Source organism: Pongo abelii, chromosome 7 (genome assembly GCF_028885655.2).
Source record: "Pongo abelii isolate AG06213 chromosome 7, NHGRI_mPonAbe1-v2.0_pri, whole genome shotgun sequence".
Classification (NCBI taxonomy): Eukaryota; Metazoa; Chordata; class Mammalia; order Primates; family Hominidae; genus Pongo; species Pongo abelii.
Window position 1 is genome coordinate 12,028,229 of NC_071992.2, and position 72,089 is coordinate 12,100,317.

Below are 72,089 nucleotides of genomic sequence, written 5' to 3' on the forward strand. Positions count from 1 at the left end.
CCACACTCTACCTCCTCCCCCTCCCTAGCTCTTATGTCGGTCTTGGCTGATGGATCACAACTGAGCCAAAAATTGGCCTTGGAATCTCTTCCAATGTAGCAGTTTGGGCATCTATCACCTGGTGGGCAGATGAAATCCACTGTCATTGTTGGAGTAGGACCTTACAGACATAAGGACCTCACAAGGATGAGGGATCTCCAGCAGAGATGAAGGTCAGAGGCTTTGGGAGGATGCTTCTTGTGTCCTCTCTGATGTTCACGCAGGCACTTGCTGTTCCTAGAAGCTGTTCTTCTATTTAGATTGCGTGCATTGTTTAGGAGGTGGTCTGACTGTTGCTTTAGAGAGTGGGTTCTGGAATCAGACGTACCTTGCATCTAATCCTGCTTCTGCCATCTCAACAAGGGGCTTTGGACAGGTTATTTAGCCTTGCATAGCTTCACTTTCCTTATCACTAGATGGGGGATAAGAATAGGCTGACCTCTGCAGTCACAGTGACGATGGTATAGTAAGGCGTCCATAACTAGTGTGCTATGATGATGGCGTTGATGTTCTGCAGCTCAGGTTACAACTTTAACCACCGAGTTGGCATTTTCAGCCAGTGATAGATCACAGCCATAGACTTGGCTCAGGCACATGGGATCTCAGAGGCCATTCCCATTTAACCCTGTCTGCTTCCAAGTGAGTCACTGGGGTGCCAGAGGGGCCGGGTATTGATTGGTTCTGATGCTTTCCTGAGTGCTGATGGGTTTGCATTTCAGAACAATCCCGAGAACCAGATGAAGTCAGCCCCTGTCTCATTTCATGGAGAAGGATACAGCCAGCACCACAGGTCACTGAGCATCACACCTGGATTCCAATGCAGGTTGCCAGTCTCAGAGGCCATGCTGCTGTCACGTGTGATTTTATACACAATCCTATTGAATGCTCACATGATTTTCCTTAATCCTCTCAAAAAACCTACGAGGGGGAAGGAGACTCAGACTTTAAATGACTTGGTCAAGAGAATGCAAGTCATCAGGGTGAAGCCAGGACCAGAGCACCTCAGGGTCAACCCCTAGCTTGAGTGGGAGGCAAGGCCTTCTCTTCTCAGGGCCAGCCATGCATGCATGCATTCATTCATTCCGACTATTTATAAGTGCCTAATATGTTCTAAGCCTCATTCTGAAAACTGGAGATAACGGAGTACATATAAAGGAAAAAGCTCTTACCCTCATCCAGGTTATAGTCTAGTGAGACAGACAGAAAGTAAATAAATACTGAAGGCATAGATGATGTCAGAGGGTGATAACTGCTAGGGAAAAAAATGAAGCAGAGAAAGGCATGGGGAGGGCAGGCTGGGAGGGGTGGGTGCTGTTTTCTGCAGGATGATCGGGCAGGTCTCTATGACAGGGTGACTGGGAAGACACTTGAAGGAAGGCGGGAGTGAGCCTTGCAGATAACTGGGGGGCCTTTTGGATAACTTGGGAGCCTTGTAGATAGCTGCTGTTTCAGGCAGCAGGCACTTCATTCATTTCTTCTGTGGTTGCGAATGAGACGAGATGGGGATGTGGCTGTAGGTAAGTCACTGACAGGGAGGGGATTGGGGAGCTGTTTATTTTGAAGGATTTAAGGTGGCATGACTAAAGCACCTTCAAAGGCTGATGAGAAGGATGTGGAAGAGCAGGGGAAGGGGAGGATGAGGGAGAGTGCACATAACCGATGGTATCAGATCCCTGAGGCTGTGGGAGGAGCAGAGGGGAGGGATTATCTGTAATCAGAGGCACCTCTCCTTGGAGCATTCTTGGCCCATTTTCCGTTTTCCACAGCAACTCCCTCTTCTGGGTTTCCTCCAGCTCTTCTGGCAATTGCCAGCTTCCTTTTCCAGCTCTGCCTCCTCTGTGTGGATGCTGAGGGTTCTTCAGGGTCCAGCCTGGGCTCTCTGCGCTCCTCTCTGCAGATGCTCTCCCTGGGCAACCTCACCCACCCCCGGACTTCAATAGGCTGACGACTCCCCAGCTTATCCTTCCACCTTAGACTTTTAGATTGGGCTTCTGGCTGCCTGGTCATCCTGCAGAGCCCATCAACCACGGTGCCTCTCTGCTCCGCCTTGTTGCCTGTGTTTCTCTCCAGGTCCACCGTGTCTTTCCTACTTGATACTCTTCTAGTTTCATCCGCTCCAAAGTATTCTCCACGTTATACCAAGAGCCATCTTTTTTTTTTTTTTTGACAGGATTTTGTTCTGTTGGCCAGGCTGGAGCAGTGGAGCAATGACAGCTCACTGCCGCTTCGACCTCCTGGGCTCAAGCATCCTCTTGCCTCGGCCTCTGAAGTAGCTGGAACCACACGCACGCACCACCATGCCTGGCTATTTTTTATTTTTTATTTTTTTAGTAGAGATGGGTCATCTTTTAATGCAAATGTTACCACATGACCCTCTTTAATTCTATCCCTTCCTCCCCAGCTGACTTCATGGGTAAGATCCAAATGTCCTAACAAGGCATTTCAGGCTTTTTGTAACCTGGTTCCAGAGAACATAAAAAATCACCCAAAGACCTAGAGCTATTTAACACCAAGGCAGACAAGGAGTAAAAAGCACAGCGTCAAAGGTGGGAGGGGAGCATGCCGACAGCCGCTCACCCAGCCTGGCCCTTCCAGGGTGCCCCGTTAGCCCCTGCTGCAGAGGGGACATGAGACAGGGAAGGACTGGACATGCAGATTCTGCTCACCCAGGCTGACCTGCATCCCCTGCCCCTCCCTGAGCCCAGGGCTCAATGTGAAGTCACCAGCCCCACTCTGCCCTACATTGTGACGCCCCTGCCAGAAACCACTGTGGCTGGCATGTTATCAGCTCTGGCTGGAGGCAAACGTTTGGCAATTTTGGACTGGAATGACAAGAAGATGTTCCAGCTTCTAATTCCCCTGCTTTTGGCACTCAAGGGGCATGCCCAGGACGATCCAGGTCTGTGACAGGCCCGCCAGGAGCAGAGGTTGGGGGAAAGGGATGCCACCTCTTACCTGGCTCCTGGAGAGTTGACTTAGAGGCTCCAGGGATGCCGAGTTAGGGCCAGTGACTCAGGAAATGAAGAGATTATAATTGATCAATCCAATCTGTGTATTGGTTCTGCAAAGATGCTGTCTAAAATGATTCCCCAGGGTCTGGACCCAGAGTTCTGGAAGCTCAGGGGAATTGGAGGAATGATTTAGCAACTGACTTTGCTTCTCATCTCCACCTTCCTCTTTGTAAAATCATTAACAATCTTTCCAGGTCGAACACCCTGAGGGAGGCAGCAAAGTAGTGGTGGAATAGGACCTTATTTAATTTAGAATGCCGGTATTAGATTATATAATCTCGTAACTTGGAGAACATGATAGGGCTATTATGTGGAGTAAATGAGTTAATGCAAAGTTTGTTCTGCAGAGCCTCAGTCCTGGGAAAAGCTCCAGAGGGAAAAGTTCTATGTTAGACATGATTTGGAAATGTTCTATTTGATAATTTTTTCTGTAGTATCACTGTGGATAACCATATATAAAAGGCTCTGATATATTTTACAGTAAAGAAAGTGACCTAAGTTTAATTTTATTGAATCTGGCATTTTTGAGATGTATCTATCCATAAGATCACTCTTGCCCCAACTGCCAGTATGATTCAGAACATTTTATATTTATTCTTTTGAGAATTACCTGTTCCTAGGGTTTCCCCATTTTTCTTATCTGGGTGAGTTTTTAAAGTTGATTTGCAGTACCGTTTTGAATTTTAATGACATCAGACCTTTGTCTCTTATAAGTGCTGCAAAATCTTCCTAATTCTTCAGTTCTCTTGCAATTTTATTTTGGACAAACAAATTTAAAACGTGTGTAAAAAAATTGTCGGTATTTTTACTTATGATTCTTGGCTTTTTTAAATTTTTATTTTATTATTATTACACTTTAAGTTTTAGGGTACATGTGCACAATGTGCAGGTTAGTTACATATGTATACATGTGCCATGCTGGTGTGCTGCACCCATTAACTTGTCATTTAACATTAGGTATATCTCCTAATGCTATCCCTCCCCCCTCCCCCCACCCCACAACAGTCCCCAGAGTGTGATGTTCCCCTTCCTGTGTCCATGTGTTCTCATTGTTCAATTCCCACCTATGAGTGAGAATATGTGGTGTTTGGTTTTTTGTTCTTGCGAAAGTTTACTGAGAATGATGATTTCCAATTTCATTCATGTCCCTACAAAGGACATGAACTCATCATTTTTTATGGCTGCATAGTATTCCATGGTGTACATGTGCCACATTTTCTTAATCCAGTCTATCATTGTTGGACATTTGGGTTGGTTCCAAGTCTTTGCTATTGTGAACAGTGCTGCAATAAACATACGTGTGCATGTGTCTTTATAGCAGCATGATTTGAAGTCCTTTGGGTATATACCCAGTAATGGGATGGCTGGGTGAAATGGTATTTCTAGTTCTAGATCCCTGAGGAATCGTCACACTGACTTCCACAAGGGTTGAACTAGTTTACAGTCCCACCAACAGTGTAAAAGTGTTCCTATTTCTCCACATCCTCTCCAGCACCTGTTGTTTCCTGACTTTTTAATGATCACCATTCTAACTGGTGTGAGATGGTATCTCATTGTGGTTTTGATTTGCATTTCTCTGATGGCCAGTGATGGTGAGCATTTTTTCATGTGTTTTTGGCTGCATAAATGTCTTCTTTTGAGAAGTGTCTGTTCATGTCCTTTGCCCACTTTTTGATGGGGCTGTTTGTTTTTTTCTTGTAAATTTGTTTGAGTTCATTGTAGATTCTGGATATTAGCCCTTTGTCAGATGAGTAGGTTGCAAAAATTTTCTCCCATTTTGTAGGCTGCCTGTTCACTCTGATGGTAGTTTCTTTTGCTGTGCAGAAGCTCTTTGGTTTAATTAGATCCCAATTCTTGGCTTTTGTTTCATGTTATTGGAAGGGCTTTTTCATCCCAAGAATATAAACCCAGCATATTGGACAGCATAGAGTGAGCTCTGAAGTAAGATTGTGTTCTAATTATATTTCCTCCAGGTACCTGCTATGTGACCTTAGGATGAGTTACTTAATGTTTCTGCATTTCAGTTTCCTCATTTGCAAAATGGCTGTATTAAGGTTGTTGTGAAAATGAGATTTGCACAAAGCTCTGAGAACTGTGCTTGAAACTTTGTACATACTCAAAATTCGTTAGCTTTTATTATTCTAGAGCTTTTGTGACTTCACTTCTTAAATTAATTTTTCCGCATTCTGGATTAGTAAAGATGTTTTCCTATGTTATTCTCTAGACGTTTCATATTTTCATCTTGTACATTTCGATTTAGAATCCATTTGGTATCAATTTTCATATACAATAAAAGGATCCGGATGAATTTTTTTCCACCTGGATATCCTACTGACCCAGCTCAACTGGGATTCCCCAGCCACCACCTTTGTCAAAAATCAGGTCTCATTATATCTATCAGGCTGTTTGTAGACGCTGCTTATTTCATTGGCATATTTACTGATCTCTGTGTCACACCACACAGTCTGAATTCACACAGTTTTATAAAAGTCATGAACGGGCTAGGCGCAGTGGCTCACGCCTGTAATCCCAGCATTTTGGGAGGCCGAGGTGGGTGGATCATGAGGTCAGGAGTTCAAAACCAGCCTGGCCAACATGGTGAAACCCTGTCTCTAATAAAAATACCAAAAAAAAAAAAAAATTAGCCAGGCGTGGTGGCGGGCGCCTGTAATCCCAGCTACTCAGGAGGCTGAGACAGGAGAATCACTTGAAGCCAGGAGGTGGAGGTTGCAGTGAGCTGCAATTGTGCCACTGCACTCCATCTGGGCAACAGAGTAAGACTCTATCACAAAAAACAAAACAAACAAACAAACAAAAAAACCCAACAACACTGCACCAATGCTTGCTGCTTCACCTCTGCCCCCCTCTGACCGTCACATCCAAGGGGCTCAAGCTGTCACGTGCTATGTAGGTGAAGCTTCTGGGCCGTGTGTTGTTATTTCCTAGTATATTGCAGCAGCTCTTGAGGAGATGAAATATTATTCCATGTGTACCCTTGTAGCCCAGTTTGTAGCCCAGTTTACTTGTGAAGTGCCCATACTCCTAGAGTGCAGACCATGAAGCTCCTAACCAAAGCCACAGGAACTTATGAGGCCCCTCCCCATTGACTGGTCCTAGAGTCACAAACTGCCAAGTTGCCCCCAGGGCATTCCTATTGCCTGGCTCACCTCTCTGGATTTCCTTCTTTTGCTATAAACTGGCCCAGTAACTCTTCATTAACTTAACTCTCTAGTGCTTTGGAGCAAGAGATGTTACATATTTTACACTTTGTAGTTATTCTCAGCAACAAGGTTGTCCAAATTTCATATTCCATCTATTTTGGTTTTAATTTTTCTTTTCTTTTTCTTTTTTTTTTTTTTTGAGATGGAGTCTCGCTCTGTCTCCCAGGCTGGAGTGCCGAGGCATGATCTTGGCTCACTGCAACCTCCGCCTCCTGGTTCAAGCGATTCTCCTGCCTCAACCTCTTGAGTATCTGGGATAACAGGCACCCGCCACCATGCCCGGCTAATTTTCCTATTTTCAATAGAGTTGGGGTTTCACCATGTTGGCCAGGCTGGTCTCGAATTCCTGACCTCAAGTGATCTGCCCACTTCCGCCTCCCAAAGTCCTGGGAATACAGGGTTGAGCCACTGTGCCCGGTCTAATTTTTCAATTCTGTTATTACACCTTATTTTTTCTCTGTTCCTGCCAGCTCCTTTTTATTTTATTCTTTCCTCTTATGAGCTCCTGTTTTATAGTGTTTCATCTTTTCTTCAACATCCTTGCATAAAACAGCTCTAAGCTATTTTTCCCCTGATACTAGCCAAACAAATGTATTATTCATGTGTATGTTGTACATTTTGTTTCTTTTTTTTGTAATAGTTTTGCAAGATTTTCCTATTTTTCAGCTTGTTTGTTTTTAACTCGGGCCAAGTTCTAGGAGATCTGCCTTTTGGTCCACATGATCTAGATAGAAACCCACTACTGTCCTTCCCTTTTGACATGAGCCTAGTCATGATCTTGTCTCTGTACCTGGAAGGCTGTATGCTGGCAATTTATTATCTCTGTTCAGCCTGCCTGGGGACAGTGGCGAGGGAGTTGGGGTCAGGATCAGTCACAATCGAGGAATACATTATTGGAATACTTTCCTTCAAAAGGGGGCCAGGAAAGGAGTGAAGTTCTATTAGCTTGGATGGAATCTTTTCCTGTGTAGGGGTATCCCTGGATTTCAGGAGGTTCTTCCCTCTTTGTGGTGATTTTCTTGAAACTCAAAGCCTTTTTAATTTCCCGAGCCAGATACATATTTTTCTCTGCAAAGATGGCTCTAGTACCGGCTGGGAAACTTAGTTGCCTCCTCATCATGCCCCCAACCTTGTAGAAGCCGTGTCACGGGTGGGAGGGGAGGCATCATACAGGCAGACTGTTCCCTCCAGCCTGTCCCAACAGAGGTCAAGTGGCTTCCTAGGAGAGCTCCCTGTTCTTTCATTGTCTGCCTGGCCACAGGCTTTTGTCCTCTGAGCTGTAGGCGGTGGTGGGACTCTGTGGACTTTTCTTCATGTTGTTCCCAGGCCTCTGCATTTCAAGGAACTCTAGAATAGCAATGCTACGTGTCTTTGTGTATTTTCTGGGTCTCCTTTCATCCTGGTAAAATTACAATGAAAACATACAAAGTTTGCAGCAAGAGTTTGGTTCTTCTAATTTCAACACAGATACTTTTTTTTTTTCTTTTATAAAAATGCATTTTGGCCGGGCGTGGTGACTCACTCCTGTAATCCCAGCACTTTGGGAGGCCGAGGCAGGTGGATCACCTAAGGTCAGGAGATCGAGACCAGCCTGACCAACATGGTGAAACCCTGTCTCTACTAAAAATATAAAAAGTTAGCTGGGCGCAGTGGCGGGCACCTGTAATCCCAGCTACTTGGGAGGCTGAGGCAGGAGAATTGCTTGGACCTGGGAGGTGGAGGTTGCAGTGAGCCAAGATCACACCATTTGCACTCCAGCCTGGGCAACAAGAGCTAAACTCAGTCTCAAAAAAAAAAAAAAAATTAAAATATATTTGGTTAATTTCAGTATGCACCTAGGATGGGTGTATATGTATATTGTGTGCATGATGTATTTATAAGCCATCTTTCCTCAGATGTCACTGTAAAGTTATTTTACAATTCAAACAAAAGATTATATATTGAAACTCAAACTACAGGCCCAATTTTATTTTAAAACAACTGAGGTGTATTGAAAATATCTAAATATATTAATAAAGGGTCCAAATCATCAAAAAGAATGGTGGTGGAACTATGGCCAATATCTTTTCATAAGGGCCATAGTGTAGAGAATGTATGTCAGGGCCTGGAAACTATTTTCCTGGTTCATCCATGGAAAATGTCCAGATGGTGGAAATCCTTGGTGGAAAAATCTCCAAGGTTTTGCTATGCATAAGGCAAAAAAGTGATGATTTCCCATGGGGGGTAGTGAAAATAAAGCATATAAAATGTAAGTTAGAATGGGGAGCTTGCTTCTTTCAGCTGTGTCCAGAGAAGCAACCCTAAAACATGAGTCTAGTGTTACAGTGGCCAGAAGGAGCAACGGCACGTGAGTAGGCAGAACTGTGCACTGAAGGCAGTATAGTGTTGTATTAGTCCATTCTCACATTGCTATGAAGAAGTACCTGAGGCTGGACTGAGACTGGGTGATTTATAGGAAAGGAGGTTTCATGATCAGCACACTGCACAGGAAGCAAAGCGGCATCTGTTTCTGGGGAGGCCTCAAGAAGCTTCCAATTATGGCAGAAGGCAAAAGGGAAACAGGCACATCACACGGCCAGAGCAGAAGCAAGAGGGAGAGAAGGGGAAGGTGCTACACACTTTTAAACAACTAGATCTCGCGAGAACTCACTCACTATCACGAGAACACCACTAAGGGGATGATGCTAAACCAGTCATGAGAAATCCACCCCCATGATCAAACCCCCTCCCTTCAGGCCCCACCTCCAACTCTGGGATTACAGTTCAACATGAGATTTGAGTGGGGACACGGATCCAAACTATATCAAGTGTAGTGGTCAATTCCAGTAACTCTAGAACCAGACCACCTGGCTTCCATTCTGGGTTCGAGCACTTACCAACAGTATGCCCCCAAGGAACTTGCCTGCCTCTCTGGGCCTCCATTACTTCTGTGAAATGGATTTAATAATAGAATCCATCTTATAAGTGAAGATTAAAGGAGTTAATATGTATAAGATCAAGAACATAGCACAGTGCCTGGGCTACAATAGGTGTTAGCTCTTACTATTATAATGTCCTGCCCTGTAGGGTCCTTGAGGAAGGGGCTGGGCCTGATTGACAGATGGTCTATGTGGAAGGAATAGCATTGAACTATCAGGATTGAGAAGACCTGGGTTTGAAGCTCAACTTTGCCACTAAGATAATATACAACCTTATGCCTGGTTGATTTTCAATAAATATTTCTGAGATGAATAGATGAGTGAGTGAATAATGAATAATTGATAGCTCTTTATCACTACCCAGATTCAACCAGTTCCTGAGAGAGAATCAAGGAGGTTTCCAAGGTTCTGTGCCAGAAGAACTAAGACTTTCTGATTCAATCCCCTAAACGAGTTGTTCTGAGCACAGTTTGAAGATCTAAAAAGCTTAAAATTGGGATAAATAGAAACTGAAAATTATGGGTGGTAAACCTCTGTGAGTAATGACTCCAAAAGGTTGCATAAGCTGAAATTATAAAATGCTTAAAACATTCAGGAAATGTATAGCTTTTTTGTTCACTCATTTATTCAATAAACATTTACTGAAACTTAGACTGTGTTAAATGTTAGCAATACAAAGAGGGCACAATATGATTTACAGCCTCAAGACATTTATAGTCTAGTCACGGAGACAGACATGTCAACAGATAATTAATACAACATGGAAAGTGCCCTGTTGACATGTTTTCAAGATGCTTTGGGGTCTCAGAGCGGGGCTGAATGTTGAGTTGACCACAAATGGCCAATGATTTAATCAATCATGACTATGTAAAAAGGCCTCCACAAAACCCCCAAAGGAAAGAATTTGGAGCAATTCCAGGTTGTTGAACACGGGGAAGGTGGTGTGCCCAGAGACGGCATGGAAGCACCACGTCCCTTCCCCATACCTTGCCCCGGGCATCTCTTCATCTGGCTGTTCATTTGCACTATTTAAAATATCCTTTGTAATAAATGAGCAACACTGCGTAAATGGTTTTTCGTGTGTTCTGTGAGCTGCTCTAGTGAATCATCAAACCTGAGGATGGGGTTGTGGGAATCCCCAATTTGTAGTCAAGTCAGAAGTTGTGACCTGGGAACCTACTACTTGTGACTGTCGTCTGAAGTGGGGGTTTGAAGTGTGAGACTGAGCCCATACCTTGTGGGGTCTGCGCTAACTCTGGTTTCTATCAGATTGAGTTGAATTGTAGGAGGCCCAGCTGGGGCCCCATGGAAAATTGCTAGTGTGGGGAAAACACCCATCCATCTGGCGTCAGAAATGAACTATTGAGAGTGGGGGCGTGTAGAGTAGGAGGAAACTGTTTGTTTTTTCCTATCCACTGAGCAATGTGACTTGTCTTGTTTGCGGATGTGGGAAGGGACCATGGAAGGGTTTAAGGAGAAAATCAGCAAGATCACCCCCACATGCTAGCCAGGGAACTGGGTGGCCGTGTAGGAGGTGGGAGGAGGGGGTCGAGGGATCAGGGCTAACATGAGGGTGAGGAGACTGCCCCACAGTCCCAAGGAGAGATGCCGCGGGGGCTGACAGAGGGAGTGGCACAGGAAGAGGAAGGACAGGGTCCTCCTCTGTGTGTTGGAATCTGGGGGACTGTTGGAGCTGCAAGGGCTTGAGGAAGAAGTGGCAGCTTCAATGGGGAAGAGAACAGCTCCAGGCGACATAGGCCAAAGCAATCTCTGATGCACGTGGGGATCAACCTGGGGAAACAGGACTGAGAACAACCAACTCAGAGTAAATTGCAATATCCTCACAGGGTGGCAAGAGTAAAAAAAAAAAGACAGTGCCAGTTTCTGCAAAGTGACATCTTCTAACATAAATATTACTAATTTATTGCCATAAACTTGGTGTCCTGGGCAGTCTATGTTTATTGAATTTTAAGCATTGTCAGCATTAAACATAAAGTGAGTGTTTACTCTGTTTAAATGCTACTAGCTGTGGGGTTTTCCTTAGTGCTGTGACCAAGACTGTTAAAAAGTTCTACCACTGCAACCACGTGTTCTTAAACTTGGTGGCTGTGAGCTCTGAGAATTGAATGAACCCTTTGATGAAGAATTTGGGCACTGAATTCAGATTTGGCTTAAATCTTCAATATAAAAACAAACATTTGTCTATTTTTGTATTGGTGGAGAATGACTACCACTCAGTTTCAGTGTTAACAACCAAAATTGAAACCAACCAGGCATCTGTATAACAGCAGCTATTGCTACACATTCATGCTAAGCTGGGTTCAGAGCTCACCGTGGGCTTGCATCCTCCGTGGATATGTGTTCGCTTGGGAATTTGAGAAACTCTACAGAGATGGGGAGGGAGCAATGCAGAGAGAATGGGGAGAAAATGAGGAGATCAAGAGTGGAGCTGTGAGAAATGGGGAAGACCTTTTCTACTCTGATTTAAATTTCAAGTCTGGAATTGCAAAATGTGAAATAAAAATCTGGGGCAAGAGATGGGATGAGAAATATCCACCCTGAATTAACAAGAGATGAGCCCTAAATAAATTCTCCTAATGATATTACAGCATTCTAATGCTGCAGAGTGACATCTTCTAACATAAATATCTACTAATTTATTGTCATAAACTTGGTGTCCTTGGCAACCTATGTTTATTGAATTTACATTCTAACGCTGTAACATCACTAATGCTGCTTCTCTTAAAGAGAAGATTATTAGAGCAAACGATGGCAATCATGACAGATGGACATGGACAGATTCATTCAAAAGAAGCTTCTTCAATAATTTCTTAGAAAAGAGAATGACTTTCTAAGCATTTAAACCATAAGAAGAAATGAAAAGGTTTAATCAAGCAACAAATTTTAACTTCCAAACATCAAAACAGAAGAAATTGATACATTGGGTGAGCTGAGTATTATTCACTGAAAAACACTTTTTTTTTTCCCAGAAAAAGGTTGTTCAAATATCCTTAATATTTAAATAACTCTTTTACGAAAACAATTGGTAAATATTATACTTAAAATGAACTTTAAACAAGTTCACAGGTGAAGTCCTAGGAGCACACAGGTAGAGAAATGACCTTTCAGAGCAGATTCTTGGGGGGAAAAACCAGGTGGGACCCCAGATAAGTATCCTGAAGGAGCCAGGGCAAGATCACATCCCTCAACTTTAAATACAGTCAGGGGGCCGCGCGCAGTGGTTCACGCCTATAATCCCAGCACTTTGGGAGGCCGAGGCAGGCAGATCACGAGGTCAGGAGATTGAGACCATCCTGGCTAACACGGTGAAACCCTGTCTCTATTAAAAATACAAAAAATTAGCCAGGCGTGGTGGCAGGCGCCTGTAGTCCCAGCTACTCAGGAGGCTGAGGCAGGAGAATGGTGTGAACCCGGGACGCAGAGCTTGCAGTGAGCCGAGATCGCACCACTGCACTCCAGCCTGAGTGACAGAGCGAGACTCTGTCTCCAAAAAAAAAAAAAAAAAACAAAAAAAAACAGGGGATGCATAACAATGTTTGGGACAATGACAAACTGCGTATATGACACTGGTCCCACAAGACTACAATGGAGCTGAAAAATTCCTGTCCCCTAGTGACATGGTAGCTGTCACCAGAGCACAACTCATTACTGATGTGTCAGTGGTGCTGCTGGTTTTAGCAAACCTCCCTTACTGTCAGTTGTATAAAAGTCCAGCATATACAATTATGCACATCAAATAATACTTGATAATGATAAGCGATTATGTTACTGATTTATGTATTTATTACACTATATATTTTTCATAATTTTAGAGTATACTCCTTCTTATTAAAAAATAATTAACTATAAAACAGCCTGAGACAGGTCCTTCAGGAGGTATCCAGAAGGTGTTGTTATCATAGGAGATGACAGCTCCACGCATGTTCTTGGCCCTGAAGACCTCCCAGTGGGACAAGAGGTAGAGGTGGAAGACCGTGATATCGATGATCCTGACCCCTGTGTAGGTCTATGAAGGGCTAATGTGTGTGTTTTTGTCTTAATTTCTTTAAAAAATGTTTAAAAAGTAAAAAAAAATTTTTTATCTTTTTTATTATACTTTTAAGTTTTAGGGTACATGTGCACAACGTGCAGGTTTGTTACATATGTATACATGTGCCATACTGGTGTGCTGCACCCATTAACTCGTCATTTAGCATTAGGTATATCTCCTAGTGCTATCCCTCCCACCTCCCCCCACCCCACAACAGGCCCCAGTGTGTGATGTTCCCCTTCCTGTGTCCATGTGTTCTCATTGTTCAATTCCCACCTATAAGTGAGAACATGCGGTGTTTGGTTTTTTGTCCTTGCGACAGTTTGCTGAGAATGATGGTTTCCAGCTTCATCCATGTCTCTACAAAGGACATGAACTCATCATTTTTTATGGCTGCATAGTATTCCATGGTGTATATGTGCCACATTTTCTTAATCCAGTCTATCGTTGTTGGACATTTGGGTTGGTTCCAAGTCTTTGCTATTGTGAATAGTGCCACAATAAACATGCATGTGCATGTCTCTTTATAGCAGCATGATTTATAATCCTTTGGATATATACCCAGTAACGGGATGGCTGGGTCAAATGGTATTTCTAGTTCTAGATCCCTGAGGAATCGCCACACTGACTTCCACAAGGGTTGAACTAGTTTACAATCCCACCAACAGTGTAAAAGTGTTCCTATTTCTCCACATCCTCTCCAGCACCTGTTGTTTCCTGACTTTTTAATGATCACCATTCTAACTGGTGTGAGATGGTATCTCATTGTGGTTTTGATTTGCATTTCTCTGATGGCCAGTGATGATGAGCTTTTTTTCATGTGTCTTTTGGCTGCATAAATGTCTTCTTTTGAGAAGTGTCTGTTCATATCCTTCGCCCACTTTTTGATGGGGTTGTTTGTATTTTATTTCATAAAATAAGGATATAAAGATTTTTTTGTGACGGAGTCTTGCTGTGGCTGGAGTGCAGTGGTGCAATCTCGGTTCACTGCAACCTCTGCCTCCGGGTTCAAGTAATCTCCTGCCTCAGCCTCCCAAGTAGCTGGGATTACAGGCACGTATCACCATACCCAGCTAATTTTTGTATTTTTAGTAGAGATGGGGTTTCACCATATTGGCCAGGCTGGTCTCGAACTCCTGACTACATGATCTGCCCGCCTCGGCCTCCCAAAGTGCTGCAGTTACAGGCGTGAGCCACCGTGCCCATCCAGAAAGAAAATATTTTTACACTGTACAATGTGTATTTTAAGCTATGTTATAACAAAAGAATTTTAAGACATTAAAAACATAAAAGTTTCTAGGTAAAAAAGTTACAGAAGCTAAGATTAATTTATTAATGAAGAAAGAAAAACTATTCTTTATAAATTTAATGTAGCCTAAGTGTACAGTGTTTACAAAGTCTACAACCGTGCAGAGTCCTATCCCAGGCCTTCACATTTACTCACTGCTCACTGCTCACTCACTGACTCACCCAGAGCAACTCCAGTCCTGCAAGCTCCATTCATGGTAAAATGCCCTGGACGAGGGCACTATAATATCTTTTACGTCATATTTTTACTGTACCTTCTCTATGTTTAGATACACAAATACCATTGTGTTACAGTTGCCTACAATATTCAGTACAGTAACTTGCTGTACGGTTTTGTAGCCTAAGAGCGATAGGCTATGCCATACAGCCTAGGCGTGAGCAGGCTACACCATCTAGCTATATGTAAGTTCACTCTATGATGCTTGCCTTTAACCACATATTTCTCAGAATGTATCCCTCTTTTCTTTGCCATATTGGTGTTTATTGTGCAGTATCATTATGTTCAATGCGTAGGAGATACGAAAATATCACCTAGGTTATATTATACTTTAATTTTCTATATAAGACTTTGTAGATTTCTTCTGACAGAAGCATTTGTTGATGTGGTATAGTAAAGAGGGAATAATGTTTGGAAGAAGATAAATTTGTGTTTAAACCCTGATATGTCCTCAAGTTAGCAGTGTAATTTTTCCTGTTCCTTGAAATCTTCAAACCAAAATTTTCATATTCGTAAGATGTGCTAATAATACTTGTCTCAGCGAATGTTAGTTATCTCTTTTTTTATCCCAAACTCCTCCCTGCCCTCTCTGCCAACCTGGATCAATAGACCTGGTTACTGTTTGAGGATTATTAAGTTTTGAAAACCTCTGTGACAATCATAGATGATCTGCTCCAAGAAAATATCACTTTTTGTTTAACTACATCAACCCTACAAAGGATCATGTATCTCCATACTCACTTTTCAGTGTCAAGAGCCACCATCGTATTTTCATCCTCCTCTGGCTAATAATAGGAATCACCTGACCTTAAAAACTTCCTTCCTGTGAATGCCCCTTATTTTTCTATGTTAATGGAATTTGGTTTCAAACTTGAAAGACTTGCCTGTCCCTTTCATGATTACTGTTTACTTGTCAACCAGTTGTTCTTATTAAAAAGATACAATATGCCTAAACATATTTAAGAGTCATATATTCATAATCAAGAGATTGCCTTACCTATTGAGAATATGAAAGTTGGAAGGTCTTTTTTTTTCATAGGGAGAGGAAGAGGAGAGAAATGGTAACAATATTGACTTTGGACTAAAAAATATAAAATATGTTCATTTGTTATGGATTTCACTATTTGATTAGATGTTATTTGAAATGAAGAATGTTTTCCTGATAAATTCATATTTTGAGGCTGTATTAGTCCATTCTTGCACTGCTATGAAGAAATACCCAGGACTGGTTAATTTATAAAGAAAAGAGGTTTAACTGATTCACAGTTCTGTGTGGCTAGAGAGGTCTCAGGAAACTTATAATCATGGTGAAAGGCACTTCTTCACAGGGTGGCAGGAGAGAGAATGAGTGCCAGCAGGGGAAATGCCAGATGCTTATGAAACCATCAGATCTTGTGAGAACACACTCTGATTCAGTTACCTCTTATGGGGTTCCTTCCATGACACGTGGGCATTATGGTATTACAATTCAAGATAAGATTTGGGTGGGTTCACAAAACCAAACCATATCAGAGGCCAATATAAAATAGCATCTCGTCTTTTCACTATTCAGCTTAATGAAAATTACACATGTTCTCTAAATAATGCCTTACTGAAATTAACATATTTCTACTGAAAATTTCCTCAGGCCATCGATTCACAAATTTTAATGAACAAAGTTGAAATTAAGTTTCCTTTGAAAACACTGAATGTAGTCATAATGTTTCGGAGTTTGAAATTTAGGGTCACCAATTTTCATTTATGAATGAAACATTCTCATGTCATAATAGAGATGAGAGTTTTTCAATGAAGAACTAAGTATGTGTTAGTTAATGAAGAATGAGAATTAAAGTATATTTTGTCAGTGTGATTTTTGTCATTACTGAAAGTGTAAACTAACCTTAACTATAAGGGGAGTTACTTGAAAATCAGTAATATTTACATAGTAATTGGTAAGAAGAGAGTTTATGAAATCTGTACTTTTTAGTTGTGTGTTTCTTGTAAAATTCTCCTGTTACCACTTAACTTTTCTCATTACTTGGAAGAACCTTCCACCTTCTGTGTTTAAAACGTCTTGCTTTTCACGGGGCTTTCTGGGTCCTTGCCATAATTTAGTTCATTTTAGTAAATGCTTTTTGAGCTCAGTGTTAGACACTGTGCTAACCATGTGGGATATGCACTATATTTAAATCTCAGAGCAGGTAAAGCAATTGAGAATTTTGTTATTAGAAAGAAATTATTAAGTGCCTAGCACTTAATAATCAAAAACCCACTTTTTGATGGGGTTGTTTTTTTCTTGTAAATTTGTTGGAGTTCATTGTAGATTCTGGATATTAGCCCTTTGTCAGATGAGTAGGTTGCGAAAATTTTCTCCCATTTTGTAGGTTGCCTGTTCACTCTGATGGTAGTTTCTTTTGCTGTGCAGAAGCTCTTTAGTTTAATTAGATCCCATTTGTCAATTTTGGCTTTTGTTGCCATTGCTTTTGGTGTTTTAGACATGAAGTCCTTGCCTATGCCTATGTCCTGAATGGTAATGCCTAGGTTTTCTTCTAGGGTTTTTATGGTTTTAGGTCTAACATGTAAGTCTTTAATCCATCTTGAATTAATTTTTGTATAAGGTGTAAGGAAGGGATCCAGTTTCAGCTTTCTCCATATGGCTAGCCAGTTTTCCCAGCACCATTTATTAAATAGGGAATCCTTTCCCTATTGCTTGTTTTTGTCAGGTGTGTCAAAGATCAGATAGTTGTGGATATGTGGCATTATTTCTGAGGGCTCTGTTCTATTCCATTGATCTATATATCTGTTTTGGTACCAGTACCATGCTGTTTTGGTTACTGTAGCCTTGTAGTATAGTTTGAAGTCAGGTAGCGTGAATCCTCCGGTTTTGTTCTTTTGGCTTAGGATTGACTTGGCAATGTGGGCTCTTTTTTGGTTCCATATGAACTTTAAAGTAGTTTTTTCCAATTCTGTGAAGAAAGTCATTGGTAGCTTGATGGGGATGGCATTGAATCTATAAATTACCTTGGGCAGTATGGACATTTTCACGATATTGATTATTCCCAGCCATGAACATGGAATGTTCTTCCATTTGTTTGTATCCTCTTTTATTTCATTGAGCAGTGGTTTGTAGTTCTCCTTGAAGAGGTCCTTCACATCCCTTGTAAGTTGGATTCCTAGGTATTTTATTCTCTTTGAAGCAATTGTGAATGGGAGTTCACTCATGATTTGGCTGTTTGTCTGTTATTGGTGTATAAGAATACTTGTGATTTTTGTACATTGATTTTGTATCCTGAGAATTTGCTGAAGTTGCTTATCAGCTTAAGGAGATTTTGGGCTGAGACAATGGGGTTTTCTAGATATACAATCATGTCATCTGCAAACAGGGACAATTTGACTTCCTCTTTTCCTAAATGAATACCCTTTATTTCCTTCTTCTGCCTAATTGCCCTGGCCAGGACTTCCAACACTATTTTTAAGTGACCCATGACTATACCTCCAACTATCCCTGGCCCAGTCAGAGACTTTTTTTTTTTTTTTTTTTTTTAACAGAATCTTGCTGTGTGTCCCAGGCTAGAGTGCAGTGGTGCGATCTCGGCTCACTGCAACCTCTGCCTCCCGGGTTCAAGCAATTCTCCTGCCTCAGTCTCTCAAGTAGCTGGGACTACAGGTGCCCACCACCATGACTGACTAATTTTTGTATTTTCAGTAGAGACGGGGTTTCACCATGTTGGCCAGGCTGGTCTTGAACTCCTGGCCTCATGTGATCTGCCTGCCATGGCATCTCAAAAGTGCTGGGATAACAGGCATAAGCCACTGCGCTCGGCCCCTCATAGACTCTTCTAGATGGAAGCCCTTTCTCACTCTCTCCCCGTGTGCGGAGGGATCCTCTGGGCTCCCTCTGCTCAAAATCTATCACCATCTCCTCCTAGCTGCCCGTACAATGGTAACAAGTAGCAGAGGTAGTGGACATCTGTGCTGTTCTTGACTCCGTGGGGAGGCTTCTAGCTTTTCCCCAGTCAGCATGCTACTCACTTTCGTGCCAAGATAGATACACTTTTTCATGTTAGGGAAATGCTCATCTATTCCTATTTTTATGTGTCATTTAAAATTCAAGAACAATCATTATCTATATCCTCTATCATTTTTCTAATTATTTTTACAAAGAGTAAAATTTATGTTTTGGGGTACCATTCTATGGGCTTTTACACATGCATAGATTCCTGTTAACCTCACTTATAGACAAGATATTGAAATTTTTAGTACTCCCAAGAATCCCCTCTATCTGCTCCTTTGTACTCACCCCTCCCCCACCCCCAACTCCTGGCAGCCACTGACCTGTTATCCACACCCAGAGTTTTGCCTTGTCCAGAATGCCATATAAATATAACCCTACACAGTATGTGACCTTCTCAGCCTGGGTTCTCTGACTTAGCATAATGCACTTGAGACTCCTCTGTTGTTGCATGCACCAATAGTTCCTTTTTATTCCTGGGTGGTATTTCATCATGTGGATAGATTACATTTCACTTATCCATTCACCCATTGAGGGATATTTGGGGATTTCCAGTTTGGAGGATTGTGAAGAATCCCACAATAAATATTCCTGTGTGTCTGCTACAATGGCTAAAATAAAAACTTCTGATAGTACCAAGTGTTGGCAAGGATGTAAAGATGTAAAGTGATAGGAACTCTTATCCACTGTTTTTTTTTTGAGACAGAGTCTTGCTCTGTCTCTCAGGCTGGAGTGCAGTGGTGCGATCTTGGCCCTTCAACCTCTGCCTCCTGGGTTCAAGTGATTCTCCTGCCTCCTGCCTCAGCATCCCAAGTAGCTGGGAATACAGGACCATGCCACCATGCCCAGCTAATTTTTGTGTTTTTAGTAGAGACACGGTTTCACTATGTTGGTCAGCCTGGTCTCAAACTCCTGACCTCAGTTGATCCGACTGCCTCGGCCTCCCAAAATGCTGGGATTACAGGCGTGAGCCACTGCACCCAGCCGGAGCTCTTACCCATCATTGATGGGAATGCAAAATGGTGCAGCCATGTGGAAAGCAATTGGGCAGTTTTGTAAAAGGTTGAGCGTGTGCTGACCACAAGACCTAGCAGTCCCTATCTAGGTATTTATCCCCCCAAAATTAAAAATTACATTCACACAAAAATTTCTCTTTTAAACTCTGCTATAATTTTCATTGCTTCTCTAATTTACATACTCCTTATCCCTTACTATGCTGTCTAAATAATTTTCTGTATTTTATTCTTCAGTTTCTAGCCCAACATCTGCCAGCTCATGCCCCATCTCCTCCTGTTTTCTTACTTTCTCTTATAACCTCTTCCTTGAGTTTTCTCAAGGTTATATGTTTTCTTATAACCTCTTCCTTGAGTTTCTAGTTTATAATCTTCTTTCACATAGGTGATTGCTTTATAAGGTTTTATTTTTTATGATTTATGGCAAAATACTACTCCGATTTTTTTATTTGTTCTTGGTAACATTTTCCTATTTAGAGTTTCATCTAGTAAATGTTGCTGTTTTTTCCCATCCCTGTTCCTTTGAAAAAGAATGCATATTTATTATGCCTGTGCCAAATCTCTATTTGCTTCTCATTTTCCTGGGCTATTTCCAGGAGTCCTTCAGGGCATGGATATTTGCTGGAGACTGGTGGCCACAGTGACCATGTCCTTTACTCTGCATGTCTTTTTTGCCCCCCAACCCCCTACAGGCCTTCTTTGGATCCCTGTAAATTGGGTTGGCAATAATGCAGCTGGACCCTGTAAGAAATTTTTCTTTGTAGCAAGCACAACATTAAGCTTTCTCAGCAGTAGGTGCTGGAAGGATATTGCAGGTGGAAGGGGCCTTTCTTCCTGGTCCTCTCCAGCATGCTTCTGTTTGCTGCTTTTTGCTCCTATGGCGTGGTTGCCACCAGCATGTGGGGAACACCTGGTGGTGCTCGGCTCTGCCATGCCTCTCTCAGTGAGCTCAAGCCCTGTCTTCTGTTCAGTGACCTGTTCTACAAATGAGCCAAGGGTGGCCCTTAGCTTGTCAATTTCTTCACGGCAGGCTTCTCCTCATTAGCTCAAAAGCCTGCTGGTCCCAAACTCAATGTTTTACACATCCGGCTGTTTTTGAACATAGTCTAAATAAACAGATATTTAGCCATCTAAAGCTTGTCTGCTTTGCATACCCTGTGAAACTGCACCCAACATCTGCTAGCCACAGGTAATATGAAGCCTGTGGCTATAAAAGACCCCAAGCCACTGCTGCCCTTGAGAGCTCTCTGACCTACAGACTCCCCACTGTGCCAGTGAACCACATCACCTAGACAAGTAACACTCTGTCAAGAGTCCTCTTCCTCTTCTGGATGGTGTCTCCTTAACCTCCAGATAGTCTCAGGCTGTAAAGGGCTTCTCCTGCATGCAACCTCCCAAAGCATTTCCCAAATGAAACTTGTGTGTGCTGCCACCACCTCGTGATCATATCTTTTTCTTGGATCAGCCTCGAAATCCCCTGAGCCCTCTACACCTTTTCACTGCAGCTGTCACAAGACAGACACACACACCCAGGTCTTGCACCTCCTGTCAAGTGGGCAGGCTCTTGACAAGCTCCCTGCAGGCACCTGTGTGCTTCACCAGTCCACCTGCACTCCAGAGGGGTGTTCCTTGTTGCCAGTCCTGGCCACCGTTTCCTGGCCACCTGCACTCCCGAGGGGTGCATTCTGCTTCTCTAGCAAAGGGGATCATCTCTGGCCCGGGGCAACCCGGCAAATGTCTCTGCCTTCCGCTGGGCTGCAGACACCTTCTTCAATGTGTTGTGAGTCCCACTCCTGGGGAGGGAGAGAGGCTCCCCTGCCAAGTTCGGCTCCTCCTCAGACACTCTTCTCCTGCCCTGCCGTATCTTAGAGTGCTCCTGATGCTTTGTAGTCGCTCCCTAGTTACAGTTTGTGATTCTTCCTGTTAAACTTTCCTTGTTCAAATCACTGCAGAGTTTCCATCTCCTGAGTGGACCCTGTGTATCTTTGGTGCAGCTCCATGGCCACTCTAACCCCATACGCCTCTGAAAGAGCCCTGCTCAGACTTCCCCAGGTCTCTCAGCTCTCTGCGGCTGTGAAGAATGAACATGGAAAAAGATGCAGGTTGCTGGTGTTTTCTGAGCTCTCCCTCTCTTCGGCCTGTTTGTGCTACCCTGCTCAGCTTTCAGCACTGGTCTTACTTGGGAAGATTCCGAGAATAAGGCATAGGGATCTGTCCGTGCTTCTCGTGTACAAATAGCTCTTTCCTTTCTCTTTCAGAAAACGTTCAATGTGGCTACAGGCCTGCTTTTCCAAACTCATCATGGTTACCATTTCATGAACGGCTTCAAGTCCAGAATGGTGAGTTCCCGTGGCAAGTGAGTATCCAGATGTCTCGGAAACACCTCTGTGGAGGCTCAATCATACATCGGTGGTGGGTTCTGACAGCCGCACATTGCTTCCCAAGAACCCTGTAAGTGTCTTCATCTACATCCTCCCGTCTTGTCAATGTATTGTCTGGGCTGGGCAGCTCAGTAGGCTGGTGCACAGGCCTATGAAGCCCTAGGTTCTATGTGCAAAATGTTGCATTGGCTTTGTACCCCAGGGTCTCTGCTGTACACCCACTCTCTCCCCTTTATTTAGCCAACCATATCCAAATGTGGGCTGCTAGTCAGAGCTATGCACCCAGTACATCCAACACACTCTCTCCTGCCTGTCATCTGTGTCTGAAGACAACACACTGGAGTCATTGATTGAACACCTTCCTGTTGAGCACCTACTATGTATTGTTCCAAGTGCTGCAGACATAGGAGTTGACGAGACTGCCAAGGTCCCTGTCATCAAGGAGCTTACAATTTCATCTCTCAGAGGGATTCGTTCCTCTTCTTTTGGTCAGGAGAGTTTCCCTGGACTGTCAACCCACTGGTTCAGAGATTTGTCAGAGCTTGGGCCCCTGATTCCTACCTCTCTGATCCTAGCCATGCTCCAGACCACTGTAGCTCACCTACTGCACTGGACTTCTCCTTAGTTGTCAACTCACTGTTTACAAATGTGTCTACGAATGTGAATTGCACTATCACCCTTGTTAGCACTGGTGTTTTTATATTCGTTCTTTAGATTAGACATGACCGTGGTAAATGTCACTGTGGTCATGGGAACGAGAACATTCAGCAACATCCACTCAGAGAGAAAGCAAGTGCAGAAGGTCATTACTCACAAAGATTACAAACCTCCCCAGCTCGACAGTGACCTCTCTCTGCTTCTACTTGCCACACCAGTGCAATTCAGCAATTTCAAAATGCCTGTCTGCCTGCAGGAGGAGGAGAGGACCTGGGACCGGTGTTGGATGGCAGAGTGGGTAACGACCAATGGGTATGGTACGTGCCCTCTTTTCAGAACCCATAGAAAGCCCCAGTGTAGGGTACCCTAGGCTACAGAGCATGATGCTTTGGGTGTGGGAATGCTTGGGTCTGAATTGTGGCTTTATCTCTCTTGAGCTCCTTCACCTTCCTCACCTTCAGTTTTCTCATCTGCAGAATGCCAGGAACACCTCCTCAAAAAAGGTATGGGGATTAAATTAAATGAGATCCCCAGTAAAAGCCTAGGACATAGAATAATCTCAAAATAGGAGACCGATGATAATTTTTGTGGAGCCAAAAGCATGATAAGCCAGTTTGGATATTCCCACCTGCGGCTCTTTGACGATGGCCATCTCCCCATCTATTGGCCACATCATGTAAAACACCATCCCAAGATAGCTCTGAGCCAGTGATTCTCCAACCAAGCTCCATTACGGATGACTCCACCCCTTTCCCTGCAAGGCACCAGGCTGCCTGGCCAGGGAAGATCTCTGGGATGGTGGGAGTGTGGTGGGGAGAAGGCCAAGAGTTCCCCTGGCATTGTGGTCAGTTCCTTCCTACAAAGTGGCATGACCAGATGTGTCGTCTTCTTGGTTTCTCCATTTGGCTTGGTGAAGACACTGGACAACACCATTTCAGAGGTTGGGCTGCTCTGATCCTCTGCATGGGGCAAAGCCTGGCTGTGAAGAGATGGTGGGGCCAGGGAGGACCTTCATTCCAAATTCCCCTGGCAGGGGCTGAGGCTGGGACTTTTGTGGGCTGCTTCTGGAGAGAGTGAGCTTCCCACAGGAAGCACATTTAGTGGAGGAACTTCTTGTTGGGGCTGTTGGAGAGGAGATTGAAGTCATCCCAGGCCTCCATGCCCTGTGAATTTGTGATCTGCTGGACGTTGGTGGCCTCCCAGGCTTCCATACTGATCGCGTGTGGGCTGTTCACTGTTGGCGGCTGATGCAGTGCTCACTCTCACACCAGCTTTCTCCCTTTGTCAGACCAATATGATGACTTAAACATGCACCTAGAAAAGCTGAGAGTGGTGCAGATTAGCCGCAAAGAATGCGCCAAGAGGGTAAACCAGCTGTCCAGGAACATGATTTGTGCTTGGAAGGAACCAGGCACCAATGGTATCTGCAAGGTACTCACCCCTGCCCAGCCCCCTCCTCCCTCCAGGTACCCCATCACTTTCTAGGTTCCCAAATTGGGGGTCCCTAGCCTACACCACTAGGACCCTCCCATTTCCCCTCCATGTTCTTGCTGGAGGTACCACTGATTGCAGACTGTTGTTCCTTTTCTCATTCCCAGGGAGACAGTGGCGCACCTCTGGTTTGTGCTATTTATGGAACCCAGAGACTCTTCCAAGTGGGTGTCTTCAGTTGGGGCATAAGATCTGGCTCCAGGGGGAGACCTGGTATGTTTGTGTCTGTGGCTCAATTTATTCCATGGATCCAGGAGGAGACAGAAAAGGAGGGGAAAGCCTACACCGTAATCTCAGGATCCACGAGAAGCTCACTGGTGTGTGTTCCTCAGTACCCCTTCTTGCTAGGATTGGGGTCTCAAATGCTGCTGGCCACCATGTTTACCGGTGATAAACCTAATTGCTAAGCTTTGGACCCATGCTTTTTCCTTCTCTTTCTTCTCTCTCCTCTCTTCCTTTCCATTCTCATACAAGCATCTGTGGAGCATCTGCTGTGGGGTAGCATCTACACTGGCCCCCAGAAGTTAGACATGGACTCAATTCTCCCAAATCTCACGGTCTAATGAAGGAATGTTAAACACAATGCTAAGAAGAGGCATGAGCAGTGCATGGGGAATCCCGGAGGAAGACAATAACCTCCAACAAAGAAGGATGGTTTCAGGAAAGCATTGGAAACTCAATCTTGGGAAATCACTTATGTTTCTTGATCTCAGTTTCCTTATCCATGAAAAAGGAGATTCCATTAGATGAAATGTAAGGTCTTTCATCACGCCAACATTCTGTAATGCTTAATAACTTACTTCTCTCATGGAACGCAATATTACCTCGTCACTGCCCCACTCTAATTCTGTCAGTTCAGTGCATGATATAGACGCACGCACAGGGAGCCCCCATCTGAGGTGCAAATGCATTCATCTCCTGGGCCATCCATGAAAGAAAGTCTCTGGTAGAGTTAGGATCAGGGTTTTTTTGTCCAGTTTGAACTTGAACATGGGGAGATTATGGCTTGCTACTTACAGACCACACCATTCTTTCTTTCTCCTTAATAATCCAAATAAAATGTTAGGATAATGAGGTGGATTGGAGGAAGTGGCAACATCTGCCCTCTCCACATATGTGGGTCACTGAGTGAGGCCCACTGCCAGTCGCCAAAGTCATTATCCAGCCAGTGAGAAAGGATAAAAATTCCAGATGAGAAAGCAAGCACATCTTTTCACTGAGTGGAAACAAAATTGCTTGTGTGGCCAGACTGAAATACAAATGATAAGAATTTGTTTTTAGAAAACTAAGAGACCATGTTTATTTAAAGATCGGTGCCATGAAGGACAGTCAGGGACTAGTGGTAGTTTTCTGGGCAGTCCTTTCTTGTTTATGTCTACCTGGCATAGCTACAAAGGAGACAATCATATGTGGCCCCATAAAAGAGAAAGACATTCATCTGCTCATTCATTCATTCATTCATTCATTCAGATACTTTGTGAAACAGGCACTGGAAAGATACAGGAATGTAGATGGTATGGGTGGTTCATGACATCTAACGTATATGTCACAGCTAAATTTGTGCCTCTTCTCATAGGGTCCCTCGCAATTAGTAATTAGTTTCATTATATAAATGCAGTTGTCCCTTGGTATCTGTGGGAAATTGATACCAGGATCCTTCTTGGATATGAAAATCCATGGATGCTCAAGGTCCTCATATAAAACAGTATTTGTATATACCCTATGCAATCCTTCCATATACTTTTAAATCTTCTCTAGATTACTTATAGTGCCTAAAACAATGTCAATGCTAGGTAAAGAGTTGTTATACTGTATTGTTTAAGGATAATAATTTTTAAAAAGTTCGTGCATGTTCAGTACAGATACAACCATCTGTATTTTTTCCAAATATTTTCTATCTGAGGTTGGTTGAATCCACAGATGCAGAACCCATGGATATGGAGGGCCAACTGAACTTGTATACATACATGTATACATATACTTAGGTATGTACATGCATTTGTATACATACCTATGTATGTATGCACGTGTCTGTATACATACATAATTTTATATATACGTAAGTATATAAAAATACATACTGTTTTATTTCTAAATACATATCATTTATTTATGGATAGTTTCCTTTCATTACATATATGTAAAGAGAGAGGGATTTATTTTAAATAACTGGCCCATGTGATTTTGAGGGCTGGCAAGTCTAAAATCTGTGGGGAAGGCAGGTAAATTGGAGACCCAAGGAAGAGGTGATGTTGCAGTATCAAGTCTGAAGGCCATCTGGGGGCAAAATTTCTTCTTTGGGGGACTTAAATCCTTTCTCCTAAGACCTTCATCTGATTGGATGAGGTCAACTCACAAATGGAGGGCAATCTGCTTTCCTCAAGGTCTAGTGATTCAAATGTTAATCACGTCTAAAAATAGCCTTCAGAGCAACATCTACACTGCTGTTCAACCAAACAACTGGGCACCAGAGCCTGGCCATGTTGGACACATTAAATTAACCATCGACAGTGTCATAGTCCCATCTCTTGGACTACTGGGAACAACATGAAATACAGGACTTCCCTCTTTGAAGTTTAATGGCTTACCAACCAAAAAAAGTCCAGGACCAGATGGATTCACAGCTGAATTCTACCAGAGGTACAAGGAGGAGCTGGTACCATTCCTTCTGAAACTATTCCAATCAATAGAAAAAGAGGGAAGCTTCCCTAACTCATTTTATGAGGCCAGCATTATCCTGATACCAAAGACTGGCAGAAACACAACAAAAAAAAGAGAATTTTAGACCAATATCCCTGATGAACATCGATGCAAAAATCCTCAATAAAATACTGGCAAACCAAATCCAGCAGCACATCAAAAAGCTTATCCTCCATGATCAAGTGGGCTTCATCCCTGGGATGCAAGGCTGGTTCAACATATGCAAATCAATAAACATAGTCCAGCATATAAACAGAACCAATGACAAGAACCACATGATTATCTCAATAGATGCAGAAAAGGCCTTTGACAAAATTCAACAACCCTTTATGCTAAAAACTCTCAATAAATTCGGTATTGATGGGATGTATCTCAAAATAATGACACCTATCTATGACAAACCCACAGCCAATATCATACTGAATGGGCAAGAACTGGAAGCATTCCCTTTGAAAACTAGCACAAGACAGGGATGTCCTCTCTCACCACTCCTGTTCAACATAGTGTTGGAAGTTCTGGCTAGGGCAATCAGGCAGGAGAAGGAAATAAAGGGTATTCAATCAGGAAAAGAGGAAGTCAAATTGTCCCTGTTTGCAGATGACATGATTGTATATCTAGAAAACCCCATTGTCTCAGTCCAAAATCTCCTTAAGCTGATAGGCAACTTCAGCAAAGTCTCAGGATATAAAATCAATGTGCAAAAACCACAAGCATTCTTATACACGAATAACAGACAAACAGCCAAATCATGAGTGAACTCCCATTCACAATTGCTTCAAAGAGAATAAAATACCTAGGAATCCAACTTACAAGGGACATGAAGGAACTCTTCAAGGAGAACTACAAACCACTGCTCAATGAAATAAAGGAGGATACAAACAAATGGAAGAACATTCCATGCTCATGGGTAGGAAGAATCAATATCGTGAAAATGGCCATACTGTCCAAGGTAATTTATAGATTCAATGCCATCCCCATCAAGCTACCAATGACTTTCTTCACAGAATTGGAAAAAACTACTTTAAAGTTCATATGGAACCAAAAAAGAGCCCGCATAGCCAAGTCAATCCTAAGCCAAAAGAACAAAGCTGGAGGCATCATGCTACCTGACTTCAAACTATACTACAAGGCTACAGTAACCAAAACAGCATGGTACTGGTACCAAAACAGAGATAGAGACCAATGGAACAGAACAGAGCCCTCAGAAATAATGCCACATATCTACAACCATCTGATCTTTGACAAACCTGACAAAAACAAGCAATAGGGAAAGGATTCCCTATTTAATAAATGGTGCTGGGAAAACTGGCTAGCCATATGGAGAAAGCTGAAACTGGATCCTTCCTTACACCTTATACAAAAATTAATTCAAGGTGGATTAAAGAGTTAAATGTTTGACCTAAAACCATAAAAACCCTAGAAGAAAACCTAGGCAATACCATTCAGGACATAGGCATAGGCAAGGACTTTATGTCTAAAACACCAAAAGCAATGGCAACAAAAGCCAACATTGACAAATGGGATCTAATTAAACTAAAGAGCTTCTGCACAGCAAAAGAAACTACCATCAGAGTGAACAGGCAACCTAGAAAATGGGAGAAAATTTTCGCAACCTACTGATCTGACAAAGGGCTAATATCCAGAATCTACAATGAACTCAAACAAATTTCCAAGAAGAAAAAAAGTGAGTGAAGGATATGAGCAGACACGTCTCAAAAGAAGACATTTATGCAGCCAAAAGACACATGAATAAATGTTCATCATCACTGGCCATCAGAGAAATGCAAATCAAAACCACAATGATATACCATCTCACACCAGTTAGAATGATGATCATTAAAAAGTCAGGAAACAACAGGTGCTGGAGAGGATGTGGAGAAATAGGAACACTTTTACACTGGTGGTGGGACTGTAAACTAGTTCAACCATTGTGGAAGTCAGTGTGGCGATTCCTCAGGGATCTAGAACTAGAAATTCCATTTGACCCAGCCATCCCATTACTGGGTATATACCCAAAGGACTTTAAATCATGCTGCTATAAAGACACATGAACACGTATATTTATTGCGGCACTATTCACAATAGCAAAGACTTGGAACCAACCCAAATGTCCAACAATGATAGACTGGATTAAGAAAATGTGGCACATATACACCATGGAATACTATGCAGCCATAAAAAATGATGAGTTCATGATGAAGCTGGAAACCTTCATTCTCAGCAAACTATCACAAGGATAAAAAACCAAACACCGCATGTTCTCACTCATAGGTGGGAATTCAACAATGAGAACACATGGACACAGGAAGGGGAACATCACACACTGGGGCCTGTTGTGGGGTGGGGAGAGGTGGGAGGGATAGCACTAGGAGATATACCTAATGCTAAATGACGAGTTAATGGGTGCAGCACACCAACATGGCACATGTATACATATGTAACAAACCTGCACATTTTGCACATGTACCCTAAAACTTAAAGCATAATAATAATAAAATAAAATAAATATAATCAGTAAACCAGTAGATGGATCTGAACATTACTCAGGATGCTAAAAAGCAATATGGGAAAACATGAGAGAGAAGTTATGAAACAAGGCAGATGGAGTTAAAAGGACTAACATGTGACTACCGAAGTTTCAGAAGAAAAGAAAAGAAATAATGGAGAAAAGGAAACATTCAATGAGTCCGTGACCAAGAATGTTCCATAATTAATGAAAGACATTGATCTTCCAATTCTGGAAGCACAATAGACTCCAAGCAGAATTTATATATCTCTAAACACATTTTAGTGAAATGGCAGAACAATAAAGGCAGAGAAGATCTCAAAAGCAGCATATGCGAGGAAAAAATGGATTACTTACAGAGGAGTATCAAATCAACAGACTTCTCAACAGCAGCAAGGGAAGCTAAAAGATGTTGGAAGAATACTACCAATGTGCTGAGAAAAAATAACTGCCATATTTAAATTGTTGACACTAAAAACTATCATTCATGTAAAACAGATTTTAAAAAACGGTTTTCCACTAAAAAATTTTAATAGAGACGTGCCGCAGAATGCCATTTTGGTCAATGATGAACTATATATATGATGGTGGTCAGAGCAACACACTACACCATATGGCCTAGGTGTGTAGTAGGCTACGCCATCTAGATTTGCATACATTGATGTGTGCCTAGAAATGAAATTGCCTAATGATAAATTTCTCAGAACGTATCCTGACCTGACTGTATTTTAAAACACTTAAAATTTTAAAATTTTGAAGGTGGCATGTACAGGAATATTCATAGCACCATAGTTTATAATAACAAAAAATTAGAAACACATAATCGCTAAATTCGTAAATAGAAAACAAACCAATCTAAATGCTCATTATCAGAGACCTGAATAAATTTTGGTATAGTCAAACAACAGAATGTCATTAGGGGATGATTACATACATCAGCTGGAGTTAAACAGATCAACATAGCTTAATCTCACAATGCAGTGCAAAGGCAAGTTACAGAAAAATGTATTCAGTGTGGTATTTCTATAAATTTTAAAAATGTGTCAGGATATATTCAGATGTAGAAAAAATAAGCAACTGCAAAGGGAAAAGAAATGCAAAGTTCAGGATATTCGTTATGGCTGGAAGAAATGGAGAGATCCTCAGAGGGCTTCAACTCTGTAGTGTTTTATTTTATGGTATTATTGTTTTGCATAAAGACAAAAATATTTTGTATATTTAATATTTTACCGTAATTTTAGAAAGAAATGGAAAGGAGTGAAACAGAGGGAGAAAATTTGAAGTATTTATAAGCTCTTCTCATTTTGCAAAACAAAATGCATATTTAATGGCAAAACTAGTACTTGCGAGAGACGGTTGAAAGGGGAACAAGGATGAAAGAATAGAGCAGCTCTAGGTTAGTAAACAGAAACCCTTATCTTACCAGCAGACTTGGTTGCAGGGCTGCTCTTCCAGCTTGCCAGGGATTTTAGGAGGTCGTGTCATTGTGGCTGTGACCTAAGGCCAGGAGGCTGGTGCGCCAGCCAGTGGTTGGGAGGTAGTGGGAAACATGGCTACCCTGTCTCCCCCAGGCTGTCTCACAGCCTGTAGCTGATGACCAGGAGGAAATATCACACTGAAGAGTTAGGTCACTGTAAAAATCCAATCCAACTCTACCGGAGCTCAGCTTTAGCTGGTGCTGCTGCTGCCTACATTGTACATTGCAGATATTAGTAAGTGCATCTCATTCGACCCAAAATCACATCCAGAATACTAGCGTAAGGCAGCTGCAACATGACACACAAAAATGGAATTAGGATTTAGGGGAACTGGATTTTGAGTGCTTATTGAGACACTATCTAGCAAGCCTACCACTCTGGCTGCTCAGCATATGCACACAACCTTCTTTATTAAAATTTCTAGAAAACAATAATAGTAACAGCATGCTCCTAACACAATACAACTATTCTCTACGCAAATAGAACACTCTGATCCTCTGAAAAGTCTCATAAAATCATCATATCCATCTTTGAGTGAGATTGTTTAATCACAATCTCAGCTTCATATCCCTGTCAGTTTGGGTCCTCCAAGAGCCGATGCCAAGACTGAATTATATGTGAAAGAGATTTATTGGTGGAAATGCCTGGCAAGGATAAAGGATCTTGGGAACAGGAGGAGGCAGAGTATCTTCAGACCCCATTGCAGGTCTGAGAAAGTCTGGACCAGGTTGGTGAGAATTCCTGAGCAAAGGGTGCCAGGTTGAGCAGTAATGGCCCAAGAAAAGTTGGCCCCTGCCACTCTCAGCCATTGGCTGGCTATACTCCGTAGAAGTGCGGTGTTGGTCTGACAGCTATCATGGATCTGGAGAAGGAGTAAGCTGAAGGCCGTCATCAACTATGCTTCCCACAGCAGATTCTTTTGAAGTAGATCTGGGCGGTACACCTCCATGGCCACCACAATCTTATATCCTAAAGATCAGTAATAAATGTAACCAATGTGAACACTTGGGGAAAAAAAGGAAATTGGTATATACAAACACATAAAACAAACACAAAAATCCAGGCTGCTGCAATTGTTCTCAAGTCTGCAACTCATCCTGAGGCCACAGTTGGCCTTCTTCCAATTTGAACCTCAGCTGATTTTGGTTCTTTATTTGTTGGGGTGACCAGACATTCATTTCTGAGCTCTTGATGGTTTTTCCTGTATGGGGTTGCTATAGTTTTCCACTGATTTTTCCCTTTGGACAATGAAATAGAAAGAGCATCTTCAAAGGATGTAATGGATTTCAGACATATTCCTCCTTGTCCCCATGTGTGGAGCAAATCTCTGTTCTTTGATATTTGGGGTCAGTCTTCTCAGCCAAGACACTAACCTCCTCCTTTGCCTATTGGCTTAGTGGTATAATGAACTCCACATGTCCAGGTGGCAGTCTCAATTCTCCATGCAATAAACCATCGTATTCCCTGGTAGAGGCATTCTTCCCTTGGGAACCAAGGTCTCTAAACCTCCAGAGCTCAAAGTTGCAGTGGTAAGAAGCAAAACTTTATTGGGTGTGGATTATTATGTGCAATAGTAAATGAAGCCAGTCCCATTCTTATCCCTTGGTTCCCAAACCCAAGTTTTCTGGCCATACAAGAATCAGCTCCTGTTGAATGTGCTACATAATAGACACGGTACTTTGTAAAAGAGCACTCCAGCCTCACATGTCATGAGATATCAACAGGCTCAGTTGCATAACCCCTATGGGGCCATTCCACTGTTCTATCAGGCATGCTGCTTCTGGGTGGTGGGACCTATGGGAAGATCCGTGAATCCCATGGGCACCCAGTGCATTGCTTCAGTTCTGCTGCATTTTAATCTGTTGCATTTTAATCGGTTTGTAAGAAGTAATGCCAAATGCAAAACCATCGTGATGAATAACTAGGCATTTAGTAAGTTATGTGTGATGAGGCAGCAAAGGCCTTGTGGGCCTGGGAGACACATCCATAGACAGAATGAATAAATATCTACTACTGTGATGGAAAATTGCTGACTACTCCATGAGGGAACGGGTCAACTGTAATCAATTTTCTACCAGATGGGTACGTGCTACATCACCCCCAGCCTACAGACAATGGCCACAGCAGGGCCTTCCAAGGATGCTGGTGCTCTCCTTGGAAATGTATTTTTCAATGCCTGATATAACAAAGCATCCTCAGGAATCTCATAAACTAGAGTTAGAGGATGGGGGAGCAGGTCATAATAAATCCATTCTGGCATTCTTATCTAAGACTTTGGATTCCTTCTTTTATATTCTGGAAAGCAATTCTGTTTAACGTAGGCCATTTTTTTGGTCCAAGGTTTTAGTCCTTCAACCAAATAGAGCCACTTCCAGCTGCTCTAGGTAAACCACTGAATTCAGAATTTCTCTTAAGTGCACTTAGACTGATAAATTTGGCCCAGTCAAATAAAATTCTAAGTCCCTTAGAATCCATTCTTGCACATAATCCTCAGGTTTCTACAAATATATATTAGAAGAATGTTGCAGTTATTTTAACGTTTTCTATCTTCTCCTGGGTCAGATTTGAACTGATTTCTATGAATTATACTGGGATGACTCTAATGACTGCTGTGAGAGGTGATGGGGGGTAGTGGGCTATGGGAGAATCAGCATTCCCTGGGAAAGTACTTTCTTCAGATGAGTCTACAAAGTCTTCAAGCAAGAAGGGACTAGGTTCCCAGAAAGGAAAGGAAGGGAAGCTCAGTGGACTTTAAGGTTGTGAAGTACATTGATTCATCTTAACATACCCAAGTTTCCCAATGCAATACTCCTGGTCACAGTCCTTTCCAATTAATCACCTTTCATGGAAGCACCTAAAGAGGCTGTGAATTCAAGTTAGTTAGGTTGTAATTCTGCCACCTTGTAGGAACAACCCTGGGTTCAATTTCTGCTATGATAAGAGATTCTTTCAGGGGCAGTTGTAGAAGCTTCTTTGATGCTTCTCCAATGCTTTTGAGTTATGCCTCTGAGTTGAAATTTTAAAGGCCTGAGATTGTTGGGGTATTTTGTTCTGTATTTTTTCTGTAAATTTTCCATTGCATTCAATAACTTTAACCCTTGTACTTATCTCTTCCACCAGAGTATTCTATCAAAAAGGTGCTTGGTGTCTTTTAATAGGCAATTGATTCCATGAATGACAGGTCATAACTTAAGACACTGCATGCCATGGACTACCAGAAACCCATTTTCCACTAGCCAGGAGGTCATTATTGGCTTCAAGCTAATCCATGCCTAATAACACATCTTAGATTTCCCTCCATCTTTGCAGTTGTATTTCCTGGAACCACTTTCAGTACCAAATACTGTATCAGTCAGGATTCTTTCAGGAAAATAGAAAACACTCATGTATCTCAAACAGAAAGGTATTTAATACCTGAAAATGGGTACTTCTAGAACCATCAAAAGTGCTTGAGTGTCAAGGTCAGGAAAAACAGTTGCTTCTTTTCAAGAGCTCAGTAAACTAAAGGAATCATTGGAACCCCCTGCAAATGATATAATTATCTTCAGTATCAGGATGATTTGCAGAAGACCCAAAGTTAATGGCAAAACCTCATGACTGCCATCTGCTGAAATCTGCATGCCTGCACACAGCTGCCATGGGAAAATGATTGCTCCCTTTCCTCTGCCTCCTAGAACTTGGCTGAGAATCTAAATTGGAAGCCTGCTGGGATCCTGAGAAACACAGCTCTTAGGCTTTCAGCCTCTACAATACCTGGGAGATTTAGAAAGGAAGCGATGGTGCTAAAAATCAGTATATAATATCTGGCATATTGACCTGCTAAATGTGGAAAACAAGAAGAGTAATTCCCTCATGTGGTTGCTATGAGGATTAAGCAAGATAACACTTGCAGATCCTGGGCATAGTATATTGCACATGATTAGGCTTAATAATGGGTAGTGTGGTGTCTTTCTCAGCCCTAAAATCAGAATAGCTCATAGCTGTCAACTCTGTCCTCTGTGAGAATGTGTTAGATGACGCTGAGCCATTATTTTCCATTTGTCTCCCATTTCCCCAATACAGATCCTTGTGCTGTACTTCCCTGGGTCCTGGGAGGCTGGCTCCTAGGGACTGAGTTACCTGGGATCCTAAATGCCACTTGGCTTGACCTCAGCAAGTACCAACAGGAAGTACCAGGGCAGGAAGGGATAGGGTTGGGGTATTTCTTCCCTGTCACTTTCCTGTTTGGGCCATTGTTCTGCCGCTGGCTGGGTCCCTTCTATACTCAGTCCTCACAGGGTAGTCCCTCCTTCACACTTGCAGTCCTCACTGGATTCCAATGACAGTAGCTTCCCCTATGGCTTATGGCTACTGTTCAACTCTGGACATCTTGTTCTCCTTCGTTGAATCCCTTTACAATGCACACAACTTTCAGTCCCTTCATTAAAATGCCTTCATTTGCACTTTCGGAGTAGAATCCTGTTTCCTTCTGGAGTCCTTCCTAATTGACATACTTAGGGCCATCTTCCTTAACGCCCCAGATCTGCTGGTTTCGGAGTCATCAACCTCCTCATTTCCACTGCAGAGGGCTGGAGGGAGATTCGAAAAATCAGGGCAGGGCCCAGGAGAAGGTGAGGAGTGATGGTGAGCGGAGAAGTGGAGTGATGCTGAACTTTAAGTTGGCATCGCGTGCCCCTCTTGGCTGGCATGGGGATTTCATCTCCAGGAGGCCAAGTGGAGTGGACTGTGGCACACAGACAATGCCCTCCTGGACACAAGTCTGGGGCCCACACCTGGCACCCGTGTCCAAAGTGGTATCACTACATCTGGAGTTGCACCTCTGTTGCATTGCCTGCAAAGATCCAACTGTCCCCGTACAGGGAAGAATTAGGGCACAGCTGAAAACCAAAAGGGAAAAGAAATGGGCTGAAATCCATGGGGAGCAATGTCTATTTCTTAGTCTGTCTCCTGCCCCAAATAGCTCCCCTCTCCTCCCGCAGCTTGTGTTGACGCGTGGCTTTCCCTGGCAGCAGATGCCACCGGAATGTAAACTAGGACGCAGAGGGCGGTGATGAGCCACAGGCCCTCAGGCCATGTCCTGTCCTGCCCTGACTCCCCAGGCTCCCTTGCCTGGAGTTCAGAGCACAGACCCTGAGTGACCCCCTGCTCGCCACGATGTCCCAGCAGGGCCCCTGCTCCCCAGAGCCACAAAAAATTAGGGGGACCCTCTGTTCAGCCTGGGAGGGGGCCGGGGTCACATTTGTGAACTGGTGGGCAGAGGGGGTAGTGCCGGGTGGAGCTGCAGACCTCCCTCCTATCCCTGCCCCATCCCTACCCTGTCCACCCCTTTCATTCCCTCCCACTGCGCCCCTGATGAGGCCTCTAAGGGAAGCCCATTCTCCCCCTGGACCTTCAGGGAGCCGGGCTTACCTGCTCTTTCCCCTGGGAGAGCTTTCAGGTCGGTCTCAAACAGGTCTTTCTCTCCCTGCACAGGTTCTTTCAGAGCATGGCTTCAGCCTGGTTACTTCTGACACCAGCCAGGAGGAACAGACTATTTTCCATACAGCAGTTACCACCAGAAGTACCTGAGCAAGATCACCCTCAGCTCCTGCAGCCTCAGGGCACCCGAGTGTCCTGTCCACTGGGCATTTGTTATGAACAAAGATTTGTGTGGCCTTTCACTTTGCACGCTGAAGCGCTAACCCTGGCTGCAACGGGACAGGGGGCCACCAAGGAAGTCATTAATGTTAACTGAGGTATAGGGTGGTGCCCTGGTCGACAGGATGGTGGCCTTATGAGGACACTTATAAGATGGATGCCCGCTTGTCTCCCTGACCCCTCTGACACAGGAACTGAGGAAGAGTCACAAGAGGACACAGTAGATGCTGGTCACCTGCAGGCTAGGAAGAAAGCCCTCCCCAGGAACCTGGGTCTTGGGGACTTCCAGCCTCCACTGTGGGAAATAAATGTGTGTTGATCAATCCACCCAGTCTATGGTGTTTTGTAATGGTGGGCAGAGCAGACAAAGACAGTATGAAAACATAACTTCTCCCCACACGTTGAAGTTACAACAGCAATGCTTTCAACAAATTGGGCAATGCCTTTGTGGTTCCCACTGGGCGAGGGTTGAAGCTTACAAAACACAAAGGCATTTTTGAACGTCTGGTCTTTGAGGTATAATTTCTATTCAGCAAATTCACCACTTCAGGATGGATGGTTCTGTGAATTCTGATGAATGTAAATGGCTGTGACCAGACATAGAACTTTGGCCGAATGTGGTGCCTCATGCCTGTAATCTCAGCACTTTGGGAGGCTGAGGTGGGCGGATCACCTGAGGTCAGGAGTTCGAGACCAGCCTGACCAACATGGTGAAAACCTGTCTCTACTAAAAATACAAAAATTAGCTGGGCGGGGAGTCATGTGCCTGTAATCTCAGTTATTTAAGAGGCTGAGGCTGGAGAATTGCCTGAATCTGGGAGGTGGAAGTTGCAGTGAGCCAAGATCATGCCATTGCTCTCCAGCCTGGGCGACAAGAGTGAAACTCCATTTCACAAAAAAAAAAAAAAAAAGACATAGAACATTTTCATCACTCCAAAACATTCCCCTGTGCTTCTTAGTAATCCATCCTCTTCCTGGAACCGCAAACCTGGGCAACAACTCATGCGTTCTCTGTGCTTGGAGTTTTGCCTTTCCCAGAATGCCATGGAATCATACAGTGTGCAGTGGCTCGTGTCTGGCTTCTCCAACTACGTGCGATGCTCCTGAGATCCGAGTTGTTATACGTGTCAGTCGGCTGTTCCTCTTCGCTGCTGTGTAGCACCACTGTTGTGTGAATGCACCACAGTTTGTTCATCGCTTCCTCCGACGATGGACATTTAGGTTGTTACCAGTTTTTTGCAATTAAGAAGAAAGCAACCATAAACACTGGGTACTGGTTTTCATGTGGATGTATGTTTCCATGCAATCTTGTTTTGATTAAAATGTGAACTCATCTACTGCTGTGCTAGGCAAGTTTTGGATGATTTGGGGTCTAAATGAAGATAATGCAGGTGCTTGCTGTGTTCTCCCTTTCTGAAGTCTGGGACTGCTGTGGAAGTTTTGTGGTTTCTTTGGGCAGGATGGTGGGTAATGCAGGAATTCTTTTATCTATGCCCTGTTCTATCTCATATGCATGTCCCCTCCAGTGCCCAAAAGTTTGCAAACACTTAGAGCAGCAATGAGATGTTTTGCTCTACTGACCCCAAATACATGCTGTTTCCAAAGAACAGAGGCAAGGAGGCTTTCTCTCCCATTTCAGGACCCCGCTTGGCAGAGAAAAGAAAAGCATTAGGTTGCTGAATTCTAATGCTTTGCTTACAGCTATGAGAAGTACAGTAAATGCTGGTTCTGACAAAACTCTACGTCCAATAAAATGAATGAACTGCCTAATATTTTATCTGTCTTCCAGTTATTCCGATGGGATAGTTCCAAGAGGTTCTAAGATAAATTTTAAAGCCTCAAAACAGCTGGGGAAAGAAAGTCCCATAGTCATTTTCCCTAAAATAGAATATGGATAGAATTTTGGAAAATGTTTGCAAACTTCCCTTATGTATGGAATTTCGGAAAATGTTCACAACCAGAGCTCCTTGCCATTAATTAGTAATACTAGCCATTCTTCATACACCTGTCACATCCACGGTGATTTCTTATCAGAACGATTCACTGGCCGCATAGCAGGGAAGATGGCTTATTTGGATTTGAGCTTTATTCAGTAAACTGACCCCCCCTCCCATCTACCACTCAACCTGGTACATTATTCCAACTTGATAGCTTAACTTGAACCATGCACATTTGTCAATATTCTCCTATTTTTGAACTACCAAAACAACAATTCTGATTTAACTCAGAAGTTCCCGCAGTTCCCGTACACCTCTGTACCTTTGCCCAGATAGAATGCTGCTTGAGTTTCAGGGTTGCTGTAACAAAGTTCCACAAACTGTGTGGCTTAGAACAACAGAAATATTGTCAGGAGCTCTGGAGGCCAGAAGTCCAAAATCCCAATGTTAGCAGGACCAGGCTCCCTCTGAAGGTGCTAGGAAGGATCTGTTCCACTTCTCCCTCCTGGCTTCTGGTACATTCTTGGCTTGTGGCAGCACAACTCCAGTCTTCACATGGGGCTCTCCCTGTGTGGGTGTGTCCAAATGGCCCCTTTCTATAAGATCACCAGTCATATTGGATTGGGGGCCTGTCCTACTCTAGCATGGCCTCCTCTTAATCAATTACATCTGCAAGGACCCACTTCCAAATAAAGTCACATCCTGAGGTCTGGGGGTTAGAACATCAACATAGGAATTTGGGGGACCATCACTTAAACTGTAACAAATGCATTCCTGCCCTCCCCCCAGGGCTTTCCCTTTGGGAATTGGCTTAGCCCAGACAATCTTTATTTCCTCTAGACAATTTTCCCCCTCGCCTCTTCTCCCACCCACCACACACCCGTGCCCCTCCCCTGGCTTCCAATGATACCCTTACCCCATTGTATTAAGGTAGTCTCTCTGCCAGTGTGTCTCTCCAGATGATTATGAGCTTCAAAGAGAGAGAACATCTATTGGTCATCTTTGCATTGTCCTCCAAGCCCAGCAAGTAGAAAGTGCTCCAAAGAGCTCCGGATGACTTCACGAACAAAGAAATGAAAGAATGGCACCACCAAAAGCTACCCTGCAGCTGATCCAGGCATGGATCTGTATTTTGGACGTGTCTTGTTCATAGAAACTGCTGGCCAAGGTGCCTTCCTTTGCAGGAAGACATTAGTAGAGATGACATGGGAGAATTAAAATCGTGGGCTTGGTATTTGCCACATCCTGTGCTCAGATACACCCATTAGCTCGTTACTCCTCTCAACCATATAGTGCTGCACTATCATCGTCCACATTTTACAGGGCAGTTATCAGAGGCACAAAGCTAAGAGACTCCGCTAAGGCCCCACAGCCAGTGCCCTCTCTGCTGTTTCACTTGAGCGGTTTGGAACAGCAGCCTGAGTCCTTCTCATTCCCCAAGGCTATTTCTAGAGCGCGCTTCCAGCTATTTTGTCCTGACACATTCATGAAGCTGAGACGCTGCCTCTTATAGGAGCACAGCTGGCTGGGGAGTCCTCCCACTCCGAGCCTCTCTGCCCCAGCTCCATCCTGACCTCCACACCCCACAGGGTTCAGGGTGATCCCGGCTTTGTCTGGACTGTGGCGGCTCCACCCCTTCCCTATTGTGACCTGGGCAGTCAGGCTGGGCTGGGAGATAGCAGGCGTGGAGAGTGAAGCCCCGCCCAGCCCCCCTTCCACACCAGAAGCCTCTCTGTGGCTGATGGGAGGACCAGGGCTGAAGAAAGGATGGAGGGATGAAGGGCAGCCCTCCTGCTGCGGGTCGCCCTGCTGCTGCCCTGGGCCTGCAGCTCATGGCACGTGGGTCTCTGGGAGTCCTTGTGGATGTGTCTCTCCAGGGCCCTCCATCCTCAGTGGGCAGGAGAATCCCCTAGGGAGCTTGCTCTCAAAGTCAGTTTCCAGGCGTGCTGACTCGGTAGTCACGGGGTGGGATCCGCGGGTGGGAACTGCATTGCTAAGAAGTCCCTCGGGTCAATCAGATGCAGGTGGTCCCTGACCAGGCTCAAATCATGGCTCCCATACAACCCAGACGTTAAAGTACGTGTGGGAGAGAAAGGGAGAGAGAGAGAGAGTTTACTGTCTGTCTTCAGTACCAGTTTTCCAGAGTGAATGGCCATTGTAACGAACCCCTTCAGGAGAGCTACCCGGCTGTCAAGGTGGAGATGTTAGGCAGTGTTGACGCCAGTGTGTGACCCTCAAAGGGGTCATCTCCTGCTATCGCTTTGCAAATCTTCTGAAGGACTATGCAGCACCTACCAGGTCTAACACAAAACCATGACATCATGCAGCTACAGCAAAGGCGGTGCATTAACATCTACTATGGATCCATCTTCTCGAGCCTGATAATTTCTGTAGCCTTGTTCCATGTCCAGCCAATTTATTGGTCAATGAATATCAAATCTCTGCCACATGCTGGGAGCTTTTTTTTTTTTTTTGAGACGGAGTTTTGCTCTGTTGCCCAGGCTGGAGTGCAATGGCATGATCTCGGCTCATTGCAACCTCCGCCTCCCAGGTTCAAGTGATCCTCCTGCCTCAGTCCCCCTAGTATCTGGGATTACAAGCACACACCAACATGCCTGGCTAAATTTTTTTTATTTTTATTTTTAGTAGAGACAGGGTTTCACCATGTTGGCCAGGCTGGTCTTGAACTCCTGACCTCAGGTGATCCACCCACCTTGGCCTCCCAAAGTGCTGAGATTACAGGTGTGAGCCACCACGCCTGGCCTGGGAGCTGTTTTAAAAAGCTTTTAAGCTTTTTAAGCTTAACATGGCTTTTATCATGCTTGAAGTTAATGCATGTTCTATTTTTACAGTAAATTCATGGCCATCAGACGATATTAATTAGACATACACGGCATCAGGACCTTCACAGCCACCACAGGTTTTCCCCTCTCCACCCATTATGTTCTTAGGAAATTCTACTTGCTTTGCCCAAACTTTAGTAGTTTCCCATCAGCCCCACAACCACTGCAGCCCGACACAACCACTGCAGCCAGGTCCTCACGTACCACCACAGCCCCTATTCCAGGGCCGCCCCCACACCCCCAGCTGCCTGCCCCGATGGGTTCTGGGGCAGTCGGAGGAATTACTTCTGCTTGGTCACTGGATTAGGGTCTATTTCAATCCACCATGACCTCATCTTAATTTAACTAATTATATCTGCAAAGACTCTATTTCCAAATGAGGTCACATTCTGAGGTTCTGGGTGGACGGGAATTTTGGGACGATACTATTCAACCCAGTCCAGATCGTCTGTAAGATCTTAAAAGAACAGGTCCTCTGTAACCAAAGGGAGGCAATGAGGGGCAGTGGTTAGGGGTGCAGGCTCTGAAGTCAGATGACCCAGTCTCCCTCCAGGCTCCCCTACTTGAACTGCCTGTGTGACCTCGGCAAGAGGTATCCCCTGTGCCTGTGCCTCTTCCGATTTCCTCATCTGTAACATGGGAATAGTAAGAGTTCCTACCTTTTTGGGCTGTTGCGAGAATTCAGTGAGGTAATGCACATGAAGCGCTGAGCTAATAGGTAATAGGAGATGAGATGCTATATAGACTGTTGTCTTCATCACTCTCTTTCACTCCCATCCAGTTCTCAATAGCATACACACGGCTGCCACAAATACACAGAAGTGCTGGGAATTAGCTCTGTGAGACAGGCCTATTTCATATAAGAAAAATGAGGATCAGAGAAGCTGAAAGTCTTGCTGAGGACACCCCAGCAAGGCGAATTACAGGCCCAGAATTCTAACGAGGGCATCCGGACTCTGGGATTAGAACCGCCTTCTGCGTCCCAGGAAAAACCTCCCCTAGTCATGCCCAGATCTGCCTGGTCTAAAAACCACAAAAATAGCAGGAGTTTCCACTGAGTCAATGCTTGTCATATATAAAGACCTGGATTTAGCTGTTTCCTTCCATTCACAGAGCCGTCCTGCAGGAGAGATGTTACTTTTACCATCAATGTAAAAACTGAGCCTTAAACTGCTTAAGAAACTGTTTAGATTCATTCAACTGAATATTCACACTGGAGTTTGAATCAAGGCCCATGTGACTTCAGAAATTTAAGATCCAAACCGTACCACTGTTGTACCTGACATCTTTCGTGCAGCTCCCTCATCTTCAGAGAAACAATTATAATTCTTCACTTTAAAGCAAGGTCATGTGACTTTCCAATGACTTCAGGGCATTCAGTAAAGAACAGCTTGGTTAAAAGTAAGTTGATGAGCACAGCAATTTCTTCATAATGGCAACCTGGTTAAAAAAAAATAAAATAAACCCATACCCGGCTTTGGGAAGGAAGTTGTTTAATGTTTTGTATTTCGACTTGCAACACATAGAGTGGTGATTTTTTTCAACATTTTCTGTGTCACTTAACATTTTTGAAAATAAAGCCTTTTAAGCTGTGAAACAATATGAACATCCTGATCCTATCTCTGTAAAATATGATGGGTGCACATTGATAGACGAGGGTGTGGAAAGTTAACATCTGAAGGTGACAATAGGAGTTGCCTCTGCATGGGTGGAATTAGAAGGATTGTTATTTATTTGAATATATGATAAAGAAAGTTCAAGTAGCACAGACGGCTGCACAATGAAGAGGAATTTCACCTCTTACACTCATTCTCAGTCCACTCGCCAAAGGCAATTATATGGATATGTATTCTTCCTGAAATATTCTTTTCATACACAATCATCTATAAAATCGTGTATGAAAAAAAGTCTGCCCATCATGTAGTGTGTGTTTATATATAAATGTACTTATTTATATAGTTATGGGTATTCTTCGTGGTCTTTTTCCGTATCTGAGTTTTCCAACTTTTTATCATTATACATTTCTTTTTTTTTCTTTAAGTTCTGGGATACATGTGCAGGATGTGCAGGTTTGTTACATAGGTATACATGTGCCATGGTGGTTTGCTGCACCCATCAACCCGTCATCTAGGTTTTAAGCCCAGCATGCATTAGGTATTTGTACTAACACTCTCCTTCCCCTTGGTCCCCACCCCCACCGACAGGCCCTGGTGTGTGATGTAAACATACAGAATGCTTCACGAATTTGCATATCATCCTTGCGCAGGAGCCATGCTAATCTTCTCTGTGTTGTTCCAGTTTTAGGATATGTGCTGCCGAAGTGAGCACTATACACTACTTTTTAATAGAAGTTTTTGAAAGGTCCAAAAGGTTTGGGGAAACCTTGGAAACCATGAGAGTTACCATATTCCTCAATTTTCACATTAATTACGTCTGCTCCATTTATTTGTGCTATTTGGCCATCTTTTTCAGCATGTTTTAGGATCTGTAAGTTGTTTGTAATTCAATGTTTTGTGCCACAAGATAACATTTTGATACAATATTTGTAATTTTTGCATTGGCATATGTCAGTTTGTATATCTACTGTATTTGTCCAGTGACCTATTATGAGGTGCAATGGGTTTTTGTTGGTTTTTTTACTTTTTGTTATTGTGAACAACACAGAAAGAGAAAAATGGGTTGGCTGAAAATGGATTTGGGGTGAAAAGGCTGGGGGAAAATGTGAAGAATTTTGAAAAAAACATACAAAAGTGCTTAGAGGTAAAACAGATTATCAAACCAGCCCTTGTTGTATTAAAACTAATGCACGAGCTGGGCGTGGTGTCTCTCACCTGTAATCCCAGCACTTTGGGAGGCCGAGGTGGGTAGATCACCTGCAGTCAGGAGTTTGAGACCAGCCTGGCCAATATGGTGAAACTCCATCTCTACTAAAAATACAAAAATTAGCCAGGCATGGTGGCATTTGCATGTAGTCTCAGCTAGTCGGGAGGCTGAGGCAGGAGAATCACTTGAACCCAGGAGGTGGAGGTTGCAGTGAGCTAAGATTGCACCACTGCACTCCAGCCTGGGTGACAGAGTGAGACTCTGTCTCAAAAATAATAAAACTAATGCATGAGACTAGATGGTGATGATTGAGAGTCCTTGTTGACCAAATTGTTTGTTTTCTTTTCCAGAAGTCCCAGAGCATAGCTATGTGGTTGGAGAGCCTATCAAAACTATTGTCCCAAAGGCTGTAGTCCCAGCCCTTTCAGAGACCAAGTCAGGAAGATTGCTTGAGCCCAGAAGTTCAAAATTGCAGTGAGCTATGATTGCACCACTGCACTTCAGCCTGGGCAACAGAGCAAGACCCTGACTCTTAAAAAAAGAAGTCTGCTCATCAAAAGGTGCCATAAGTGCTTTTTGCCTCGTGCCAGCGGGCTGCACCTCAGTAGGCTATAGGAGTAACTTGTTCCTGCCCCTTCCCCTCCCAAACAACCTTTCTTTCCTAGGGTGACAGTAGCGGGACCTCTGGTTTGCCAGAAAAAGAACAAAAGCACATGGTACCAGCTGGGTATTATCAGCTGGGGTGTGGGCTGTTGCCAGAAGAACATGCCTGGAGTGTACACCGAGGTGTCCAATTATCTGCTTTGGATCAAGAGGAAGACTGTGCTGGCAGGGAAGCCTTATAAGTACGAGCCAGACTCTGCGTACGCTTTGCTTCTCTCACCCTGGGCCATTCGGTTACTGTATTTTGTGATGCTTCTATCATCCTGGTGATTAAACACCACGTTGTCTCAAAAGCCAAGCGTCCTTCTCAGTTTGTGCACTAAGGTACAGAGCAACTCCAGGTTGCAATGAGTGGCTCTCAGATGATGCGTTGTGCCTGAACTAATCATAGAACTATAGTAGTACTTAAAAGATAGCTAAGACCCACGTCACAGCCTATGGGTCACCTGGAACTTGGAAGTAGCTTGCCACTTTCAACCTGAGCCCTCTCCAAGAGTTTGGAGCGAGTGCCTTTCCACCAGCGGGGAGCATGCCAGGGACCTGGGAAGCAGGAAGCTTGCTCTTTCCTCCTTGCAAACAGGCATCCTTCCACAGCAGCTTTTATCCTACAAAAGGGTAGACGGTTCATGAGATAGGAAATATGTTGAACTCCCTCCCCCTTCATTGGTAGTTCATCCCAGAAACCTGCAGATTTGGTTTCCAGAAAGATCCTTGTCCTTCACCCTGCTTGCTCCCTCAGCCACCATCTGGTCCTGAGTCCCCACTAAAAGTTGCTTTTGGCTCTCAGAGATTATGAGCAACAACGCTAAGATTCAGGATCAGAAGTCACTGAAGCAGAAATGTCCTAGCGTTGGGGTGGGAAAAAAAACACACAGCTAATGAGATGTAGTAGTCAAGGTACCTTTGCTAGCAAGCATCAGGAGCTCCAATTGAAGCTTAAAAGGATGTCGGTGGTGCAGACTCAAAAGAAGAGCAGAGACCCTGGGAGCTGCCCCAGTAAACAGCAGTCTGACAGTCTGATGGACACCAAGGGCACCTTTCGGGCCATCTGGATGAGAGGGTGGACTGTCCATTCTTCATGCAATCATCGTTGAGCAGAATTTTTTCAATCAGGCATGACATACAAAACAGCATTCTTTACTGAGGCAACTTGGCATATTTTTGGAGAGAGAGAATGAAAAAGCTGCAGAATATTTTTAAAAAATGAGAGCATTTTATATGAGTTTGCCTTAAGTGGAATTCCATGAGCTGTGAACAACAACAACAACAACAACAACAAAGGAAAAGCATCAATCTTTGTGCATATGCATTTGAGAAGAAAGAAAATATGATGTAAAGACAGTTCCTTTAGCCTGGTCTTCATTAGCTTTCTCAGAACAGGATAGCTTGTCCACCATCTGAGTCTAGAAAGCATTTAGGTGAGGAAGCACCTAAACGCCTTAGCAGGAAGAATCAGTATATACCTGCAGTCCGTTTTGGTCTAAAGCTGCAGTGGCCACAAGAATTTTGGCAGCTGGGAAGCAAAGAATGGTGGCTACATGCAGATGGGGTAGTGTCCCCAAGAAAGCTGGGTTTAAAAAGGATTTCCTCTTGTCTATGAACTAAGAGCAGTGATGATGCTCTGGGCTTAAAGTTCAGAAGGCTGAGGCTAGGAAAGGCTGAGGCTAGGAGAGGCTGCAGTCTTGTGCCTTCAGCTCAGGCCAGTAGGCAGATAGAGAAGCTGAAATGACCACATCACTCCACCAAGCTCCTGTGAGAGGGTGTATGTGTACATGTATGTGTACGTGTGTGCATGTACGTGTGTATGTGTGCAGATGTACTATGTGCATGTACGTGTGTGCACATTTACTGTGTGCCTGTATGTGTGTGGGTACTTGTGTGTGCGTGTGTGCACTTGTGTGTGTACTGTGTGTTTGTGTACTTGTGTGTGCAGGTGTGTGTGTACGTGTGTGTGCATGTGTGTGTTTAGTGGTGGTGCTTCTCTGCCTCCATCACAAAGTAGTTGTCAAACTTTCAGATTTTTGCTAATTCTATAAGAAAGAAATGACAACTCAAAGTAGGTTTTTTAAAAAATTGAAATTTGCACAAAGAGAAATACTCTGATCTTAAGTATACAGTGTGAAGAGTTCTTAAAAATGGTTTTAATTTTTATTAAACCCATGTGATCAATTATTTATTTCATGGTTAGTACATGCTGAATCCTAAGAAATTTTCACCTATTCCAAAATTGAGAAGATATTGTATTGTTTTCTTTTACAAGCTTTATCATTTTAGCTCTAACATTTAGGTCCATCATCTATCTTGAAATTATTTCTGTGTATGGTGTGATATGGGTCAGGATTCATTTGTTTCATATACACAGCCAATTGAATTGAAAAGGCCTTAATTTTTCCATTGGATTGCCTTGGCATCTTGGTCTAAATCAGTTGGTCTAAATTAGTATAAGTATAGGTCTATTTCCAGAGTTATGTCTTTTTTTTGCTGACCTGGGTATTCTAGGACTGGGTATCTGGTTTGGTTTTTATTTGATATCTGACCTGGATGTCTTTGTTTCCACTAGAAAGTGGCATACAGATAGTCGGTAAAAATAGCTATTTAAGGCAAGCTTTTGGTAGCCCAAGTGGTTGCTGCTATTGGCCATTATGATGGGAACGAGGAACACAAGTGCTAGAGTAGGTAGCGAGGCAGACACGAGCAGAGCAGGAGAGGGCCCCACCCCCCAACGAGGAGTGGCAGGTGACTGTCAGGTAAGTAGCGAGGCAGACATGAGCAGAGCAGGAGAGGGCCCTACCCCCCAACGAGGAGTGGCAGGTGACCGTCAGGTAATGGTCAGCAGTTGGTAAGCTGTCTCTTTAAAACAATAATCGGTCACAGCTGGCACCAGGGACAGGCGGTCTCACAGCAGACAGAAAACACCTAAAGCTGGTGATCAGCAGCTTCCCGGTAAGATCTCAGGAGCTGGGTTAGTGGGCTCAAGCATGTGCACTAAGAGGCAAAATGGCAGAGTTTAACTGGTATATGGCCTTCCTCCAGAAATGTTCGACTGATAAGGGAAAAAATGCCTCAAGTGAACACGCACACAACTTTAGTCAATACACTGCACATGCTCACCTCCCAAGTGCTGGCAGGCCACTGGGCACGTGGAGAGCCCACCCCAAGGGAAGAATCAGGGAAAAAGAGATGCAGACTCCTCAAGCCTGCCAACGTATAAAACCCCAAGTCAAAGGTCAAACAGCGCACTTGAATCTCTCAAGTTGCCTGCTTGGCCCTCTTCCAAGTGTACTTTACTTCCTTTCTTTCCTGCTCTAAAACTTTTTGATAAACTTTCACTACTGCTCAAAAACTTGCCTTCGTTTCTCCCTCTGCCTTATGCCCCTCAGTCAAATTCTTTCTTCTGAGGAGGCAAGAATTGAGGTTGCTGCAGACCCATATGGATTTGCTGCTGTTAACACAAGAACTGTGGGGGTAAGCTAATTGTTTAGAACAGAGCTTTAAGAAAATAGCAGCCCAGGTTTTTATTTTATTTTATTTTTGGCTTAAGTCTCTTTTTTTTTTTTTTTTTTTTTGAGACAGAGTCTTGCTCTTTCGCCCAGGCTAGAGTGCAGTGGCACTATCTCGGCTCACTGCAAGCTCCGCCTCCCGGGTTCACGCCATTCTCCTGCCTCAGCCTCCCGGGTAGCTGGGACTACAGGTGCCCACCACCGCACCCGGCTAATTTTTTGTATTTTTAGTAGAGAAGGGGTTTCACCGTGTTAGCCAGGATGGTCTCGATCCCCTGACCTTGTGATCCACCCACCTCGGCCTCCCAAAGTACTGGGATTACAGGCGTGAGCCACCGTGCCTGGCCAAGTCTCTTCTCTCTTGTAGCTGTAGAACCAGTGTGGCAAATACTTGGGCTCCAAATTTCATCCTATTGATTGCATGAATACAATATAAATAGAATTCACAGCCTTTCTAGGTCTCTCATGTGAAAGGTAGGGTTGGAAGAAAGATTAGACATCTGAGACTCAAAATAGGGAGATTTGGGTAGATTTTCATCTATCTGTTATAAAATGGAAGCATTATTATTATTTATGTGTGGTAAAGCCAACAGATCAGAAGACAACTGCCATTGAAAAGAGAGTTTGTTACTCACAGTTTCTGGGAGGAGGAGCATGCAGAACCACATGGGGAAGCACCAGAGGCAGAAGGAGCAGGGAAGAGCATGTAGGCAGAGTCTTTACTGTGGGCTTTGCAGGAAGGAATGGGTGAGGCAGGCTCCACAGGCTGAGGATTGGCTAGTGTGGATAATTCAGCAGGCACTGGAGGATAGAGATTGCTGCCAGTTGCCTGGCACTTGGCTCTGGTGATTAGGGGAGAGAGAGCACAATAAAGGAGGTATTTGGTGGGTAGTCGCTTTGCATTGGTTGGGCTGCATATGAAAAGTGCGCTTGCAGATGAGTCTTTTACTCTGTCTAGGAATTGTCCAGCCCTGGGATGGGCAGACACTCTAGGATGAACAAGGTCCCAGATATCAAACATCAAAATACACAACATTGAAAATACAAAAACTTCAAAAACACAAAAAGGCACGATTAATACAGTATTCAAATACCTTGAACACACAAATCCCACTGAGTCTCACTTACCAGCAAAAAAACCTTTCCTCTCTTCTGAAAACTCCGGACATTTCCTGCTTGAGAGTCCTGGAATGATCTCATATGAAGCAGTTACTTTATAGAAGGATGCTAATTATCTTCAAAACTCAACCCACCAACTCTCATGGCCTCCAGGATTATAAATACAACTCAATTTCATAGTATCCCACAGGAAAAAAAGTACAAAAAATGGATCTGGAGGACATTAAACAACAAAAGGATGCTAAAATTTTGCTAAGACATCAGAATGCACCTGCAAAATATGGTTGAGATAAAGTCTAAAAGTACAAAAACAAGCGGGAAAAACATAGCATTGGAGTGGACTGGATTAATCCATATAATTAGTTTATGGCATATTCTGAATTCAATAAACTAATGAACAGCTGGGAGTGGCTCTAATAGTTTGCTTGGTTGGTTGATTAAACCTTGCATTTAAAAGTGGTCTACATTAAATGATGCAGTCATGTCAGAAATTTCTAGTTACACTGAAGAGAAAGGGATACAAATTCTTAGGGAGATGAGAAGTTGGGGCAGATTCATTATGCTAATGAATCCCTCTCCATCCCTCTCTATGTCCCATAAGAAGGTCTAAAGATGCTTCTTTCACCAAAGCAGTAGGAATGCATCAATGAAGGGTAAGGGGCAATATGCTGGAAGTGGTTAACTGTCTACAGAAATCACGCTTCCTTTCCATGTTGTAGAAGGACACTAGAAAGTGTCTCTGCCCAGCTGGGCGCAGTGGCTCACGCCTGTAATCCCAGCACTTTGGGAGACTGAGGTGGGCAGATCACAAGGTCAAGAGATTGAGACCATCCTGGCCAACATGGTGAAACCCTGTGTCTACTAAAAATACAAAAATTAGCTGGACATGGTGGCATGTGCCTGTAATCCCAGCTACTTGGCAGGCTGAGGCAGGAGAATTGCCTTAACCCGAGAGGTGGAGGTTGCAGTGAGTGGAGATTGTGCCACTGCACTCCAGCCTGGTGATGGAGCGACACTATGTCAAGGAATGAAGAAAGGAAGGAAGGGGGGGGGGGAGGGAGGGAGGGAGGGGAGGGGAAGGGAAGGGAGGGAGGGAGGGGAGAGGGAGGGGAGGGGAAGGGAGGGAGGGAGGGGAGAGGGAGGGGAGGGGAAGAGAGGGAGGGAGGGGAGGGGAGAGGGAGGGGAGGGGAAGAGAGGGTGGGAGGGAGGGGAGGGGAAGAGAGGGTGGGAGGGAGGGGAGGGGAAGAGAGGGTGGGAGGGAGGGGAGGGGAAGGGGGGAGGGGAGGGGAAGGGGGGAAGGGAGGGAGGGAGGGAGGGAGGGGAAGGGAGGGAGGGAGGGGAGGGGAAGGGAGGGAGGGAGGGAGGGAGGGGAAGGGAGGGAGGGAGGGAGGGGAAGGGAGGGAGGGAGGGAGGGGAAGGGAGGGAGGGAGGGAGGGGAAGGGAGGGAGGGAGGGAGGGGGGAAGGGAGGGAGGGAGGGAGGGGGGGAAGGGAGGGAGGGAGGGGGGGAAGGGAGGGAGGGAGGGAGGGGGGAAGGGAGGGAGGGAGGGAGGGGGGGAAGGGAGGGAGGGAGGGAGGGGGGGAAGGGAGGGAGGGAGGGAGGGAGGGGGGGAAGGGAGGGAGGGAGGGAGGGGGGGAAGGGAGGGAGGGAGGGAGGGGGGGAAGGGAGGGAGGGAGGGAGGGGGGGAAGGGAGGGAGGGAGGGAGGGGGGGAAGGGAGGGAGGGAGGGAGGGGGGGAAGGGAGGGAGGGAGGGAGGGGGGGAAGGGAGGGAGGGAGAGAGGGAGGGAGGGGAAGGGAGGGAGGGAGAGAGGGAGGGAGGGGAAGGGAGGGAGGGAGGGAGGGGAAGGGAGGGAGGGAGGGAGGGGAAGGGAGGGAGGGAGGGAGGGGAGGGAAGGAAGGAGGGAAGGAAGGAAGGAAGGAAGGAAGGAAGGAAGGAAGGGAGTCTCTGCTCATCCAGACATTGCATTTCATAATGTCCCCTTTGCATCTAGGCAAGACCATGGGGCTAATTTTCAACACTGGAATTTAAGCATAAGTTAAAAAGTCTGCCGACTTCACTGTTATTCCTCTGATGATAGTATGCATTGTTTTGCTGTTTTTGAGATTTTTTTCCCTTCTACTTAGTTTTCAGCAGTTTGAACATGGTATTCCTAGGTGTGGTTCTCTTGTATTTACCTTGCTGGTGACACACAAAATTATTTCAGTTGATGAGTTGATGTCTTTCATCAATTCTTGGAAGTTCTTGCCTGTCATATCTCCAAATACTGACTCGGCCTCAATTTCTGCTTTCTTCTTCTTCTAAAATTCCTAGCCTTGCTTTAGCAGGTCTTTATGCTCTTAAACATAAGGTTTTTGCATTTTATCTGAGTTTTCTAGTTATTTTTTGGCAAGTGCTTTAATTTCCTGCAAAGTTTTCCATCCTGCCTGGAAGAGTAAGTTCTTATATAAAATCCTTTTTCTCTGTAGTTTAAATCTTTGTTTCAAGAAAATTGTTTTTATTCCTTCTGTTATGGATTTCAAAGGCTTTTCAGTTCCAATTTTTTCCCTTTTCTTTACTTCAGGTATACTGGTCACTCACATGCCGGGTCTAAGTTGTCTGTCCCCTGTGTCTTTCATCTTATTCCTGCAATTCCGCATTGAATCGTGCATGAATGTCTGCTGCATTCTTCTTCTTTTTTGTTTGTTTGTTTGAGGTGGAGTCTTACTCTGTCTCCCAGGCTGGAGTGCAGTGGCATGATCTCGGCTCACTGAAACCTCCACGTCCTGGGTTCAGAATTGCTTCAACCTCCACTTCCAGGGTTCAAGCAATTCTGGTGCTTGAACTAGAGTAGCTGAGACCACGCTCGGCTAATTTTTGTATTTCTAGTAGAGACGGGGTTTCACCATGTTGGCCAGGCTGGTCTTGAACCCCTGACCTCAGGTTATCTGCCCGCCTCAGCCTCCCAAAGTGCTGGGATTACAGGCATGAGTCACCATGCCCGGCCCATGTCTTCTGCATTCTGCATGAATAGCTTACGTCAGCCCACATTGTCACTTACAAGGGATTGGGTTCTTGTTTTGCTGCTTCTTATTTGGTTTTAACTTCAACTATTCTATTTTCTTACTTTTTATGTCTCTATCCATTTCATTTATTTTTTTTCTTTTATAAACTTATGTATTATAGGGGCAACTTTAATTTCTTTGGGTAAAGATAATAAAGCAGCTAAAATTTTCTATTTCCTGGAGTACATCCAACAAAATTTTATTTTTATATCTATATATGTGTATTTTATCTATCTATATCTGTATCTACCTATGTCATATGTCATATGTATCTACCTATGTCATAGGTACATACATACCTATGTCATAGATACAGATATGTATCTGTATCTACCTATGTCATATGTAGACAGATTTATAAATATTAATATATATAACCTAATGCTAAAGTGTATTCATGCTTTTTTGTTGTTTTCATACATTTTTGTTTTTGCGGTTAATTTATAACCTCAGGTTAGTTCTAACCAGCTCAGCCTTTAACTCCAAAATACAAAAGATAGAATATCTTTTCCTATTTTTATTAGTTTTTATTTTTGAGGCAGGGTCTTGCTCTGTTGCCCAGGATTCAAGTGCAGTCATGTGATCATAGCTCACTGCAGCCTCGACCTCCTGGGCCCAAGTCATCCTCCTACCTCAGCCTCCTGAGTAGCTGGGAGCACAGGCATGCACCACCATGCCTGGCTAATTTGTTGTATTTATTGTAGAGATGGAGTCTTGCCATGTTGCCCAAGCTGGTCTTGAACTCCTGGGCTCAAGTGATCTGCCCACCTCAGCCTTGTGAAGTGCTGGGATTACAGGCGTAAGCCACCGCGCCTGGCCTTTTCCTATTTTTCTTGAGAATTAGCACGAGATTATCCTCTTTACCTGCAGGTCTGAGTATTCATGATTTATGTTCTCGATTTCTCTATTAAGTCATTCTTCTGTTTGAGGAGAGGAAAGAGGAACTGGAGCTGGGGCTGGAGCCCAGAACAATCACCATGTGGGGATGCTGTTGCTTTCTTTCTGAAGAGGGCCCGAGTCTGGGATTGAACTCCATCAGTTTGGGAACTCTCCTATTCTGGAAAAGCATCCAAGATTTTCAGCATCCCCGCTCTTTGTGATTATCTCCCCAGAGCTCAAAGTCTTCTTTTTATTCCTGAGCCAACACATAATTTTCCACAAACAGTGCTAACATCATCCACAAAATCTCTGTGCCCTACGTTATACCGCTGCCATTTAAGCAGCTGCGTCAGGGGTAAAAGAAAGGCATCATATTGCTATTCTGTCCCCCACAGCCTGCTCCCTGGAAGTATGGGGCTGTGAAGGGGGTGCTCCCTGTCCTTCCCGTAGTTTCCCAGGTTACCAGCCCTTGAGTGCCTGAGCTGTGAGTGCAGGTGGAGCTTCATAGAAGTTCCTCATTTTGTTTTGCTGAACATCCCTGAGAACGCCCCAGAACCGGGGAGCCACGTGTGGATTTCCAGCACTAACTAAACATGAAAATGAAGAATGTCTGAATCAGAAGGCACAGGTGTGAGAATAGGAAAAGATATTTGCGACACCTGTAGCTGAAAACCGCATTGATCTGAGAACGTATTTAACACATCCACACATCAATAAGGAAAAGGAGAGACAATCAACCAAGAAATGAGCACAAGGGCCGAACGAACACCTCAAAAAAAGAGGATGTTCAGTGGCCAACAAAAATGTAAAAATGTGCTAGACTTGTTACTTATCTAGAAAATGCAAATTAAGACCACAATAAGATAACTCTATAACCTTCCAGAAAAGATAACATTACAAATATTGATACATTGAGCATTGGCAGCATGTGAGCAAACAAGAACTTTCAAAGTCTGCTATTAAGAGGGCAAATAATAGGAAACCATGTTCTCCGCATCTACTACAGATGGGAATATATTAGCCTGTGACAGAAGCTCTACTTGTAATTATCTACCTGTATGAGTTTCCCATGGCTGCTATAACAAATCGCCACAAATTCAACATAAATGTATTACTCTACCATTGCGGTCAGAAGTCCAAAACACCTCTCACTGGGCTCAAATCAAAGTGCTGGCAGGAGGCAGTAAGGGACATTCCATTTTCTTGTCTTTTCCAGATTTCAGAGATGTTCCACATTCCTTGGTCCATGGTCCCTTCCTCCATCTTCAAAGTCAACATCAGGCCAAGTTCTTCTCATGCTGACCTCTCCCTGGTCCTCTTTTCTGCCTCCATTTTCGACTTATAAAGAATTTTTGTAATTACATTGGTCCCGTTTAAATAACGCAGATACCCTCCCCATCTCAAAATCAACTGATGAGAAACCTTAATTTCATCTGCAAACTTAATTCCCCTTTGCCATGTAAGCTAACACATTCGTAGGTTCTAGGAATTAGACCGCGACCATCTTTGGGTCAGGCAACACTCTGCCTACCACAGTACCCAAGAGGAACTCTTACACATGTAAACATATACATGTTTACAACATACACAAGGCAACATGTGCAAGAAAGCCTATAGCAGGGCTGTTCAGAGCAAGACTAAACAAAACAAATACCTAATAATTGAGTGCTAGAGGACTAAAGTGATGTCTATTCATATAATAACAAAAGAATCAGCCATATGTAACAATATGGATGAATTTTAGCAATGGAAGGTTAATTATAATTAAAACAAAAGATTACATATAGAATGATACCCATCTTATAATATTAAAAACATCTAAAAGACTCCTATTTGTTCTAGAAATACAGTCCTAGAAATATATGTATATTATATATAATTACTACATAAAGATATCTATAGATATATGTTTCTATATGCCTGTAGATATCTATAGTAATTCAATCACATAAAAGGATATCAAGGGCAAGCAAGTCATGAATATAAGACTCAAGATGATGTTTATTATGGGATAAAGATCGAGGATAGTTGTTGATGGTGATAATATAGTTAGATATTACATTTCAGCTATTGTTTAGGTAATTGGTTCATGGTTGCCTATTGAGTTATTAAACATAAGGCTGGGTGGTACAGTGGCTCATACCTGTAATCCCAGCACTTTGGAAGGCCCAGGCAGGTGAATCCCTTGAGCCCAGGAGTTTGAGACTAGCCTGGGCAACATGGCGAAAACCCATCTCTACAAAAAATATAAAAAACTAGCCAGACATGGTGGTGTGTGCCTGTAATCCCAGCTACTCAGGAGGCTGAGGTGGAAGGATCACTTTAGCCCGGGAAGCAGAGGTTGCAATGAGCCGAGATCGAGCCACAGCACTCCAGCCTGGGAGAAAAGTGAGACCCTGTCTCAAAAAAAAAAAAAAAAAAATTAGAATAAAATAAAAAACACCTAATTTCTTTTTAAAACCATGTATGAACTAGTGAGAAATGTTTATAAACAAAAGACGAGGATTAATATCATTCTGTGCAGCTGCATGCCAGTCCAAGACAGTCTCTGTTTTTGTGAATTTGATAGTTTAATGAGGGAGATAGTCATATAAACAAGGATTTTCTTTTCACTGTTATTAGTGCTTTACAGGTGTGTGGTTTCAGGTGCTTGGACAGCACAGAGGACACACCAGTTGCCTGGTGTGGTCCAGGAAGGATTTACAGAAGACATGAAGGCTACACAGTTTCCTGAGTGGACAAGGGATGTGTCAAGGGCAGAGAACCAGAACTGCAAAGGCATGGAGGCAAAGAAGGGTCCTGTGTTTTCATATCTGAAAAATAACCATGACTCGTATTCTTTTGCTAGGGGTGCCATAACAAAATACCGCAGGTGGGCAGGCTTCAACAACAGAAATTTACATTCTCACAGTGCTGGAGACTGAAAGTCTGAGGTCAAGGTGTCAGCAGGGCTGGTTTCTACCCAGGCTTCTCCCCTTGGCTTGCAGATAGCCACCTTCTCTGCATCCTCACGTGGTTTTGTGATGTGAACTTGCATTCCTGGTATTTCTCTGTTTGTCCAACAGGTATCTGTTGTATCTAAGTGTTGTTATAATGTTGGGACAAGCCTGCGTGCCTAAAAGAAGAAACTGACATGTGGCTTGGTGAGGGCAGTGTGCAGGGTCTCAGCTCTACACAGAGTCCTTATTCTTCAGAAAATGTGCTTCTCCTCTGGTTTTGTGTCAGTCTCTTGTCTGGAACTCCCTGGGGTGCCACCTGCCTCTCTGCTTTTTCTTGTTGAAGCATGAAGCTAACGCTGCCTCTTCTGCTGCAGGAAAGGACTTTGCCACCCCTTCCATTCCAAAGGATGCTTGTACATCTGCCTCCAGCCAAGTTTAAAATATGAGCATCAGAATGTTCTTCTGATGGATTCTTCTTGACCCCTTCCAAGCTAACCTAGAAAGCATGACATATTTGGGGCTAACACACCCTTTCTAACTCAACGCTGGCCTTGGCTTCTGACTTTTCCAAAGGGAGCAAAGCCATCTGCTCAGCAAGCTTCCAAAATGCAGGCTGAGATCTCCTTGACTGATATTTTTTAAATCTGAGTTGCTATGGTGGGATGATCACAAAGAGAATTGAAGGACAGACATTATTGCACAGGATCAAGGTCATGAGCCTGACCAATGACAGAGAAGAAAGAAGGCAGAGCCCTGACCCCTGCGTGCCTCATGCTCTGTATACTTGACTGATCCGTAGACATAGCTGAGGCCAATGCTGGTGCCAGGGCAGGAACTACTGGCTCTTATGTGAATCATTGCCCATGTCCCCAACACACATGATGAGAAAGACATTTGGTCTTGAGACAACAGACAGTGTAATCACTGGTGTCACTGAAGCAAGACAGAACGCTAAAGTAATACAAGCAGACGGTGCTGGTGCCTGGCTGCAATTCATTCAGCAGGGATTAGTGCCTCACATGACATGCTGTCATTCTGGAGCAGAGATGGGTTTGCTATCTACCCACCCTGGCTGTTTCGTTTTAGCTCATTACTGACATTTCAAAGACATTCTGCAATTTGGATCTGTATTTTCACTGTGATCCAGCGGTGGTTTAATAAGATCCTTGTAAATTCACAGATTATTTTAAAAGTGTTTTATTTTATTATTGTATTGTTATTGATTTCTAGCTTTATCCTATTGTGGTTGGAGGATGCTGTGGGTATTATTTCTAATTTTTTTAATTTAGTGAGATTTTCACTGTGGCCCAAAATATATTCATTTCATAATTGATATGGTTTGGCTGTGTCTCTACCCAAATCTCATCTTGAATTGTAGTTCCCATAATCTTCCCCATGCATCATGGAAGGGACCTGGTGGGAGGTAGCTGAATCATGAGGGAGGATCCCCCCATGCTGTTCTCATAATAGTGAGTGAATTGTCACAAGATCTGATGGTTTTATAAGGGGCTTTTTCCCCACTTCACTCTGCACTTCTCTCTCCTGCTGCCATGTGAAGAAGGACCTGTTTGCTTCCCCTTCTGCCATGATTGCAAGTTTCCTGAGGCCTCCCCAGCAATGCAGAACTGTGAATCATTTAAGCCTCTTTCTTTATAAATTACCCAGCCTTGAGCAGCTCTTTATAGCAGCGTGAGAATGGACTAAAACAATAATGTTCAATGTGCACTTGGAAAGAAGGCAGATTTTTCATTATTGGATTTTGCAACTTCAATATATATTTATGTGTTCTAGCTTACTGATAATGCTGGTTTTTCCACATCCTTACTCAATTTTTTGGTCCACTTGATTTCTATAGGTATGGGAGAGATGTTTTAACATTTCCAAAAATATTAATAACTTATATCTTCATTGCACATTGTAGCAATAAACATGAACTCTCCTTTGTTCTTTCAATGACTTCTCATCTTCATTTAAAGATGTTGAATATCAATATATCATAAAACTTATCTCTTATGCATTTGCCTTGTATGTCTTTTTTCTCAATCTGAAAGTTTGTTCTATTTTTTATATACTAGTCTTAGGGTTGTCCAGAGAAACAGAACCAGTAGGAGGATAGATGTAGATATAGATATAGACAGATAGATTTATTATAAGAATTGGTTCATGTGATTATAGGTGCCAAGAAATCTCACAATCTGCCATGTGCAAGGTGGAGAACCAGGAAAGCCAGTGGTGTAATTCAATCCAAGTCCAAAGGCCTAAGAAACTGGAGGGCAGGGAAAGGAAGGAAGGCAATAATAGTTTAAGTCCTAGTCTGAAGGCCTGAGAACCAGGAGTACTGATGTTTGAGGATGGATGTTCCAGTTCAAACAGGAAGCAAAGGTGTCCTTCCTCAACCCTTTTGTTCTATCTGTGCCCCCAACAGACTGGATGATGCCCACCCACATTGGTGAGGGCTGGTCTTCTTTATTCAGTCTACAGATTCAAATGCTCATCTCCTCTGGAAACACCTTCTCAGACATGCACCCAAATAATGTTTTAACAGCTATCTGGGCATCCCTTAGCCCAATCAAGTTGAGGCATAAAATTAAGCATCACAGTACTGTTCCTACTTCCTCTGAATTTTTTATCATTGTCCTATGGCTATATTGTCAAAACATAACACTATTATATACTATATTGCCTTCTTCACTCTTATCTTATGGTCTTAGTTCTACTGCAAGTATATTATATGCTCACTATCCACCCTTATATAATACCTCTCAAATTATTTTGGCAGGCTCAAGTTTGTTCTGCAGTAGATTCTTTAGAAAAGGTTTATGGCAACAAAATTTTCTGAGCTCTGGTATGTTCATAAAGTTGAATGTGGCCTTTATAATTTGAGGTCAGTTTGGCTGGATATAAAATGTTGGCATAAATTTTCTTTTTATAAATGTTAAGTAGGCCGGGCGCGGTGGCTCAAGCCTGTAATCCCAGCACTTTGGGAGGCCGAGACAGGCGGATCATGAGGTCAGGAGATCGAGACCATCCTGGCTAACACGGTGAAACCCCGTTTCTACTAAAAATACAAAAAATTAGCCGGGCTTGGTGGCGGGAGCCTGTAGTCCTAGCTACTCGGGAAGCTGAGGCAGGAGAATGGCGTGAACCCAGGAGGTGGAGGTTGCAGTGAGCCAAGATGGTGCCACTGCACTCCAGCCTGGGCAACAGAGCGAGACTCTGTCTCAAAAATAAATAAATAAATACATAAATATTAAGTATAGGATTCTGTTTTCTTCTAGCCTAAAGCACTTCTATCAAAAAGTCTAAGGTCAAACTCATTTTCTTTTTCTTAGGAATGATATGACCTTTTAGCCTGGATGTTCAAAGGATTTTTTTCTTTTTCTTTAAGCCAAGTAGTTATATTGAAACAGTGGCTCTCAGAGTGTGAACCATGAACAACACATGGGGGTTCCTGAACCTTCCAGTGGACTCATTGGATTAAAAACTACCTTCATAATGATACATTTGCCCTTTTAAATTTTGTTGATATTTGCAACGACAGTCCAAAAGAAATAGTATGTCTGATCATGAATCAAGGCTCTAGTAACAAATTATAGTATTAGTTACTGAATTCCTCACTACCAACCACTCACAGTACTAAAAAATGCGTTTCACTTAAGAATATCCTTGATGAAGTACTAAAAATGATTAATTGTATTAAATGTCAATGCTTGAATATACATTTTTTGAATACTCTATGTGAAGAAATGAAAATTACACATCAAGGATTTCTGCTCCACACCTGAAGTGTGATGATTAGCTCAAGGAAAAGTGTGTGTGAAATTGTTTAAGGTGCAAGTTGAACTTGGCATGTTTTTCAAAAAACACCATTTTTTTCTTCAAAGAGCAACTTATAGACATACTATCATTATTTGAATGTGGATACTTGGCAAGCATTTCTTGAAAATTAATAAAAGTAATCCTGTCATTTAAAAACATTTACTGCCAATGGTAACACTGAACTTTCAGGCACATTTTACAATTTCAGAGAACTTGGTATTCATAGCCAGCACCATCAGCTTGACAGCTTCCCAAACTTAAAGGTTTGTGTTTAAAACTTTTTCAATAGCTTTTGGGTTACAAGTGGTTTTTTGTTACATAAATGAATTATATATTCTGAGATTTTGGTGCATCCTCCATACTCTACACTGTACCTAATGTCCAGTTTTGTATCCCTGGTCCCCCTCCCACCATCCCTCTAAGTCTCTAAAGTCCATAATACTAATATCACTCTGTATGCCTTTGCATACTCATAGCCTAGTTCTCACTTATAAGTGAGAATATACGGTTTTTGGTTTTCCACTCCTGTGTTACTTCGTTTAGAATAACGGCCTCCAGCTCCATCCAAGTTGCTGCAAAATATATTGTTTCATTCCTTTTAATGGCTGATTAGTATTCCATGGTGTATACGTACCACATTTTCTTTATCCACGCATTAGTTGATGGGCACTTAGGGTTGGTTCCACATCTTTGCAATTGTGAATTGTGCTGTTATAAATATGCGTGTGCAAGTGTCTTTCATATAATGACTTCTTTTCCTCTGGGTAGATACCCAGTAGTGGGACTGCTGGATCAAATGGTAGAATCTACTTTTAGCTTTTTAAGGAATCTCCATACTGTTTTCCATAGAGGTTGTACTAATTTACACTACCATCAGCAGTGTAGAACACTCCCTTTCCTCACATCCACACCAACATCCACAAAACAATGCATGTTTTTAATAATGGCCATTTTTGGAGGAGTAAGGTGGCATCTCATTGCAGTTTAAATTTGCATTTCCCTGATAATTAGTGATGTTGAGCATTTTTTCATACGTTTGTTGGCCATTTGTATATCTTCTTTTGAGAAATGTCTATTCATGTCCTCTGCCCGCTTTTTAATTGGATTATTTGTTTTTTTCTTGGTGATTTGTTTGAGTTCTTTGTAAATTCTGGATACTAGTCCTTTGTCAGACGTGTAGTTTGCAAATATTTTCTCCCATTCTGTGGGTTGTCTGTTTATTCTGCTGATTATTTCTTTTGCTGTGCAGAAGCTTTTTAGTTTAATTAGGTCCATTTATTTATTTTTGTTTCGTTGCATTTGCTGTTGGGGTCTTAATCATGAATTCTTTGCCTAGGCTGATTCTAGAAGATATTTTCCAACGTTGTCTTCTAAAATGTTTTTTAGTTTCAGATCTCATATTTAAGTCTTTGATCTATCTTGAGTTGATTTTTGACTTAAAGGTTTTTATAGTAAGATTGGTGATGATGTTGATGAATCTGATTTTTTAATATTGTATCACAAACTGTGTGAACATTTGGTAAATCTGCAGAGCAGTGAACCAACATTTTCCAAATAATGCCTGTTTGATGCTATAAAATAATGGATAAGTAAAAGATACACAAAAAGCCTGATAAATATTAATATAACAGAGTATGAAAAGCTCATTGATTTTGCTATAGATTCCATACTGCAACTGATCTTTAAAAATGACCACTTTTCAAATTTTGGAATAGTATCAAGAAATATCCACAAGTATCTGAAAAGACGGTTAAAATAGTCCTCTCTTTCCGAACTACGTATATTTGAAAGGCCAGATTTCCTTCACATACTTCAACCAAATGATATAATGCCACAGATTGAGTGCAGAAGCACACTGAAGAATCCAGCTGTCTTCTATTAAGCCAGTCTTTAAAATAATTTGAAAAAATGTAAAACATGCCACAGTTCTTTTTTTTGTTTTTTGGAAAATACAATTATTTTTATAAAGTATTCTATTTATATTATCAAAATTAGTTGATTATTTTAAAATCAATAAATACATTTTTAACTTTCTCGGTGTTAGTTTTCTAATATGATAAATATTAATATATGTAACCCATGTAAACATAAGATCTTTGGGATTATCAAGAATTGTTAAGATTGTATAGACATCCTAAAAGGAAAATGTCTGAGAACTACTATATTTAAATATGTCTCAATTTTGAGCATTTTGGACTGATTTTTCCAGCTCAGTAGTGTGCCCTTTCAATACATAGGTTAAAGCTTTCCTTTATTTCAGGATATTTTTAACAAATATAACTTTCAGTAATCATCTTTTGCCCATCACTTTTTTTCTTTAGGAAAATCTATTATACATATGTTAGATATTTATTATCTATTATATCAATTACTTGGAAAAATTAATCTGTTTTTCAGACTCTTTTTTCTGTTTCTATCTTTGTATTCCCTATTATCCATATAGTACAATCCATAGAGGCATTTTGCTTACGTTAATTCTAGTTTAGTCCTCATCATTTTAGTGGCTTTTTCATTTAAAAGATTTCCTTATCACTGTCAGATCTCTTTTCCATTTTTCCTTTTGGCATATTATCTCATTTCTAACTCTGATTTGTGCTGTTCTTTAATAGCTTTTTTCATCTAAAAAATTTATTTGCTATCATTTGTATATATTTGGTGACGTTCCCATGTATTTTATAATCATATTTTCTGATGCACCATCATTGTCAATAGAAATATTAGCTTGCTTATTTTTTCATTTTTAAAAATACATGTGTGAGTTAAACTCAGTATTTTCCTTCTGCTCATGTTTTAATGAGATGGTATAGCAAGGAGCTTCTCAAATGGCTTCCAATTATGCCCACATACTTGTATATTCACTACTGTACACCATTCTCTTCCCCTGAGTACCTTGCTTCTAATCAATAGCATACTCCACATGGAGGGGATCGCACTTCTCAATGATTAAAATACTAAGGATTCTGGCTTCCATCTCGCTGGCAGACCCACTCCTTGCTGGCTGTTATTAAAGCAAGTTTCCATGTGGAGGAGGCCACTTGGCAAGAAACTGAGGGCAGCATCCAGCCCACAGCCACCTAGGAACTGTCCCTCAGTCCAATAGCCCTTGAGAAACTGAAATTTGGCCAGCAACCCCATGAGTTTGGAAACAGATCCTTCCTCCAGTTAAGGCTCCAGATGAGATCCCAGCCAGCACGAGGTGACACTTCGATTGTAGCCTGTGAGAGACCATGAAATCTGAGCTATGCCCAGATTTCTCACCTGCAGAAACTGAAGTAATAAACATGTGGCTTTTGCAAGTTGCTAAACTTATGGTAGTTTGTTACACAGCAATAAATAACACAGATGGGTTCCCCTGTGCTCTTTGGAGAAGGATAGCTTTTATAATTTCACAGCTCTGGCTCTCTAGAATTGTGACCACAAAATACTGAATACAGTATTATATTGAATTAATCCCTCCTGAAGAGGCATTTAATGACTATGTCCACATTTCAAATGCTGTGTTGTAACCGGAGAGTGGAATCAGCTTCCAATGGTCATTTCATTAAATAAAAGCCATGTGAAAATTGTGTGAAATTTGTTTAAAATTTAATTATACTAAAATCTTAAAGGAGAAGAACTTCTGGCTATGGCTTAGTGACGAAGTCAGCAAATTTTCTTCCTAAAAAGCAATCATAAAGCTGGACAAAATTAACAAAACCATCTTAGCACTCTGGAAATCAAAGACATATAATAATCTGAGAAGTAGCTTTGCTTGAAAATGTGCTGAGCTTCAGGTACGAACTGTGGGAATCTTGCCCTGTGGCTGTTCGCATACCTCCCAGCTTGGCTGACACAAAAGTTCTGCTGAGACAGAACTGTAAGAACTGGAAGATTCTCTGCCACAGTGGAAGGAGACTCAATAGATTCTTAGAGGAATGAATAATCTTGGTGGTAGATTAGCAGGGAAGTCCAAAGGCTCTACTAGCTTGAGTTCTGGTAATGGTTGAGACAAACATATTCTTGGATTAAGCTGCACACATGTACCCCAAAGACCAGAGAGGGGCTGAGCTATCCACACATTCCTGGCTGACCCTGGGGCTGTGTTTATGCACAGAGGAGACGTGAAAGGGCTTGCTGGAAAGTAAACACCAGGGAAGACTTTAAAATGGCTGAACTTTGAATGCACTTTGCTAATCAGACATAGATGAATTGGCAAATGATGGAAGCCTTACTGGATAAAGATGTTTGAGCCCAACCTTATCTAAACAACTGCTTGGCCACCATGCTACATGGGCATAAGATCAACCCAGAGGAAGTCAGACTGAAAAATGAAGAAGCAGAGACATCAGAGTCTACACATCATAAGGAAAATAGATTTCACCAATTGAGCCCAGGCAGATTACTAGACAAAAAATAAAGAAACATACAAAAACTCCAAAATGACAATTGTAACAATTTTCTGGGGAAAAAACAAGCATCTAGGGTTGTTACAATAAACAAATAGAGTATCCCTTATGTAAAATGCTTGCGACTAGAAGTGCTTCAGATTTTGTATTATTTTGGATTTTGGAATATTTGCATACGCAAAATGAAATATCGTGGAGATGGGACTCAAGTCAGTCTTAAAACAAAATTTATGTATGTTTCTATATACCTCATATACATAGTCTGGAGGAAATTTTATGTAATATTTTTAAAAATCTGGTGCATGAAACAAAGTTTTAACTGCATTTTTGATGGCAACTATGAGGTCAGGTGTGGAATTTTCTACTGTGGCATCATGTCAGTGCTCAGAAACTTTTGGATTTTGGAGAACTTCAGATTTCAGATTAGGGATAGTCAACTTATATTTAAAATGTGTAGTTTTTATCCAAAAAATTTATAAGATATGCAAAGAAACAGCAAAGTGTGATCCATACTCATGAAAAAAAGTTAATAGTCTCTTAGTATCTGCAGATGTTGGATTTAGCAGACAAGAACTTAAAAGCAACTGTTATATTTAAATTACTAAAGGAGACCAGTTTCAAAGAATTAAAGAAAAGTAGAACAAAAATGAATTAACATATAGAGAATTCCAGTAAGGAGACAGATGTTGTAGGAGAAAGATCCAAATGTAAATTCTGTACTTGAAAGGAACAACTGAAATAGAAATTCACCAGATGGGTTCAACAGAAACTTCTAGATGGCAGAAGAAATAATGTGTGTGAAGATAGATCAATAGAAAGTATCCCATCTTAAAAACAAAGTAAATGCTATTGAATAAAATAAACAGAGATTCAGAGACCTGTGAGACAAACCCACATACGTATAATGGAAGTCTCAGGAAAGGAGGAAAGAGAGAAAGGTACAGAGAAAATATTTTAATAAATATGGCCCCAAACTTTCCCATTTTGATGAAAAATATCAGAATACAGGCAAAATAGCTCCAAAAACTCCATATAAAATAAAGATATTCACACCTAAACCCATTATAGTTAAATGATTGAAAGTCAAAGAGAAAAAAAACCTCAAAAGAAACAAGAAAAAAATGGACTCTCTTTATATTTCTAGGGAGCCATCATCATGATTAACAGCTTACTTCTCACCTGAAACAATGGAGGCCACGCAGTAAAGAACATACTCAAAAGCACTGAAGGAAAAAACAATTATCAACCGAGAATTCTATACTCGCCCAAGCTACCCTTCAAAGATGAGGCAAAATAGAATTCTGGTGCTGGACAAAATGAAGCAGATACACCTCTCCCTGTTTTAGCTAAGTACAGCTAAAATCCCTGAACATTATAAACAAGACAAGTATAAAAAGACTCTGAAAGGTGGAGAGAAAAGGCAGATCACTTCGGTATCTCAGGACCTGAGGAACGAGAAAGTGATGAGTTCCATGAATTCCCCTGTTGTTTCATATATCCCAAACTGAGTGCTGGAGACATCAGCAACCTGAGAACACCAACAACAGCAGGCCAAAAAAGCTCCAAGAAAAGTCTTCTCTCTCTAGCCAAATTACAAGAAAACGGGCAATCTAAAAATATAGAAAAGAAAAAGAGGAGAAGGCTGAAAAAGCATTTAAAGAAATAATGGCTGAAAAAGTCCCAAATTTGGCAAAATACATAAATCTGTATATTTGAGAAACTGAATGAATGCCAAATAGTATAAATACAAAGAAATCCATGCCAAAACACAACATAATAGAGCTTCTGGAAACTAAATTCAAAGAAAAAATCTTTAAAGAGGCAAGAGAGGAACAGCACATAATCTATAGCAGAACAAAGATTCAAACACTGTAGATTTCTTATCAGAAATCATGGAAGCCAGAAGGAAGTAGCACATTTTTCAAAAGCTGAAACAAAAACAGTGTCAGTGTGAAATTCCATATCCAGCAAAAATATCCTTCAGGAATAAAAGAGAAATCAAGACATGTTCAAATAAAGGAAAACTAAAAGAATGTGTTACAACTAGACCTATGCAAAAAGAATGCCTAAGAATACAGAAAGAAATAAAAAAAATAATAAATTTTCTGAGACCAGTCTGGGCAACATGGTAAAATCCTATCTCTACTAAAAAAATACATAAATTACCCAGGCATAATGGCATGTACCTGTGGTCCTAGCTACTTGTGAGGCTGAGGCAGGAGGATCACCTGAGCCTAGGAAGTCGAGGCTACAGTGAGGAGCCAAGATCACACCACTACATTCCAGCCTGGGTGACAAAGCAAGACCTTGTCTCAAAAATAAACAAATGAATACATTTTGTAACTTCAGGAAAAAAGAGAAAACAATGAAAAAATTAAAAGTAAGTATAAAGGCCAGACGTGGTAACTCACACCTATAATCTTACCACTGTGGGAGGCTGAGGAGGGAGGATTTCTTGAGCCCAGGAGTTTGAGACCAGCCCTAGCAACAAACTGTGACTCTAAAAAAAACAATAAAAATAAAAAAAATTAGCCAGAAGAGGTGGTGCACACCTGTAGTCCTAGTTACTCAGGAGGCAGAGATGGGAGGGCTGCTTGGGCCTGGGAGGCTGAGGCTGCAGTGAGCCATGATTGTGTCCCTGCACCCCAGCCTGGGCAACACAATGAGACCCTGTCTCCAAAAAAATAAATAAATAAATAAAAGACTTTCCTCCTCCTCTCTTTTTCCTTTTTCTTTTCTTTCTTTCTATTTATTTATGTATTTATGTATTTATTTTTGAGACGGAGTCTTGCTCTGTCGCCAGGCTGGAGTGCAATGGTGTGATCTTGGCTCACTGCAACCTCCACCTCTGGGGTTAAAGTGATTCTCCTGCCTCAGTCTCCTGAGTAGCTAGGACTACAGACACGTACCACCATGCCCAGCTAATTTTTGTATTTACTAGAGATGGGTTTCACTATTTTGGCCAGGCTGGTCTCGAACTCCTGATCTCAAGTGATCTGCCCGCCTCAGCCTCCCAAAGTGCTGGGATTACCGGTGTGAGCCACTATGCCCAGCCTCTGTTTTTCTAACTTGTGTTTCATCACTGAAGACAAAGTTATAATATTGTCTGATGTTCCCAATGTATAAAGAGAACATATTTAAGAGAATTATATTATAAATGGAGATGGTAATGAATCTTAAATGGAGGTATGCTTTCTATACTTCACTTGAACTGGTAAAATGTCAAGATCAGTACACCATAAGGAATTACATAACACTTAGAGTAACCAATTAAAAACCTACATACACTAAGATGTACTCAAAAACACTACAGACATCTAAAAAACATTCAAGTAACCCACAAAAGACAGGAAAAAGAAACAGACAAAACAGAGAAACACAAAAGAAAACAAAAATGAAGGCAAAATAAAGACATTCCTAGATAAATAAAGACTAAAAAAAATTATTGGTAGCAATTCAGCCTTATAAGAAACAGTAAACACTTTGGGAGGCTGAGGGGGAAGGATTGCTTGAGACCAGCAGTTTGAAGCCAGCCTGGGCAACGTAGCAAGATAGCAAGACCCTATCTCTACAAAAAAAATTTTTTAAAGAAGAAATATTAAAGCATATTCTTCAAATTGAAAAAAAAAAGGCACAGAAAAAAAATTACCATAAATAATAAATAACTGAGTTACTATAAGGGACTCTCTAATATACTTTATGTGTTGCCTTCTTTAAAATACATAGAATTAGATAAAGAAATAATTATAACCTTGTATGGTTGTTACCATGACATATCTACAGGACCATCTATACGACAATAATGGCACGAAGAGTGGGGGATACAGCGATACTGGAGCAGTGTTTCTATCTTTTACCAGAACTAAGTTAGTATTAAGATAAAGCTGACTGTGGTTAAAGGTATGTATTGTAATCTCTACCACAACCACTAAGAAAATAACTTTAGGCTGGGTGCAGTGGCTCACACCTGTAATCCCAGCACTTTGGGAGGCTGAGGCAGGTGGATCACTTGAGGTCAGGAGTTGGAGACCACCCTGGCCAACATGGTGAAACCCCATCTCTACTGAAAAATACAAAAATCAGCTGGGTGTGGTGGCACACGCCTGTAGTCCCAGCTACTTGGGAGGCTAAGGCAGGGGAATTGTTTGAACCCAGGAGGCAGAGGTTGCAGTGAACCAAGATCACACCATTGCACTCCAGCTTGGGAGACAGAGCAAGACTGTCTCAAAAAAAAAAAAAAAAAAAAAAAAAAAAAAAAAAAAAGAAAAAGAAAAAGAAAAAAAGAAAGAAAGAGAGGAAAGAAAATAACTTTAAATTATATAGCTAACAGGGACAATTTGACTTCCTCTTTTCCTACTTGAATACCCTTTATTTCCTTCTCCTGCCTAATTGCCCTGGCCAGAACTTCCAACACTATGTTGAATAGGAGTGGTGAGAGAGGGCATCCCTATCTTGGGCCAGTTTTCAAAGGGAATGCTTCCGGTTTCTGCCCATTCAGTATGATATTGGCTGTGGGTTTGTCATAGATAGCTCTTATTATTTTGAGATACGTCCCATCAATACTTAATTTATTGAGAGTTTTTAGCATGAAGGGTTGTTGAATTTTGTCAAAGGCCTTTTCTGCATCTATTGAAATAATCATGTGGTTTTTGTCTTTGGTTCTGTTTATATGCTGGATTACATTTATTGGTTTGCGTATATTGAACCAGCCTTGCATCCCAGGGATGAAGCCCACTTGATCATGGTGGATAAGCTTTTTGATGTGCTGCTGGATTCGGTTTGCCAGTATTTTATTGAGGATTTTTGCATCAATGTTCATCAAGGATATTGGTCTAAAATTCTCTTTTTTGGTTGTGTCTCTGCCCGGCTTTGGTATCGCGACGATGCTGGCCATATAAAATGAGTTAGGGAGGATTCCCTCTTTTTCTATTGATTGGCTACCTGACTTCAAACTATACTACAAGGCTACAGTAACCAAAACGGCATGGTACTGGTACCAAAACAGAGATATAGATCAATGGAACACAACAGAGCCCTCAGAAATAACGCTGCATATCTACAACTATCTGATCTTTGACAAACCTGACAAAAACAAGCAATGGGGAAAGGATTCCCTATTTAATAAATGGTGCTGGGAAAACTGGCTAGCCATATGTAGAACGCTGAAACTGGATCCCTTCCTTACAGCTTATACAAAAATTAATTCAAGATGGATTAAAGACTTAAACGTTAGACCTAAAACCATAAAAACCCTAGAAGAAAACCTAGGCATTACCATTCAGGACACAGGCATGGGCAAGGACTTCATGTCTAAAACACCAAAAGCAATGGCAACAAAAGCCAAAATTGACAAATGGGATCTAATTAAACGAAAGAGCTTCTGCACAGCAAAAGAAACTACCATCAGAGTGAACAGGCAACCTACAAAATGGGAGAAAATTTTCGCAACCTACTCATCTGACAAAGGGCTAATATCCAGAATCTACAATGAACTCCAACAAATTTACAAGAAAAAAACAAACAAACCCATCAAAAAGTGGGCGAAGGATATGAACAGACACTTCTCAAAAGAAGACATTTATGCAGCCAAAAGACACATGAAAAAATGCTCATCATCACTGGCCATCAGAGAAATGCAAATCAAAACCACAATGAGATACCATCTCACACCAGTTAGAATGGTGATCATTAAAAAGTCAGGAAACAACAGGTGCTGGAGAGGATGTGGAGAAATAGGAACATTTTTACACTGTTGGTGGGACTGTAAACTAGTTCAACCATTGTGGAAGCCAGTGTGGCAATTCCTCAGGGATCTAGAACTAGAAATACCATTTGACCCAGCCATCCCATTACTGGGTATATACCCAAAGGACTATTAATCATGCTGCTATAAAGACACGTGCACACGTATGTTTATTGTGGCACTATTCACAATAGCAAAGACTTGGAACCAACCCAAATGTCCAACAATGACAGACGGGATTAAGAAAATGTGGCCCATATACACCATGGAATACTATGCAGCCATAAAAAATGATGAGTTCATGTCCTTTGTAGGGACATGGATGAAATTGGAAATCATCATTCTCAGTAAACTATCGCAAGGACAAAAAACCAAACACCGCATGTTCTCACTCACAGATGGGAATTGAACAATGAGAACACATGGACACAGGAAGGGGAACATCACACTCTGGGGCCTGTTGTGGGATGGGGGGAGGGGGGAGGGATAGCATTAGGAGATACACCTAATGCTAAATGGCGAGTTAATGGGTGCAGCATACCAGCATGGCACATGTATACATATGTAACAAACCTGCACATTGTGCACATGTACCCTAAAACTTAAAGTATAAAAAAAAAATTATATAGCTAAAAAAAGCAAGAGATGCTTTTCAATGGTATACTAAAATATATATTTAACACAAAATAAAGCAGTAAAGGAGAAATAGGAGAACAAAAGAAAGACCTATAGACAAAAAATGGCAAAATGGCAAATGTAATCCAACCATATCAATAGTTATATTGAGTTAAGGGCCTAAGCTTACTTTTTGTTTTTGTTTTTTGGTGATTTTGTTTGTTTGTTCTTTGCACGTGGCTATTCAATTATCCCAGAACCATTTGTTGAAAAGACTATCTTTTGCCCTATTAAATTGTTAGCATCTTTGTCAAAAATCGATTAACGATAAATTTCACAAATCTCAATTCTGTTCCATTGATCCATATTTCCATCCTTGTGCCAGCACTACACTGACTTGATTACTGTGGCTTTATAGTTATGTTTTAAAATTGGGTACAATTTCAGCCATTATTTTTCATTCTTGTAATATACTTGCCATATTTTGGAATCGAGGTTATACTAGCCTCATAAGAAGTGTTTCGTATTTTTCTATTTCCTGGAAGAGTTTGCACAAGACTGTTGTTCTTTCTTCCCTAGGCATTTGGAAGAATTCACCAATGAAACCATTTAAACTTAGAGGTTATTTCATGGGAAGGTCCTTATTTATACTCAGAATCAATTTCTTTTTTTTAAATATATATCTATTTTTATTATACTTTAAGTTCTAGGGTACATGTGCACAATGTGCAGGTTTGTTACATATGTATACATGTGCCATATTGGTGTGCTGCACCCATTAACTTGTCATTTACATTAGGTATATCTCCTAATGCTATCCCTCCTGCCAATGACTTTCTTCACAGAATTGGAAAAAACTACTTTAAAGTTCATATGGAACCAAAAAACAGCCTGCATTGCCAAGTCAATCCTAAGCCAAAAGAACAAAGCTGGAGGCATCACACTAACTGACTTCAAACTATACTACAAGGCTACGGTAACCAAAGCAGCATGGTACTGGTACCAAAACAGAGATATAGACCAATGGAACAGAACAGAGCCCTCAGAAATAATACCATACATCTACAACTATCTGATCTTTGACAAACCTGACAAAAACAAGAAGTGGGGAAAGGATTCCCTATTTAACAAATGGTGCTGGGAAAACTGGCTAGCCATATGTAG

General features: G+C 42.4%; 1 protein-coding gene, 1 long non-coding RNA gene and 1 other non-coding gene across 4 annotated transcripts; 1 reads left to right on the forward strand and 2 right to left on the reverse strand.

The window, feature by feature from the left end:
• Positions 1 to 2,815: 2,815 nt before the first annotated feature.
• Positions 2,816 to 36,945, forward strand: PRSS51 (serine protease 51). 2 transcript variants are annotated; one of them, XM_054561177.1, is made up of 7 exons: positions 2,816 to 2,938; positions 22,028 to 22,220; positions 22,865 to 22,952; positions 23,064 to 23,124; positions 24,096 to 24,238; positions 24,406 to 24,615; positions 36,455 to 36,591. In XM_054561177.1, the coding sequence occupies exons 1-7, from the start codon at positions 2,818 to 2,820 to the stop codon at positions 36,548 to 36,550; spliced, it is 912 nt and encodes a 303-aa protein (XP_054417152.1). In that variant the 5' UTR covers positions 2,816 to 2,817; the 3' UTR covers positions 36,551 to 36,591. The 2 variants fall into 2 exon arrangements, with proteins under 2 accessions (XP_054417152.1, XP_054417150.1); XM_054561175.1 differs by having other exon boundaries at positions 22,865 to 23,124; positions 36,455 to 36,945.
• On the reverse strand, positions 30,339 to 40,353 carry LOC129060885 (uncharacterized). The gene is made up of 3 exons (XR_010141048.1): positions 39,473 to 40,353; positions 36,392 to 39,123; positions 30,339 to 35,859 (listed from the first exon to the last, which is right to left on the reverse strand). It is a non-coding gene; the product is annotated as an uncharacterized LOC129060885 (long non-coding RNA).
• Positions 40,354 to 43,620: 3,267 nt separating this feature from the next.
• Positions 43,621 to 43,727, reverse strand: LOC112134729 (U6 spliceosomal RNA). Its single transcript, XR_002916092.1, has one exon. It is a non-coding gene; the product is annotated as a U6 spliceosomal RNA (small nuclear RNA).
• Between the last annotated feature and the right edge of the window lie 28,362 nt (positions 43,728 to 72,089).

Excerpts from the sequence above, each read along its gene's own strand:
- PRSS51 (XM_054561175.1), top strand. The coding sequence starts at position 2,818 with ATGTTATCAGCTCTGGCTGGAGGCAAACGTTTGGCAATTTTGGACTGG. Across the intron at positions 2,939-22,027 it reads GCATGCCCAGGACGATCCAG|AAAACGTTCAATGTGGCTAC; the intron begins GTCTGTGACAGG and ends TTTCTCTTTCAG. Across the intron at positions 22,221-22,864 it reads CATTGCTTCCCAAGAACCCT|ATTAGACATGACCGTGGTAA; the intron begins GTAAGTGTCTTC and ends TTCGTTCTTTAG.